Raw genomic sequence first — 72,089 nt, forward strand, 5'->3', positions numbered from 1 at the left:
GGGGCTAATGTGGGGTATCATCCAGTATGGGGGCTAATGTGGGGTATCATAGAGTGTGGGTGCTAATGTGGGGGATCATACAGTGTGGGGGCTAATGTGGGGTATCATACAGTGTGGGGGCTAATGTGGGGGATCATACAGTGTGGAGGCTAATGTGGGGGATCATACAGTGTGGAGGCTAATGTGGGGTATCATACAGTGTGGAGGCTAATGTGGGGGATCATACAGTGTGGAGGCTAATGTGGGGTATCATACAGTGTGGAGGCTAATGTGGGGTATTATACAGTGTGGAAGCTAATGTGGGGTATCACACATTGTGAGGGTTAATGTGGGGTAACATACTGTGTGGGGGCTAATGTGGGGTATCATACAGTGTGGGGGCTAATGTGGGGTAACATACAGTGTGGAGGCTAATGTGGGGTATCATACAGTGTGGAGGCTAATGTGGGGTATCATACAGTGTGGAGGCTAATGTGGGGTATCACACAGTGTGGAGGCTAATGTGGGGGATCACAGTGTGGGGGCTAATGTGGGGTATCATACAGTGTGGGGGCTAATGTGGGGGATCATACAGTGTGGAGGCTAATGTGGGGTATCATACAGTGTGGAGGCTAATGTGGGGTATCATACAGTGTGGGGGCTAATGTGGGGGATCATACAGTGTGGAGGCTAATGTGGGGTATCATACAGTGTGGGGGCTAATGTGGGGGATCATACAGTGTGAGCGTTAATGTGGGGTATCATACAGTGTGGAGGCTAATGTGGGGTATCATTCAGTGTGGGGGCTAATGTGGGGGATCATACAGTGTGGAGGCTAATGTGGAGTATCACACAGTGTGAGGGTTAATGTGGGGTATCATACAGTGTGGGGGCTAATGTGGGGTATCATACAGTGTGGGGGCTAATGTGGGGTATCATACAGTGTGGGGGCTAATGTGGGGTATCATACAGTGTGGGGCCTAATGTGGGGTATCATACAGTGTGAGGGCTAATGTGGGGTATCATAGAGTGTGGGGGCTAATGTGGGGTATCATACAGTGTGGGGGCTAATGTGGGTTATCATACAGTGTGAGGGCTAATGTGGGGTATCATAGAGTGTGGGGGCTAATGTGGGGTATCATAGAGTGTGGGGGCTAATGTGGGGGATCATACAGTGTGGAGGCTAATGTGGGGGATCATACAGTGTGGAGGCTAATGTGGGGGATCATACAGTGTGGAGGCTAATGTGGGGGATCATACAGTGTGGAGGCTAATGTGGGGGATCATACAGTGTGGAGGCTAATGTGGGGTATCACACAGTGTGAGGGTTAATGTGGGGTATCATACAGTGTGGGGGCTAATGTGGGGTATCATACAGTGTGGGGGCTAATGTGGGGTATCATACAGTGTGGGGGCTAATGTGGGGTATCATACAGTGTGAGGGCTAATGTGGGGTATCATACAGTGTGGAGGCTAATGTGGGGTATCACACAGCGTGGAGGCTAATGTGGGGTATCACACAGTGTGAGGGCTAATGTGGGGTATCATACAGTGTGAGGGCTAATGTGGGGTATCATACAGTGTGAGGGATAATGTGGGGTATCATACAGTGTGAAGGCTAATGTGAGGTATCATACAGTGTGGGGGCTAATGTGGGGGATCATACAGTGTGGGGGCTAATGTGGGGGATCATACAGTGTGAGGGATAATGTGGGGTATCATACAGTGTGAAGGCTAATGTGGGGTATCATACAGTGTGGGGGCTAATGTGGGGGATCATACAGTGTGAGGGCTAATGTAGGGTATCATACAGTGTGGGGGCTAATGTGGGGTATCATACAGTGTGGGGGCTAAAGTGGGGGATCATACAGTGTGAGGGCTAATGTGGGGTATCATACAGTGTGGAGGCTAATGTGGGGTATCATACAGTTTTGGGGCTAATGTGGGGGATCATACAGTGTGAGGGCTAATGTAGGGTATCATACAGTGTGGGGGCTAATGTGGGGTATCATACAGTGTGGGGGCTAATGTGGGGTATCATACAGTGTGAAGGCTAATGTGGGGTATCATAGAGTGTGGGGGCTAATGTGGGGTATCATACAGTGTGGAGGCTAATGTGGGGTATCATAGAGTGTGGGGGCTAATGTGGGGTATCATACAGTGTGGGGGCTAATGTGGGGTATCATACAGTGTGGAGGCTAATGTGGGGTATCATACAGTGTGGGGGCTAATGTGGGGGATCATACAGTGTGAAGGCTATTGTGGGGTATCATACAGTGTGGAGGCTAATGTGGGGTATCATCCAGTGTGAAGGCTAATGTGGGGTATCATAGAGTGTGGGGGCTAATGTGGGGTATCATACAGTGTGGAGGCTAATGTGGGGTATCATAGAGTGTGGGGGCTAATGTGGGGTATCATACAGTGTGGGGGCTAATGTGGGGTATCATACAGTGTGGAGGCTAATGTGGGGTATCATCCAGTATGGGGGCTAATGTGGGGTATCATCCAGTATGGGGGCTAATGTGGGGTATCATCCAGTATGGGGGCTAATGTGGGGTATCATAGAGTGTGGGTGCTAATGTGGGGGATCATACAGTGTGGGGGCTAATGTGGGGTATCATACAGTGTGGGGGCTAATGTGGGGGATCATACAGTGTGGAGGCTAATGTGGGGGATCATACAGTGTGGAGGCTAATGTGGGGTATCATACAGTGTGGAGGCTAATGTGGGGGATCATACAGTGTGGAGGCTAATGTGGGGTATCATACAGTGTGGAGGCTAATGTGGGGTATTATACAGTGTGGAAGCTAATGTGGGGTATCACACATTGTGAGGGTTAATGTGGGGTAACATACTGTGTGGGGGCTAATGTGGGGTATCATACAGTGTGGGGGCTAATGTGGGGTAACATACAGTGTGGAGGCTAATGTGGGGTATCATACAGTGTGGAGGCTAATGTGGGGTATCATACAGTGTGGAGGCTAATGTGGGGTATCACACAGTGTGGAGGCTAATGTGGGGGATCACAGTGTGGGGGCTAATGTGGGGTATCATACAGTGTGGGGGCTAATGTGGGGGATCATACAGTGTGGAGGCTAATGTGGGGTATCATACAGTGTGGAGGCTAATGTGGGGTATCATACAGTGTGGGGGCTAATGTGGGGGATCATACAGTGTGGAGGCTAATGTGGGGTATCATACAGTGTGGGGGCTAATGTGGGGGATCATACAGTGTGAGCGTTAATGTGGGGTATCATACAGTGTGGAGGCTAATGTGGGGTATCATTCAGTGTGGGGGCTAATGTGGGGGATCATACAGTGTGGAGGCTAATGTGGAGTATCACACAGTGTGAGGGTTAATGTGGGGTATCATACAGTGTGGGGGCTAATGTGGGGTATCATACAGTGTGGGGGCTAATGTGGGGTATCATACAGTGTGAGGGCTAATGTGGGGTATCATAGAGTGTGGGGGCTAATGTGGGGTATCATACAGTGTGGGGGCTAATGTGGGGTATCATACAGTGTGGGGCCTAATGTGGGGTATCATACAGTGTGAGGGCTAATGTGGGGTATCATAGAGTGTGGGGGCTAATGTGGGGTATCATACAGTGTGGGGGCTAATGTGGGTTATCATACAGTGTGAGGGCTAATGTGGGGTATCATAGAGTGTGGGGGCTAATGTGGGGTATCATAGAGTGTGGGGGCTAATGTGGGGGATCATACAGTGTGGAGGCTAATGTGGGGGATCATACAGTGTGGAGGCTAATGTGGGGGATCATACAGTGTGGAGGCTAATGTGGGGGATCATACAGTGTGGAGGCTAATGTGGGGGATCATACAGTGTGGAGGCTAATGTGGGGTATCACACAGTGTGAGGGTTAATGTGGGGTATCATACAGTGTGGGGGCTAATGTGGGGTATCATACAGTGTGGGGGCTAATGTGGGGTATCATACAGTGTGGGGGCTAATGTGGGGTATCATACAGTGTGAGGGCTAATGTGGGGTATCATACAGTGTGGAGGCTAATGTGGGGTATCACACAGCGTGGAGGCTAATGTGGGGTATCACACAGTGTGAGGGCTAATGTGGGGTATCATACAGTGTGAGGGCTAATGTGGGGTATCATACAGTGTGAGGGATAATGTGGGGTATCATACAGTGTGAAGGCTAATGTGAGGTATCATACAGTGTGGGGGCTAATGTGGGGTATCATACAGTGTGAGGGATAATGTGGGGTATCATACAGTGTGAAGGCTAATGTGGGGGATCATACAGTGTGGGGGCTAATGTGGGGGATCATACAGTGTGAGGGCTAATGTAGGGTATCATACAGTGTGGGGGCTAATGTGGGGGATCATACAGTGTGAGGGATAATGTGGGGTATCATACAGTGTGAAGGCTAATGTGGGGTATCATACAGTGTGGGGGCTAATGTGGGGGATCATACAGTGTGAGGGCTAATGTAGGGTATCATACAGTGTGGGGGCTAATGTGGGGGATCATACAGTGTGGGGGCTAAAGTGGGGGATCATACAGTGTGAGGGCTAATGTGGGGTATCATACAGTGTGGAGGCTAATGTGGGGTATCATACAGTGTGGGGGCTAATGTGGGGGATCATACAGTGTGAGGGCTAATGTAGGGTATCATACAGTGTGGGGGCTAATGTAGGGTATCATACAGTGTGGAGGCTAATGTGGGGGATCATACAGTGTGAGGGCTAATGTGGGGTATCATACAGTGTGGAGGCTAATGTGGGGTATCATACAGTGTGGGGGCTAATGTGGGGGATCATACAGTGTGAGGGCTAATGTGGGGTATCATACAGTGTGGGGGCTAATGTGGGGGATCATACTGTGTGGAGGCTAATGTGGGGGATCATACAGTGTGGAGGCTAATGTGGGGGATCATACAGTGTGGAGGCTAATGTGGGGGATCATACAGTGTGAGGGCTAATGTGGGGTATCATATAGTGTGGGGGCTAAAGTGAGGGATCATACAGTGTGAGGGCTAATGTGGGGGATCATACAGTGTGGAGGCTAATGTGGGGTATCATACAGTGTGGGGGCTAATGTGGGGGATCATACAGTGTGAGGGCTAATGTGGGGTATCATACAGTGTGGGGGCTAATGTGGGGGATCATACTGTGTGGAGGCTAATGTGGGGGATCATACAGTGTGGAGGCTAATGTGGGGTATCATACAGTGTGGAGGCTAATGTGGGGTATCATACAGTGTGGAGGCTAATGTGGGGTAACATACAGTGTGGAGGCTAATGTGGGGTATCATACAGTGTGGAGGCTAATGTGGGGTATCATAAAGTGTGGGGGCTAATGTGGGGTATCACACAGTGTGGAGGCTAATGTGGGAGATCACAGTGTGGGGGCTAATGTGGGGTATCATACAGTGTGGGGGCTAATGTGGGGGATCATACAGTGTGGAGGCTAATGTGGGGTATCATACAGTGTGGGGGCTAATGTGGGGGATCATACAGTGTGGAGGCTAATGTGGGGTATCATACAGTGTGGGGGCTAATGTGGGGGATCATACAGTGTGGAGGCTAATGTGGGGTATCATACAGTGTGGGGGCTAATGTGGGGGATCATACAGTGTAGAGGCTAATGTGGGGTATCATACAGTGTGGAGGCTAATGTGGGGTATCATATAGTGTGGAGGCTAATGTGGGGTATCACACAGTGTGGGGGCTAATGTGGGGTATCATACAGTGTGGAGGCTAATGTGGGGTATCAAACAGTGTGGAGGCTAATGTGGGGTATCATACAGTGTGGAGGATAATGTGGGGTATCATACAGTGTGGAGGCTAATGTGGGGTATCATACAGTGTGGGGGCTAATGTGGGGTATCACACAGTGTGGGGGCTAATGTGGGGTATCACACAGTGTGGAGGCTAATGTGGGGTATCATACAGTGTGGAGGCTAATGTGGAGTATCACACAGTGTGGAGGATAATGTGGGGTATCATACAGTGTGGAGGCTAATGTGGGGTATCATACAGTGTGGAGGATAATGTGGGGTATCATACAGTGTGGAGGCTAATGTGGGGTATCATACAGTGTGGGGGCTAATGTGGGGTATCATACAGTGTGGAGGCTAATGTGGGGTATCATACAGTGTGGAGGATAATGTGGGGTATCATACAGTGTGGAGGCTAATGTGGGGTATCATACAGTGTGGGGGCTAATGTGGGGTATCACACAGTGTGGGGGCTAATGTGGGGTATCACACAGTGTGGAGGCTAATGTGGGGTATCACACAGTGTGGAGGCTAATGTGGGGTATCATACAGTGTGGAGGTTAATGTGGGGTATCATACAGTGTGGAGGCTAATGTGGGGTATCATACAGTGTGGGGGCTAATGTGGGGGATCATACAGTGTAGAGGCTAATGTGGGGTATCATACAGTGTGGAGGCTAATGTGGGGTATCATATAGTGTGGAGGCTAATGTGGGGTATCACACAGTGTGGAGGCTAATGTGGGGTATCACACAGTGTGGGGGCTAATGTGGGGTATCATACAGTGTGGAGGCTAATGTGGGGTATCAAACAGTGTGGAGGCTAATGTGGGGTATCATACAGTGTGGAGGATAATGTGGGGTATCATACAGTGTGGAGGCTAATGTGGGGTATCATACAGTGTGGGGGCTAATGTGGGGTATCACACAGTGTGGGGGCTAATGTGGGGTATCACACAGTGTGGAGGCTAATGTGGGGTATCACACAGTGTGGAGGCTAATGTGGGGTATCATACAGTGTGGAGGCTAATGTGGGGTATCACACAGTGTGGGGGCTAATGTGGGGTATCATACAGTGTGGAGGCTAATGTGGGGTATCACACAGTGTGGGGGCTAATGTGGGATATCACACAGTGTGGAGGCTAATGTGGGATATCACACAGTGTGGAGGCTAATGTGGGGTATCATACAGTGTGGAGGCTAATGTGGGGTATCATACAGTGTGGAGGCTAATGTGGGGTATCATACGGTGTGGAGGCTAATGTGGGATATCATACGGTGTGGAGGCTAATGTGGGGTATCACACAGTGTGGGGGCTAATGTGGGGTATCATACAGTGTGGAGGCTAATGTGGGGTATCACACAGTGTGGGGGCTAATGTGGGATATCACACAGTGTGGAGGCTAATGTGGGGTATCATACAGTGTGGAGGCTAATGTGGGGTATCATACAGTGTGGGGGCTAATGTGGGGTATCATACAGTGTGGGGGCTAATGTGGGGTATCACACAGTGTGGGGGCTAATGTGGGGTATCACACAGTGTGGAGGCTAATGTGGGGTATCATACAGTGTGGAGGCTAATGTGGGGTATCACACAGTGTGGGGGCTAATGTGGGGTATCATACAGTGTGGAGGCTAATGTGGGGTATCACACAGTGTGGGGGCTAATGTGGGATATCACACAGTGTGGAGGCTAATGTGGGGTATCATACAGTGTGGAGGCTAATGTGGGGTATCATACGGTGTGGAGGCTAATGTGGGGTATCATACGGTGTGGAGGCTAATGTGGGGTATCATACGGTGTGGAGGCTAATGTGGGGTATCATACGGTGTTTAGGCTAATGTGGGGTATCATACAGTGTGGAGGCTAATGTGGGGTATCATACAGTGTGGAGTCTAATGTGAGGTATCACACAGTGTGAAGGATAATGTGGGGTATCATACAGTGTGGGGGCTAATGTGAGGTATCATACAATGTGGGGGCTAATGTGGGGTATCACACAGTGTGGAGGCTAATGTGGGGTATCATACAATGTGGGGGCTAATGTGGGGTGTCATACAATGTGGGGGCTAATGTGGGGTATCATACAGTGTGGAGGCTAATGTGGGGTATCATACAATGTGGGGGCTAATGTGGGGGCTAATGTGGGGTATCACACAGTGTGGAGGCTAATGTGGGGTATCACACAGTGTGGAGGCTAATGGGGGTATCATACAGTGTGGGGGTTAATGTGGGGTATCATACAGTGTGGAGGCTGATGTGGGGTATCACACAGTGTGGAGGCTAATGTGGGGTATCACACAGTGTGGAGGTTAATGTGGGGTATCATACAGTGTGGGGGCTAATGTGGGGTATCATACAGTGTGGGGGCTAATGTGGGGTATCATACAGTGTGGGGGCTAATGTGGGGTATCATACAGTGTGGGGGCTAATGTGGGGTATCATACAGTGTGGGGGCTAATGTGGGGTATCATACAGTGTGGGGGGTAATGTGGGGTATCATACAGTGTGGAGGCTAATGTGGGGTCTCATACAGTGTGGGGGCTAATGTGGGGTATCATACAGTGTGGAGGCTAATGTGGGGTATCATACAGTGTGGAGGCTAATGTGGGGTATCATACAGTGTGGGGGCTAATGTGGGGTATCATACAGTGTGGGGGCTAATGTGGGGTATCATACAGTGTGGAGGCTAATCTGGGGTATCATACAGTGTGCGGGCTAATGTGGGGTATCATACAGTGTGGGGGATAATGTGGGGTATCATACAGTGTGGGGGCTAATGTGGGGTATCATACAGTGTGGAGGCTAATGTGGGGTATCATACAGTGTGGAAGCTAATGTGGGGTATCATACAGTGTGGAGGCTAATGTGTGGTATCATACAGTGTGGGGGCTAATGTGGGGTATCATACAGTGTGGAGGCTAATGTGGGGTATCATACAGTGTGGAGGCTAATGTGGGGTATCATACAGTGTGGAGGCTAATGTGGGGTATCATACAGTGTGGAGGCTAATGTGTGGTATCATACAGTGTGGGGGCTAATGTGGGGTATCATACAGTGTGGGGGCTAATGTGAGGGATCATACAGTGTGGGGGCTAATGTGGGTTATCATACAGTGTGGAGGCTAATGTGGGGTATCATACAGTGTGGGGGCTAATGTGTGGTATCATACAGTGTGGAGGCTAATGTGGGGTATCATACAGTGTGGAGGCTAATGTGTGGTATCATACAGTGTGGGGGCTAATGTGGGGTATCATACAGTGTGGGGGCTAATGTGGGGTATCATACAGTGTGGGGGCTAATGTGGGGTATCATACAGTGTGGAGGCTAATGTGGGGTATCATACAGTGTGGAGGCTAATGTGTGGTATCATACAGTGTGGGGGCTAATGTGGGGTATCATACAGTGTGGGGGCTAATGTGGGGTATCATACAGTGTGGGGGCTAATGTGGGGTATCATACAGTGTGGGGGCTAATGTGGGGTATCATACAGTGTGGAGGCTAATGTGTGGTATCATACAGTGTGGGGGCTAATGTGGGGTATCATACAGTGTGGAGGCTAATGTGGGATATCATACAGTGTGGAGGCTAATGTGGGGTATCATACAGTGTGGATTCTAATGTGGGGTATCATACAGTGTGGGGGCTAATGTGGGTTATCATACAGTGTGGAGGCTAATGTGTGGTATCATACAGTGTGGAGGCTAATGTGGGGTATCACACAGTGTGGAGGCTAATGTGGTGTATCACACAGTATAGGGGCTAATGTGGGGTGTCACACAGTGTGGAGGCTAATGTGGGGGATCATACAGTGTGGAGGCTAATGTGTGGTATCATACAGTGTGGAGGCTAATGTGGGGTATCATACAGTGTGGGGGCTAATGTGGAGTATCATACAGTGTGGGGGCTAATGTGGGGTATCACACAGTGTGGAGGCTAATGTGGGGTATCATACAGTGTGGGGGCTAATGTGGGGTATCACACAGTGTGGAGGCTAATGTGGGGTATCACACAGTGTTGATTCTAATGTGGGGTAACATACAGTGTGGGGGCTAATGTGGGGTATCACACAGTGTGGAGGCTAATGTGGTGTATCACACAGTATAGGGGCTAATGTGGGGTGTCACACAGTGTGGAGGCTAATGTGGGGTATCACACAGTGTTGATTCTAATGTGGGGTAACATACAGTGTGGGGGCTAATGTGGGGTATCATACAGTGTGGGGGCTAATTTGGGGTATCACACAGTGTGGAGGCTAATGTGGGGTATCACACAGTATAGGGGCTAATGTGGGGTGTCACACAGTGTGGAGGCTAATGTGGGGTATCACACAGTGTGGAGGCTAATGTGGTGTATCACACAGTATAGGGGCTAATGTGGGGTGTCACACAGTGTGGAGGCTAATGTGGGGTATCACACAGTGTTGATTCTAATGTGGGGTATCATACAGTGTGGGGGCTAATGTGGGGTATCATACAGTGTGGGGGCTAATGTGGGGTATCATACAGTGTGGGGGCTAATGTGGGGTAACATACAGTGTGGAGGCTAATGTGGGGTAACATACAGTGTGGAGGCTAATGTGGGGTATCATACAGTGTGGAGGCTAATGTGGGGTATCATAAAGTGTGGGGGCTAATGTGGGGTATCACACAGTGTGGAGGCTAATGTGGGGGATCACAGTGTGGGGGCTAATGTGGGGTATCACACAGTGTGGAGGCTAATGTGGGGGATCACAGTGTGGGGGCTAATGTGGGGTATCATACAGTGTGGGGGCTAATGTGGGGGATCATACAGTGTGGGGGCTAATGTGGGGGATCATACAGTGTGGAGGCTAATGTGGGGTATCATACAGTGTGGAGGCTAATGTGGGGTATCATACAGTGTGGGGGCTAATGTGGGGGATCATACAGTGTGGAGGCTAATGTGGGGTATCATACAGTATGGGGGCTAATGTGGGGGATCATACAGTGTGGAGGCTAATGTGGGGTATCATACAGTGTGGGGGCTAATGTGGGGTATCACACAGTGTGAGGGCTAATGTGGGGTATCATACAGTGTGGGGGCTAATGTGGGGTATCATACAGTGTGGAGGCTAATGTGGGGTATCATACAGTGTGGGGGCTAATGTGGGGGATCATACAGTGTGGAGGCTAATGTGGGGTATCACACAGTGTGAGGGTTAATGTGGGGTATCATACAGTGTGGGGGCTAATGTGTGGTATCATGCAGTGTGAGGGCTAATGTGGGGTATCATAGAGTGTGGGGGCTAATGTGGGTTATCATACAGTGTGAGGGCTAATGTGGGGTATCATAGAGTGTGGGGGCTAATGTGGGGTATCATACAGTGTGGGGGCTAATTTGGGGGATCATACATTGTGGAGGCTAATGTGGGGGATCATACAGTGTGGAGACTAATGTGGGGTATCACACAGTGTGAGGGTTAATGTGGGGTATCATACAGTGTGGGGGCTAATGTGGGGTATCATACAGTGTGGGGGCTAATGTGGGGTATCATACAGTGTGGGGGCTAATGTGGGGTATCATACAGTGTGGAGGCTAATGTGGGGTATCACACAGTGTGGAGGCTAATGTGGGGTATCATACAGTGTGAGGGCTAATGTGGGATATCATACATTGTGGGGGCTAATGTGGGGTATCATACAGAGTGGAGGCTAATGTGGGGTATCATACAGTGTGGGGGCTAATGTGGGGGATCATACAGTGTGGGGGCTAATGTGGGGTATCATACAGTGTGGGGGCTAATGTGGGGGATCATACAGAGTGGAGGCTAATGTGGGGTATCATACAGTGTGGGGGCTAATGTGGGGGATCATACAGTGTGGGGGCTAATGTGGGGTATCATACAGTGTGGGGGCTAATGTGGGGGATCATACAGTGTGGGGGCTAATGTGGGGTATCATACAGTGTGGAGGCTGATGTGGGGTATCACACAGTGTGGAGGCTATTGTGGGGTATCACACAGTGTGGAGGTTAATGTGGGATATCACACAGTGTGGAGGCTAATGTCGGGTATCATACAGTGTGGAGGCTAATGTGGGATATCACACGGTGTGGAGGCTAATGTGGGATATCATACGGTGTGGAGGCTAATGTGGGGTATCATACGGTGTGGAGGCTAATGTGGGGTATCATACGGTGTGGGGGCTAATGTGAGGTATCACACAGTGTGAAGGATAATGTGGGGTATCATACAGTGTGGAGGCTAATGTGGGGTATCATACAGTGTGGAGGCTAATGTGGGGTATCATACAATGTGGGGGCTAATGTGGGGTATCATACAGTGTGGAGGCTAATGCGGGGTATCATACAGTGTGGGGGCTAATGTGGGGTATCATACAGTGTGGGGGCTAATGTGATGTATCATACAGTGTGGGGGCTAATGTGGGGTATCATACAGTGTGGAGGCTAATGTGGGGTATCATACAGTGTGGAGGCTAATGTGGGGTATCATACAGTGTGGAGGCTAATGTGGGGTATCATACAGTGTGGAGGCTAATGTGGGGTATCATACAGTGTGGGGGCTAATGTGATGTATCATACAGTGTGGGGGCTAATGTGGGGTATCATACAGTGTGGAGGCTAATGTGGGGTATCATACAGTGTGGAGGCTAATGTGGGGTATCATACAGTGTGGGGTCTAATGTGGGGTATCACACAGTGTGGGGGCTAATGTGGGGTATCATACAGTGTGGGGGCTAATGTGGGGTATCATACAGAGTGGAGGCTAATGTGGGGTATCATACAGTGTGGAGGCTAATGTGGGGTATCATACAGTGTGGAGGCTAATGTGGGGTATCATACAGTGTGGAGGTTAATGTGGGGTATCATACAGTGTGGGGGCTAATGTGATGTATCATACAGTGTGGGGGCTAATGTGGGGTATCATACAGTGTGGAGGCTAATGTGGGGTATCATACAGTGTGGAGGCTAATGTGGGGTATCATACAGTGTGGGGTCTAATGTGGGGTATCATACAGTGTGGGGTCTAATGTGGGGTATCATACAGTGTGGGGGCTAATGTGGGGTATCATACAGTGTGGAGGCTAATGTGAGGGATCATACAGTGTGGGGGCTAATGTGGGGTATCATACAGTGTGGAGGCTAATGTGAGGGATCATACAGTGTGGGGGCTAATGTGGGGTATCATATAGTGTGGGGGCTAATGTGGGGTATCATACAGTGTGGGGGCTAATGTGGGGTATCATACAGTGTGGAGGCTAATGTGGGGTATCATACAGTGTGGAGGCTAATGTGAGGGATCATACAGTGTGGAGGCTAATGTGGGGTATCATACAGTGTGGAGGCTAATGTGGGGTAACATACAGTGTGGGGGCTAATGTGAGGGATCATACAGTGTGGAGGCTAATGTGGGGTGTCATACAGTGTGGGGGCTAATGTGGGGTATCATACAGTGTGGAGGCTAATGTGAGGGATCATACAGTGTGGGGGCTAATGTGAGGGATCATACAGTGTGGAGGCTAATGTGGGGTATCATACAGTGTGGAGGCTAATGTGAGGGATCATACAGTGTGGAGGCTAATGTGAGGGATCATACAGTGTGGAGGCTAATGTGGGGTATCATACAGTGTGGAGGCTAATGTGGGGTATCATACAGTGTGGAGGCTAATGTGAGGGATCATACAGTGTGGGGGCTAATGTGAGGGATCATACAGTGTGGAGGCTAATGTGGGGTATCATACAGTGTGGAGGCTAATGTGAGGGATCATACAGTGTGGGGGCTAATGTGGGGTATCATACAGTGTGGAGGCTAATGTGGGGTATCATACAGTGTGGGGGCTAATGTGAGGGATCATACAGTGTGGAGGCTAATGTGGGGTATCATACAGTGTGGGGGCTAATGTGGGGTATCATACAGTGTGGGGGCTAATGTGGGGTATCATACAGTGTGGAGGCTAATGTGGGGGTTCATACAGTGTGGAGGCTAATGTGGGGTATCATACAGTGTGAGGGCTAATGTGGGGTATCATACAGTGTGGGGGCTAATGTGGGGTATCATACAGTGTGGGGGCAAATGTGGGGTATCATACAGTGTGGATGCTAATTTGGGGTATCATAGAGTGTGGGGGCTAATGTGGGGTATCATACAGTATGGGGGCTAATGTGGGGTATCATACAGTGTGGGGGCTAATGTGGGGTATCATACAGTGTGGAGGCTAATGTGGGGTATCACACAGTGTGGAGGCTAATGTGGGGTATCATACAGTGTGGAGGCTAATGTGGGGTATCATACAGTGTGGGGGCTAATGTGAGGGATCATACAGTGTGGAGGCTAATGTGGGGTATCATACAGTGTGGAGGCTAATGTGGGGTATCATACAGTGTGGACGCTAATGTGGGGTATCATACAGTGTGGACGCTAATGTGGGGTATCATACAGTGTGGACGCTAATGTGGGGTATCATACAGTGTGGACGCTAATGTGAGGGATCATACAGTGTGGAGGCTAATGTGAGGGATCATACAGTGTGGAGGCTAATGTGGGGTATCATACAGTGTGGGGGCTAATGTGGGGTATCATACAGTGTGGAGGCTAATGTGGGGTATCATACAGTGTGGAGGCTAATGTGAGGGATTATACAGTGTGGGGGCTAATGTGGGGTATCATATAGTGTGGGGGCTAATGTGGTGTATCATACAGTGTGGAGGCTAATGTGGGGTATCATACAGTGTGGAGGCTAATGTGAGGGATCATACAGTGTGGGGGCTAATGTGGGGTATCATACAGTGTGGAGGCTAATGTGGGGTATCATACAGTGTGGGGGCTAATGTGGGGTATCATACAGTGTGGAGGCTAATGTGGGGGATCATACAGTGTGGGGGCTAATGTGGGGTATCATACAGTGTGGGGGCTAATGTGGGGTATCATACAGTGTGGGGGCTAATGTGGGGTATCATACAGTGTGGGGGCTAATGTGGGGTATCATACAGTGTGGAGGCTAATGTGAGGGATCATACAGTGTGGAGGCTAATGTGGGGTATCACACAGTGTGGGGGCTAATGTGGGGTATCATACAGTGTGGGGGCTAATGTGGGGGATCATACAGTGTGGAGGCTAATGTGAGGGATCATACAGTGTGGAGGCTAATGTGAGGGATCATACAGTGTGGGGGCTAATGTGGGGTATCATACAGTGTGGAGGCTAATGTGGGGTATCATACAGTGTGGAGGCTAATGTGGGGTATCATACAGTGTGGAGGCTAATGTGGGGTATCATACAGTGTGGGGGCTAATGTGGGGTATCATACAGTGTGAAGGCTAATGTGGGGTATCATACAGTGTGAAGGCTAATGTGGGGTATCATACAGTGTGGGGGCTAATGTGGGGTATCATACAGTGTGGAGGCTAATGTGAGGGATCATACAGTGTGGGGGCTAATGTGGGGTATCATACAGTGTGGGGGCTAATATGGGGTATCATACAGTGTGGAGGCTAATGTGGGGTATCATACAGTGTGGAGGCTAATGTGGGGTATCATACAGTGTGGGGGCTAATGTGGGGTATCATACAGTGTGGAGGCTAATGTGGGGTATCATACAGTGTGGGGGCTAATGTGGGGTATCATACAGTGTGGAGGCTAATGTGGGGGATCATACAGTGTGGAGGCTAATGTGGGGTATCATACAGTGTGGGGGCTAATGTGGGGTATGATACAGTGTGGGGGCTAATGTGGGGTATCATACAGTGTGGGGGCTAATGTGGGGGATCATACAGTGTGGAGGCTAATGTGAGGGATCATACAGTGTGGAGGCTAATGTGAGGGATCATACAGTGTGGAGGCTAATGTGGGGTATCATACAGTGTGGAGGCTAATGTGGGGTATCATACAGTGTGGAGGCTAATGTGGGGTATCATACAGTGTGGGGGCTAATGTGGGGTATCATACAGTGTGAAGGCTAATGTGGGGTATCATACAGTGTGGGAGCTAATGTGGGGTATCATACAGTGTGGGGGCTAATATGGGGTATCATACAGTGTGGAGGCTAATGTGGGGTATCACACAGTGTGGAGGCTAATGTGGGGTATCATACAGTGTGGAGGCTAATGTGGGGTATCATACAGTGTGGGGGCAAATGTGGGGTATCATACAGTGTGGAGGCTAATGTGGGGTATCATACAGTGTGGGGGCTAATGTGGGGTATGATACAGTGTGGGGGCTAATGTGGGGTATCATACAGTGTGGAGGCTAATGTGGGGTATCATACAGTGTGGGGGCTAATGTGGGGTATCATACAGTGTGGAGGCTAATGTGAGGGATCATACAGTGTGGAGGCTAATGTGGGGTATCATACAGTGTGGGGGCTAATGTGGGGTATCATACAGTGTGGGGGCTAATGTGGGGTATGATACAGTGTGGGGGCTAATGTGGGGTATCATACAGTGTGGAGGCTAATGTGGGGTATCATACAGTGTGGGGGCTAATGTGGGGTATCATACAGTGTGGAGGCTAATGTGGGGTATCACACAGTGTGGGGGCTAATGTGGGGTATCATACAGTGTGGGGGCTAATGTGGGGGATCATACAGTGTGGAGGCTAATGTGAGGGATCATACAGTGTGGAGGCTAATGTGAGGGATCATACAGTGTGGGGGCTAATGTGGGGTATCATACAGTGTGGGGGCTAATGTGGGGTATCATACAGTGTGGAGGCTAATGTGGGGTATCATACAGTGTGGAGGCTAATGTGAGGGATCATACAGTGTGGAGGCTAATGTGGGGTATCATACAGTGTGGGGGCTAATGTGGGGTATCATACAGTGTGAAGGCTAATGTGGGGTATCATACAGTGTGGGGGCTAATGTGGGGTATCATACAGTGTGGAGGTTAATGTGAGGGATCATACAGTATGGGGGCTAATGTGGGGTATCATACAGTGTGGGGGCTAATATGGGGTATCATACAGTGTGGAGGCTAATGTGGGGTATCACACAGTGTGGAGGCTAATGTGGGGTATCATACAGTGTGGAGGCTAATGTGGGGTATCATACAGTGTGGGGGCAAATGTGGGGTATCATACAGTGTGGAGGCTAATGTGGGGTATCATACAGTGTGAGGGCTAATGTGGGGTATCATACAGTGTGGGGGCTAATGTGGGGTATCATACAGTGTGGGGGCAAATGTGGGGTATCATACAGTGTGGAGGCTAATGTGGGGTATCATACAGTGTGAGGGCTAATGTGGGGTATCATACAGTGTGGGGCCTAATGTGGGGTATCATACAGTGTGGGGGCTAATGTGGGGTATCATACAGTGTGGGGGCTAATGTGGGGTATCATACAGTATGGGGGCTAATGTGGGGTATCATACAGTGTGGGGGCAAATGTGGGGTATCATACAGTGTGGAGGCTAATGTGGGGTATCATACAGTGTGAGGGCTAATGTGGGGTATCATACAGTGTGAGGGCTAATGTGGGGTATCATACAGTGTGGGGGCTAATGTGGGATATCACACAGTGTGGAGGCTAATGTGGGGTATCATACAGTGTGGAGGCTAATGTGGGGTATCATACAGTGTGGAGGATAATGTGGGGTATCATACAGTGTGGAGGCTAATGTGGGGTATCATACAGTGTGGAGGCTAATGTGGGGTATCACACAGTGTGGAGGCTAATGTGGGGTATCACACAGTGTGGAGGCTAATGTGGGGGATCATACAGTGTGGAGGCTAATGTGGGGTATCATACAGTGTGGGGGCTAATGTGGGGGATCATACAGTGTGGGGGCTAATGTGGGGGATCATACAGTGTGGGGGCTAATGTGGGGGATCATACAGTGTGGGGGCTAATGTGGGGTATCATACAGAGTGGAGGCTAATGTGGGGTATCATACAGTGTGAGGGCTAATGTGGGTTATCATACAGTGTGGAGGCTAATGTGGGGTATCATACAGTGTGGAGGCTAATGTGGGGGATCACACAGTGTGGAGGCTAATGTGGGATATCATACAGTGTGGAGGCTAATGTGGGGTATCATACATTGTGGAGGCTAATGTGGGGGATCATACAGTGTGGAGGCTAATGTGGGGTATCATACAGTGTGGAGGCTAATGTGGGATATCATACAGTGTGGAGGCTAATGTGGGGTATCATACAGTGTGGAGGCTAATGTGGGGTATCATACAGTGTGGAGGCTAATGTGGGGGATCACACAGTGTGGAGGCTAATGTGGGATATCATACAGTGTGGAGGCTAATGTGGGGTATCATACATTGTGGAGGCTAATGTGGGGGATCATACAGTGTGGAGGCTAATGTGGGGTATCATACAGTGTGGAGGCTAATGTGGGGTATCATACAGTGTGGAGGCTAATGTGGGGTATCATACAGTGTGAGGGCTAATGTGGGGTATCATACAGTGTGGAGGCTAATGTGGGGTATCACACAGTATGGAGGCTAATGTGGGGGATCACACAGTGTGGAGGCTAATGTGGGGTATCATACAGTGTGGGTGCTAATGTGGGGTATCATACAGTGTGGAGGCTAATGTGGGGGATCACACAGTGTGGAGGCTAATGTGGGGTATCATACAGTGTGGGTGCTAATGTGGGGTATCATACAGTGTGGAGGCTAATGTGGGGTATCATACAGAGTGGAGGCTAATGTGGGGGATCATACAGTGTGGGGGCTATTGTGGGGGATCATACAGTGTGGAGGCTAATGTGGGGGATCATACAGTGTGGAGGCTAATGTGGGGGATCATACAGTGTGGAGGCTAATGTGGGGTATCATACAGTGTGGAGGCTAATGTGGGGTATCATACAGTGTGGAGGCTAATGTGGGGGATCATTCTGTGTGGAGGCTAATGTGATGTATCATACAGTGTGGAGGCTAATGTGGGGTATCATACAGTGTGGAGGCTAATGTGGGGTATCATACAGTGTGGAGGCTAATGTGGGGTATCATACAGTGTGGGGGCTAATGTGGGGGATCACACAGTGTGAAGGCTAATGTGGGATATCATACAGTGTGGAGGCTAATGTGGGGTATCATACATTGTGGAGGCTAATGTGGGGGATCATACAGTGTGGAGGCTAATGTGGGGTATCATACAGTGTGGAGGCTAATGTGGGGTATCATACAGTGTGGAGGCTAATGTGGGGTATCATACATTGTGGAGGCTAATGTGGGGGATCACACAGTGTGGAGGCTAATGTGGGGGATCACACAGTGTGGAGGCTAATGTGGGGTATCATACAGTGTGGAGGCTAATGTGGGGTATCATACAGAGTGGAGGCTAATGTGGGGGATCATACAGTGTGTGGGCTATTGTGGGGGATCATACAGTGTGGAGGCTAATGTGGGGGATCATACAGTGTGGAGGCTAATGTGGGGGATCATACAGTGTGGAGGCTAATGTGGGGTATCATACAGTGTGGAGGCTAATGTGGGGGATCATTCTGTGTGGAGGCTAATGTGATGTATCATACAGTGTGGAGGCTAATGTGGGGTATCATACAGTGTGGAGGCTAATGTGGGGTATCATACAGTGTGGAGGCTAATGTGGGGTATCATACAGTGTGGGGGCTAATGTGGGGGATCACACAGTGTGGAGGCTAATGTGGGATATCATACAGTGTGGAGGCTAATGTGGGGTATCATACATTGTGGAGGCTAATGTGGGGGATCATACAGTGTGGAGGCTAATGTGGGGTATCATACAGTGTGGAGGCTAATGTGGGGTATCATACAGTGTGGAGGCTAATGTGGGGTATCATACATTGTGGAGGCTAATGTGGGGGATCACACAGTGTGGAGGCTAATGTGGGGGATCACACAGTGTGGAGGCTAATGTGGGGTATCATACATTGTGGAGGCTAATGTGGGGGATCATACAGTGTGGAGGCTAATGTGGGGTATCATACAGTGTGGAGGCTAATGTGGGGTATCATACAGTGTGAGGGCTAATGTGGGGTATCATACAGTGTGGAGGCTAATGTGGGGGATCACACAGTGTGGAGGCTAATGTGGGGTATCATACAGTGTGGGTGCTAATGTGGGGTATCATACAGTGTGGAGGCTAATGTGGGGGATCACACAGTGTGGAGGCTAATGTGGGGTATCATACAGTGTGGGTGCTAATGTGGGGTATCATACAGAGTGGAGGCTAATGTGGGGGATCATACAGTGTGGGGGCTAATGTGGGGGATCATACAGTGTGGAGGCTAATGTGGGGGATCATACAGTGTGGAGGCTAATGTGGGGGATCATACAGTGTGGAGGCTAATGTGGGGTATCATACAGTGTGGAGGCTAATGTGGGGTATCATACAGTGTGGAGGCTAATGTGGGGTATCATACAGTGTGGAGGCTAATGTGGGGGATCATACAGTGTGGAGGCTAATGTGGGGGATCATTCTGTGTGGAGGCTAATGTGATGTATCATACAGTGTGGAGGCTAATGTGGGGTATCACACAGTGTGAAGGCTAATGTGGGATATCATACAGTGTGGAGGCTAATGTGGGGTATCATACATTGTGGAGGCTAATGTGGGGGATCATACAGTGTGGAGGCTAATGTGGGGTATCATACAGTGTGGAGGCTAATGTGGGGTATCATACAGTGTGGAGGCTAATGTGGGGTATCATACATTGTGGAGGCTAATGTGGGGGATCACACAGTGTGGAGGCTAATGTGGGGGATCACACAGTGTGGAGGCTAATGTGGGGTATCATACAGTGTGGAGGCTAATGTGGGGTATCATACAGAGTGGAGGCTAATGTGGGGGATCATACAGTGTGGGGGCTATTGTGGGGGATCATACAGTGTGGAGGCTAATGTGGGGGATCATTCTGTGTGGAGGCTAATGTGATGTATCATACAGTGTGGAGGCTAATGTGGGGTATCATACAGTGTGGAGGCTAATGTGGGGTATCATACAGTGTGGAGGCTAATGTGGGGTATCATACAGTGTGGGGGCTAATGTGGGGGATCACACAGTGTGGAGGCTAATGTGGGATATCATACAGTGTGGAGGCTAATGTGGGGTATCATACATTGTGGAGGCTAATGTGGGGGATCATACAGTGTGGAGGCTAATGTGGGGTATCATACAGTGTGGAGGCTAATGTGGGGTATCATACAGTGTGGAGGCTAATGTGGGGTATCATACAGTGTGGAGGCTAATGTGGGGTATCATACATTGTGGAGGCTAATGTGGGGGATCACACAGTGTGGAGGCTAATGTGGGGGATCACACAGTGTGGAGGCTAATGTGGGATATCATACAGTGTGGAGGCTAATGTGGGGTATCATACATTGTGGAGGCTAATGTGGGGGATCATACAGTGTGGAGGCTAATGTGGGGTATCATACAGTGTGGAGGCTAATGTGGGGTATCATACAGTGTGGAGGCTAATGTGGGGTATCACACAGTATGGAGGCTAATGTGGGGGATCACACAGTGTGGAGGCTAATGTGGGGTATCATACAGTGTGGAGGCTAATGTGGGGTATCACACAGTATGGAGGCTAATGTGGGGTATCATACAGTGTGGAGGCTAATGTGGGGTATCACACAGTGTGGAGGCTAATGTGGGGTATCATACAGTGTGGGTGCTAATGTGGGGTATCATACAGTGTGGAGGCTAATGTGGGGTATCATACAGAGTGGAGGCTAATGTGGGGGATCATACAGTGTGGGGGCTATTGTGGGGGATCATACAGTGTGGAAGCTAATGTGGGGGATCATACAGTGTGGAGGCTAATGTGGGGGATCATACAGTGTGGAGGCTAATGTGGGGTATCATACAGTGTGGAGGCTAATGTGGGGTATCATACAGTGTGGAGGCTAATGTGGAGTATCATACAGTGTGGAGGCTAATGTGGGGTATCATACAGTGTGGAGGCTAATGTGGGGTATCATACAGTGTGGAGGCTAATGTGGGGGATCATACAGTGTGGAGGCTAATGTGGGGTATCATACAGTGTGGAGGCTAATGTGGGGTATCATACAGTGTGGAGGCTAATGTGGGGGATCATACAGTGTGGAGGCTAATGTGGGGGATCATACAGTGTGGAGGCTAATGTGGGGGATCATTCTGTGTGGAGGCTAATGTGATATATCATACAGTGTGGAGGCTAATGTGGGGTATCATACAGTGTGGAGGCTAATGTGGAGTATCATACAGTGTGGAGGCTAATGTGGGGTATCATACAGTGTGGAGGCTAATGTGGGGTATCATACAGTGTGGAGGCTAATGTGGGGGATCATACAGTGTGGAGGCTAATGTGGGGGATCATTCTGTGTGGAGGCTAATGTGATGTATCATACAGTGTGGAGGCTAATGTGGGGTATCATACAGTGTGGAGGCTAATGTGGGGTATCATACAGTGTGGAGGCTAATGTGGGGTATCATACAGTGTGGAGGCTAATGTGGGGTATCATACAGTGTGGAGGCTAATGTGGGGTATCATAAAGTGTGGGGGCTAATGTGGGGTACCATACAGTGTGGGGGCTAATGTGAGGGATCATACAGTGTGGGGGCTAATGTGAGGGATCATACAGTGTGTGGGCTAATGTGAGGGATCATACAGTGTGGAGGCTAATGTGGGGTATCATACAGTGTGGAGGCTAATGTGAGGGATCATACAGTGTGGAGGCTAATGTGGGGTATCATACAGTGTGGAGGCTAATGTGAGGGATCATACAGTGTGGGGGCTAATGTGAGGGATCATACAGTGTGGAGGCTAATGTGAGGGATCATACAGTGTGGGGGCTAATGTGGGGTATCATACAGTGTGGAGGCTAATGTGGGGTATCACACAGTGTGGAGGCTAATGTGGGGTATCACACAGTGTGGGGGCTAATGTGGGATATCACACAGTGTGGAGGCTAATGTGGGGTATCACACAGTGTGGGGGCTAATGTGGGGTATCTTACAGTGTGGAGGCTAATGTGGGGTATCACACAGTGTGGAGGCTAATGTGGGGTATCATACAGTGTGGAGGCTAATGTGGGGTATCACACAGTGTGGAGGCTAATGTGGGGTGACGCGCCCCCTGGGCCAGTGTTGTTGGGGATACCCGGAGCCGGATCAGATGGGGGTTGTAGTCTCCGAGTGGCTGTGACCCGGTCCGTGCCCAGGGTGTCAAGCTCAGTGTGTGGCAGTCCTTATGATGTTACTAGATGTTCTTTTGTGTCGACTACGCCACCCGTTGAATTGCGGTCAATACGGCCGCCGCTGCAGCAGGGTCCGCTGAGGCTGGTGATGTATGTGCAGCTCAGGTAGTATAACCCCCAACGGGAGGGGTATAGCCTCAGGGGGTCAGTTGCAGAGGATGGGGGTTGTGGTGGTGCAGCGGGGATGGAAATGAGACTCAGAGTCGGGCTGTGCAGTTCAGGGTTTGTTTACTTACTGCAGTTGTTCTGGTCACTCCGGCCTTAAGTGACCACCCGAGCCGTGCTGCGTCCACCAGGTCCTGGACTCGGCCAACCCCCAGGTGATTCTGGAGCGTGGTCCTGAGCTCCCTTTCTGTCCTGTCCTCTTCTCTGGCCTTCCCCACCAGGGATCCACCTATGTCCGGCTCCCTCGGGCCTCTTGGTGGTAAACCCTTGTCTCTGGGTTCCCTGACCCTATTCCTGGTCTGCCTTCCGGGTGGATTTAGTGGGTGATCGTGGCAGATCAGTCCTGCCCACGACCTCCGGTTCCTGGCTAAGGTGTGCTGTAGCCTCTGCCAGCTTGGGATCCGGTACCCTGTTGCCAACTCTTCACCCTCTGGTCTAATTTGGGCTCTTGGAGTTCCTTCTTTCTCCCCCTCTGGGTCTTTCTTTCTCCTCTCTCTCTCTCTTGGCCTTGGAGCTGCTCTTCTCCTCTGCTCTGACAGACTGACCTCACTCTGCAAAAGACTGACGTCTCACAGACTGACCTCACTCTGCAAAAGACTGACCCTGATCTAAGATGGTGCCCACCTTATATACTCCCTCTATGTGTGAGCTCAGGTGACCAGCACCCAATGAGCTCCTAACTTTACCCAGGCTGCTCCCCCTATCTGCCCCTACACTACTGGGATGTTCCACCCCCCTCCCACTCCAGCCAGGAACAGACACTGTCGTACCTGCACATTTCTCTAGTGGGAGTACCGTCGGTCTGTTCCTCGGAAATGGGATGTGTGTAGTGCATGCAGCCTACCGAGCTCAGATCCACACTCCATCCTTACCCGGGAGTGGAATATCACACCTCTGGGTTGAGGTGCAATACCCCTGTAGCAGCCGAATCCTCAGGGTGCTACATTCCCCCCTGGTAAATCACAGCACGTCCTCGGGCTGTAAGATATAAAAACATCCAAAACATACAATTTTTTCATAAACATAAACATATAAAACATATAAAACATCATCAGCAGCAATAAACTTTTCATATAAACATTCTTGTTTCTGGTTCCTCCGGTCACGGTGCAACTTGTGACCGGGTAAAGTGCGACAGTTTCTCTTGGAATAAAACAGTTTCCTATAAAACCGGTAGGGGGCGCTTTAGGAAGCGCAACTATATACAAGGGGATATGGCCGCTCTCAGTCCTCGGTCAGTGGGAATAGGGACACACGGGGTTAACAGTTCACTCTTGGCTGGTCCCAACGGGGACTATATTTTAACTAGAACAGTTCTTATACCCTGACGGGTAACTATGTACAGTCTCTCTCTACCGTACTTCAACGACGGCGTCCTCCTGCTCCTTCTTTAGATTCTTCAGACCCGTCCGGGTCCTCTTGCTCCTCCTCACACCGCAGCTCCTCCTCCGTCAGGCGATGCACATGGAGGGCGTAGGGTCCTTTGGCACACTTGTGCCGGGTGAAGGTGACCTCGTCCCCTACGTACAGGTCACGACCTCTTTGTCCCTCCGGCAGATGGCTTTCTACGTCTCTGCGGGTCACAAAGACGTCGCCGGGGGTATGATGGTCTCTAATAAAGCCCCATCCGTGCTGCATGTTGAATTTTATCACAGTCCCGGTGGAAGGGGGACCATGAGCTGCACGGGGATTCCTCCTGGTCCGGCTCTTCTGCTCCGCGCTCCTTATCTGCGCTTGCTGTTCCCGGACCCGCCTCTCTCTCCGCTCCCTCTCGAAGACCTCGAGCTGCTGCCGGCAGCACTCTGCACGCTCCGCTGCGGCCGCCCGAGTCTCCTGAGTGAACCCCATGAGGTCTTCTCCGGTGGGGTCCCACTCAAACTGTGCCTCCTCCAGCGAGGGCGAGGTCCTCTTTACAGGCTTCGGAGCCGGAATCAGGGGCTCGCACATGGGCCTTGCTCTCTGGAGTTCCAGCTGAATGTACTCCTGGGGCCATATGAAGGGCTGCCCATCCGGGCACGTATGCTGGGCGAATAGATCTTCACCCAGGTGCGGCACTCGAGATGTTGAGGGCGCGTTGATGGTAGCTGCGCCCGGGTCGACCAGGCCTTGCGACCAGGCTTGGGGCACCCTAAAGGCAAAGGGCACCGTAAGAACGGCGGCGCCCTGGGTTATTCGGCCCTGCGACCAGGCCGGCGGCTCCGCGGAGGTAGGGGGCGCTGTTGGAATAGCGGCGCCCGGGGGTACTAGGCCTTGCGACCAGGCCGGTGGTATTTCCTGCTTGGCCACGCTCGAGGTCGAGGCGTGTGACGTCACAGGGGTCGCGGCCGCGGTTTCCGGTTGAGGCCTAGTCGGCGGTGGTGACGATGCAGCGACGGGCACGGCAGGGGGAATTTCGGGCTCTGCGACGGGGAGCTGGGGCAGGCACGCGGTTTCCCGGCTCGGGGTATAGACGTCCCCTTTACCTGCCTCCGTCCGTTCAGCTCCCTTCTCGGTGCCGTCTCCTGCCTTCATTCCTCCTGCGCCATCCTCAGAGGCGGTCTGTCTCCTCGTCTCGGGCGGCGTGCTCCGCTGACGGGTTCCGGTCTGCTGGGCCATCTCACGGCTCCACTCCGTCAGCGTGTCTTGCTGCACCTGGGCCATCCTCCGTGCGAGGCCCTCCAGCGCGGTCTGTGCACACTCCCGGTCTCGGGGGAGCTGTGCTAGGATCTCCACTAAGCCTAGTGGGGTTGTTGCTTGCAGCAGGCTCCTGACCACTGGGTCGGTGCTGCCTGTCTCTCCCTCCAGACGTCTTGTCTCCGGGTGCGCTCTCTCCAGACTCCTCCAGGCGACACCCATCTTTGTTCTCTTCTTCTGTCTCCGCCCACATCGAGGGTGGTCCCGGGGCAACTTCAGTTCCAGGGGCAGTTCTCTTACGCTGATGGACACTTCCAGCATCACAGTCTCTGTTGGTAGGCGCGGTTTCCGCTTTTGGCGCCATTCTTCGACCTGGCCCGCGATAGGAGGTGGCCTCTTGCCACCCTCTGGCACGCCCATAATGGCGTCCGCTTTTCCAAGGCGGGAAATCTTTGGAAATGGCGGGAATCGTCTCCCAGTGGCGGGAAACTCCATGGATGGCGGGAAAAAGCTGCAAATGGCGGACAACCGGCGGGAAACGACCTGTGATGGGGTCCGTTGGCGGGGACCCTCCGGAACCGGCAGGAGACTTCTTTTTGAGGTAACGGTGTACTTTTCTTCAGGCACGCAGTACCCGGTTGTTGCGGGCACGTTATCCTGCCGACTACGCCAAAGTTGACGCGCCCCCTGGGCCAGTGTTGTTGGGGATACCCGGAGCCGGATCAGATGGGGGTTGTAGTCTCCGAGTGGCTGTGACCCGGTCCGTGCCCAGGGTGTCAAGCTCAGTGTGTGGCAGTCCTTATGATGTTACTAGATGTTCTTTTGTGTCGACTACGCCACCCGTTGAATTGCGGTCAATACGGCCGCCGCTGCAGCAGGGTCCGCTGAGGCTGGTGATGTATGTGCAGCTCAGGTAGTATAACCCCCAACGGGAGGGGTATAGCCTCAGGGGGTCAGTTGCAGAGGATGGGGGTTGTGGTGCAGCGGGGATGGAAATGAGACTCAGAGTCGGGCTGTGCAGTTCAGGGTTTGTTTACTTACTGCAGTTGTTCTGGTCACTCCGGCCTTAAGTGACCACCCGAGCCGTGCTGCGTCCACCAGGTCCTGGACTCGGCCAACCCCCAGGTGATTCTGGTGCGTGGTCCTGAGCTCCCTTTCTGTCCTGTCCTCTTCTCTGGCCTTCCCCACCAGGGATCCACCTATGTCCGGCTCCCTCGGGCCTCTTGGTGGTAAACCCTTGTCTCTGGGTTCCCTGACCCTATTCCTGGTCTGCCTTCCGGGTGGATTTAGTGGGTGATCGTGGCAGATCAGTCCTGCCGACGACCTCCGGTTCCTGGCTAAGGTGTGCTGTAGCCTCTGCCAGCTTGGGATCCGGTACCCTGTTGCCAACTCTTCACCCTCTGGTCTAATTTGGGCTCTTGGAGTTCCTTCTTTCTCCCCCTCTGGGTCTTTCTTTCTCCTCTCTCTCTCTCTTGGCCTTGGAGCTGCTCTTCTCCTCTGCTCTGACAGACTGACCTCACTCTGCAAAAGACTGACGTCTCACAGACTGACCTCACTCTGCAAAAGACTGACGTCTCACAGACTGACCTCACTCTGCAAAAGACTGACCCTGATCTAAGATGGTGCCCACCTTATATACTCCCTCTATGTGTGAGCTCAGGTGACCAGCACCCAATGAGCTCCTAACTTTACCCAGGCTGCTCCCCCTATCTGCCCCTACACTACTGGGATGTTCCACCCCCCTCCCACTCCAGCCAGGAACAGACACTGTCGTACCTGCACATTTCTCTAGTGGGAGTACCGTCGGTCTGTTCCTCGGAAATGGGATGTGTGTAGTGCATGCAGCTAACTGAGCTCAGTTCCACACTCCATCCTTACCCGGGAGTGGAATATCACACCTCTGGGTTGAGGTGCAATACCCCTGTAGCAGCCGAATCCTCAGGGTGCTACAGGGGTATCACACAGTGTGGAGGATAATGTGGGGTATCATACAGTGTGGGGGCTAATGTGAGGTATCATACAGTGTGGGGCTAATGTGGGGTATCATACAGTGTGGGGCCTAATGTGGGGTATCATACAGTGTGGGGGCTAATGTGGGGTATCATACAGTGTAGGGGCTAATGTGGGGTATCATACAGTGTGGGGGCTAATGTGGGGTATCATACAGTGTGGGGGCTAATGTGGGGTATCATACAGTGTGGGGGCTAATGTGGGGTATCATACAGTGTGGAGGCTAATGTGGGGTATCATACAGTGTGGAGGCTAATGTGAGGGATCATCCAGTGTGGGGGCTAATGTGGGGTATCATACAGTGTGGAGGCTAATGTGAGGGATCATACAGTGTGGGGGCTAATGTGGGGTATCATACAGTGTGGAGGCTAATGTGAGGGATCATACAGTGTGGGGGCTAATGTGAGGGATCATACAGTGTGGAGGCTAATGTGAGGGATCATACAGTGTGGGGGCTAATGTGAGGGATCATACAGTGTGGAGGCTAATGTGAGGGATCATACAGTGTGGGGGCTAATGTGGGGTATCATACAGTGTGGAGGCTAATGTGAGGGATCATACAGTGTGGGGGCTAATGTGAGGGATCATACAGTGTGGGGGCTAATGTGAGGGATCATACAGTGTGGAGGCTAATGTGAGGGATCATACAGTGTGGGGGCTAATGTGGGGGATCATACAGTGTGGGGGCTAATGTGAGGGATCATACAGTGTGGAGGCTAATGTGAGGGATCATACAGTGTGGGGGCTAATGTGGGGTATCATACAGTGTGGGGGCTAATGTGGGGTATCATACAGTGTGGAGGCTAATGTGGGGTATCATACAGTGTGGAGGCTAATGTGGGGTATCATACAGTGTGGGGGCTAATGTGGGGTATCACACAGTGTGGAGGCTAATGTGGGGTATCACACAGTGTGGAGTCTAATGTGGGGTATCACACAGTGTGGAGGCTAATGTGGGGTATCACACAGTGTGGGGGCTAATGTGGGGTATCATACAGTGTGTTGTGGCTAATGTGGGGTATCATACAGTGTGGGGGCTAATGTGGGGTATCATACAGTGTGGGGGCTAATGTGGGGTATCATACAGTGTGGGGGCTAATGTGGGGTATCATACAGTGTGGAGGCTAATGTGGGGTATCATACAGTGTGGAGGCTAATGTGGGGTATCATACAGTGTGGAGGCTAATGTGGGGTATCATACAGAGTGGAGGCTAATGTGGGGTATCATACAGTGTGGAGGCTAATGTGGGGTGTCATACAGTGTGGGGGCTAATGTGGGGCGTCATACAGTGTGGAGGCTAATGTGGGGTATCATACAGAGTGCAGGCTAATGTGGGGTATCATACAGTGTGTAGGCTAATGTGGGGTATCATACAGTGTGGGGGCTAATGTGGGGTATCATACAGTGTGGGGGCTAATGTGGGGTATCATACAGTGTGGGGGCTAATGTGGGGTATCATACAGTGTGGGGGCTAATGTGGGGTATCATACAGTGTGGGGGCTAATGTGGGGTATCATACAGTGTGGAGGCTAATGTGGGGTATCATACAGTGTGGAGGTTAATGTGAGGGATCATCCAGTGTGGGGGCTAATGTGGGGTATCATACAGTGTGGAGGCTAATGTGAGGGATCATACAGTGTGGGGGCTAATGTGGGGTATCATACAGTGTGGAGGCTAATGTGAGGGATCATACAGTGTGGGGGCTAATGTGAGGGATCATACAGTGTGGAGGCTAATGTGAGGGATCATACAGTGTGGGGGCTAATGTGAGGGATCATACAGTGTGGAGGCTAATGTGAGGGATCATACAGTGTGGGGGCTAATGTGGGGTATCATACAGTGTGGAGGCTAATGTGAGGGATCATACAGTGTGGGGGCTAATGTGAGGGATCATACAGTGTGGGGGCTAATGTGGGGTATCATACAGTGTGGGGGCTAATGTGGGGTATCATACAGTGTGGAGGCTAATGTGGGGTATCATACAGTGTGGGGGTTAATGTGGGGTATCATACAGTGTGGAGGCTAATGTGGGGTATCATACAGTGTGGGGGCTAATGTGGGGCATCATACAGTGTGGGGGCTAATGTGGGGCATCATACAGTGTGGGGGCTAATGTGGGGCATCATACAGTGTGGGGGCTAATGTGCTGTATCATGCAGTGTGGAGGCTAATGTGGGGTATCATACAGTGTGGAGGCTAATGTGGGGTATCATACAGTGTGGGGGCTAATGTGGGGTATCATACAGTGTGGGGGCTAATATGGGGTATCATACAGTGTGGGGGCTAATATGGGGTATCATACAGTGTGGAGGCTAATGTGAGGGATCATACAGTGTGGGGGCTAATGTGGGGTATCATACAGTGTGGGGGCTAATGTGGGGTATCATACAGTGTGGAGGCTAATGTGGGGTATCATACAGTGTGGAGGCTAATGTGGGGTATCATACAGTGTGGAGGCTAATGTGGGGTATCATACAGTGTGAGGGCTAATGTGGGGTATCATACAGTGTGGAGGCTAATGTGGGGTATCATACAGTGTGAGGGCTAATGTGGGGTATCATACAGTGTGGAGGCTAATGTGGTGTATCATACAGTGTGGGGGCTAATGTGGGGTATCATAAAGTGTGGGGTCTAATGTGGGGTATCATACATTGTGGAGGCTAATGTGGGGTATCATAAAGTGTGGGGTCTAATGTGGGGTATCATACAGTGTGGAGGCTAATGTGGGGTATCATACAGTGTGGAGGCTAATGTAGGGTATCATACAGTGTGGTGGCTAATGTGGGGCATCATACAGTGTGGGGGTCACTGTGGGCATCATACAGTGTGGGGGTCACTGTGGGCATCATACAGTGTTGGGGTCACTGTGGGCATCATACAGTGCGGGGGTCACTGTGGGCATCATACAGTGTGGGGGTCACTGTGGGCATCATACAGTGTGGGGGTCACTGTGGGCATCATACAGTGTGGAGGTCACTGTGGGCATCATACAGTGTTGGGGTCACTGTGGGCAAAATATTGTGTGGGCGTGAAGGTGGGCATCATGCTGTGTTTGGGGGTCACTGTGGGCATCATACAGTGTGGGGGTCATTGTGGGCATCATACAGTGTGGGGGTCACTGTGGTCATCATACAGTGTGGCGGTCACTGTGGGCTTCATACTGTGTGTTGGGGTCACTGTGGGCATCATACTGTGTGTGGGGGTCACTGTGTCCATCATACAGTGTGGGGGGCACTGTGGGCATCATACAATATGGTGGTCACTGTGGCCAGCATGCTGTGTGTGGGGGTCACTGTGTGCATCATACAGTGTGGGGGGCACTGTGGGCATCATACAATATGGTGGTCACTGTGGCCAGCATGCTGTGTGTGGGGGTCACTGTGGGCATCATACAGTGTGGGGGTCACTGTGGGCATCATACAGTGTGGGGGTCACTGTGGGCATCATGCTGTTTGTGGGGTCACTGTGGGCATCATACTGTGTGTGGGGTCACGGTGGGCATCATGCTGTGTGTGGGGGTCACTGTGGGCATCATGCTGTTTGTGGGGATCACTGTGGGCATCATGCTGTGTGTGGGGGTCACTGTGGGCATCATACAGTGTGGGGGTCACTGTGGGCATCATACAGTGCGGTGGTCACTGATGGCATCATGCTGTGTGTGGGGGTCACTGTGGGCATCATACAGTGTGCTGGTCACTATGGGCATCATACTGTGTGTGGGGTCACGGTGGGCATCATGCTGTGTGTGGGATCACTGTGGGCATCATACTGTGTGTGGGGTCACGGTGGGCATCATGCAGTGTGTGGGCTCACTTTGGGCATCATGCTGTGTGTGGGGGTCACTGTGGGCATCATACAGTGTGGGGGTCACTGTGGGAATCATATAGTGTGGGCGTCACTGTGGGCTTCGCTTCATCCTGGGTGTAGGGGTCACTGTTGGCATCATACTGTGCGTGGGGGTCACTGTGGGCATCATACAGTGCGGCGGACACTGTGGGCTTCATACTGTGTGTGGGGGTCACTGTGGGCATCATACTGTGTGGGGGTCATTGTGGGCATAATGCTGCGTGGGAGTCACTGTGGACATCATGCTGTGTGTAGGGGTCACTGTGTGCATCATACTGCGTGGGGGTCACTGTGGGCATTATACAGTGTGGGGGTCACTGGGCATCATACAGTGTGGGGGTTACTGTGGGCATAATATTGTGTGGGCGTCACTGGGCATCATGCTGTTTTTGGGGGGTCACTGTGGGCTTCATGCTGTGTGTGGGGTTACTGTGGGCATCATACAGCGTGGGGGTCACTGTGGGCATCATGCTGTGTTGGGGGGTCACTGTGGGCATCATAGAGTGTTGGGGTCACGGTGGGCATCATACAGTGTTGGGGTCACGGTGGGCATCATACATTGTGGGGGTCACTGTGGGCATCATACAGTGTGGGGGTCACTGTGGGCATCATACAGTGTGGGGGTCACTGTGGGCATCATACAGTGTGGGGGTCATTGTGGGCATCATACAATGTGGTGGTCACTGTGGGCATCATGCTGTGTGTGGGGGTCACTGTGGGCATCTTACAGTGTGGGGGTCACTGTGGGCATCATGCTGTGTGTGGAGGTCACTTTGGGCATCATGCTGTGTGTGGGGGTCAAGTGGGCATCATGCTGTGTGTGGGGGTCACGGTGGGCATCATACAGTGTGGGGGTCACTGTGGGCATCATACAGTGTGGGATTCACTGTGGGCTTCATACAGTGTGGGGGTCACTGTGGGCATCATACAGTGTGGTGGTCACTATGGGCATCATGCTGTGTGTGGGGTCACGGTGGGCATCATGCTGTGTGTGGGGTCACTGTGGGCATCTTGCTGTTGTGGGGTCACTGTGGGTATCATACAGTATGTGGGGGTCACTGTGGGCATCATACAGTGTGGGGTCACTGTGGGCATCATACAGTGTGGGGGTCACTGTGGGCTTCATCCTGTGTGTGGGGGTCACTGTGGGCATCATACTTTGTGTGGGGGTCACGGTGGGAATCATGATGTGTGTGGGGGTCACTGTGGGCGTCATACTGTGTGTGGGACACTATGGGGGACATGGAAGGGGTATTGTACTGTGCGGGAGCAAAGATTAAGCAGTAAAGATTGAATCTGCATTCAAGAGCTAGAAAAAAATTCTAAATAATTCCATCTCTGTCTATCTTTACAAGTCCAGCTGCGATTATATCACATACTGTCAAGTGACCACTGCAACCAGTGGTCGCGGTGGTCTTGGGGTGTACTTTCTTGCAGTACCATTGAGACTAGTGATTGGCTACAGGGGTCATGTTGAGTTCAGATAGTGATTTCAATGTCATAATAAAGGGAGTGAATAGTTCTGTAATCAACAACTTTACCTGCAATGGATGGAAATCATTGTGATTATTGTTGACACAGTCATGGCCGAAAGTGTTGGCGCCCTTGAAGTTGTTCCAGAAAATGAAGCATTTCTCCCAGAACATTTACACATGCTTTGTTATACGCATCTTTATTTCCTTTGTGTGTATTGGAACAACACAAAATCAGAGAGAAAATAAGGCAAAGTAGGCATAATTTCACACAAAATCCGCAAAATGGACCGGTCAAAATAATTGGCATCGTCTTTAACTTCCTATAACCATCAGCTTCTTCCTCCTCAGCTGGGATCTTGGACTCTTCTTACAATTGTCTCCAGGTCTCTCATATGCGAAGACGTCTTCTTCCAACAGCAAACGTAAGATCTCTCCACAGATGATCAATGGGATTTAGTCCTTGACTCATTGCTGCCACTTCACAACTCTCCAGTGTTTTGTTTCCATCCATCTCTGGGGGCTTCTTGAAGTTTGTTTGGGGTCATTGTCCTGCAGGAAGACCCATGTCAAGAGTGGACAGTTTTTGGTCTTATTCTATTTCCGCTGTTCTTTTTTTTTTAATCAGCGATATAGTTCCTGAGTTATGGCCCTTTTATTTAGTGCTAATTTTTATGGTCTTTATAAAGTGGATGTGGTTAACCGGAGCAGCCTACAGATGTGAGTGCTGCCCCCTTGGTAAGAACAAGGACAATTAGCAATAAATAAAACCTCATATCTATGGAACCATATGGCAGATTTAAAATGGAATAATCAGGAGAGTAACAGGAATAAATTAAGAGAGAAAACTGGCCACTTCTGACCTAGTGGCTCAAAAACTTTTCATAGGCACCGTAGCGTGCACCTCACTACATGATACACTACGCTTACCCGCTCAGATGGAAATGACCCAACAGTAGGCAGGAGAAGTGAGATAAATGCATTGTCCAAAAGTAGGAACATTGGATAAGACCAGAACCTCCACAAGGTAAAACATAGATAGAAAAGTAGGTGCTGAGTGCACTAAAAGAGTCATGATAGTACAATGAAATTCCAAGATTATTCTGTCAACTTCGGTTCTTGTGCAAGGTAGGGGCACCACTCAATAGCAAGCGAGTCAGTCATACAGACCTGAAGGTTCAAGGAATCCTTGAGCCTCCAGACCAGTAGTGGAAAGATAATGTCCTTCTGGTTGGTATCGGGATCTTCTCAACCATGAACAGAGTGGAAGAAGCCATTAATGATGGCGCAGCTACCGGGAATGCAAGATGTTGGAGCAAATTCATCAGCTCAAGTACTACACAACAAGTTATGGCCTAGTATCTTGTAGCTATATCACTGATGAAGTGTATACCTAACTAAGACATTGATATAGAAAATATCCACCAAAGATCTGGTCTTCACAGGTGATTGAATAAAAAAGGAATTTATTTATAATTAAAGTTACAATTAAAAAAGAGAGATAATGGTAAGAAATAAAAGACCAATATATGTGGAGAACCAGGGGAGAGATCTGACCTGCTGCAAAAGCATTCAGCATTTATATCATAATTCTGTCTCCCAGTCATTGGTTTTCTGCTCAGAACATAGAATATTGAACACCAGTAATGAAGTGGATGGTGGCGTCCGGTTTTCCACGAGGACATCTTATATGTAGATCAGCATCTTACAGTGTAACACGGGTACTTTAGATGCAGCGACACAGAATCACAGAGCAGCCAATACAGGGTTAATAAACAGGGGAAGTTTATAATAACAGGGTCAATCTCCACGCAGGGAGTAACAGGGGAAATATGGGGGAAAACAAGGGAAGTAGCAGGTAAAAGTCTTTAACTGACAGTTCACAGTTTAACTAGATATAGTCAAACCGGTTGTAATCGACAGTTTTTACACTTAGCTGACTCTTTTCCTCCACAAGGCAGTTGCCAGCTGATGCAGGTGTTGATTTCTTCAGGCTTCCCGGCCCAAGCAATGCTCCTTCTTCTGGCGGCAGAGGGCAGTCTCCGGTTTTACTTGCTGAGCCCCTTGTCCATAACACGGCACCTCACGTGCTCGGCTCCACAGACCCTGCGTCTCTACTCCCTCTAGTCGGCTTGACTCCTCCGGTCCGCTGCACTCGGCTCTTGCTCCCAGTACTGGAGCCAGGAGCCTGGACCCTCTCACACTGCTCTCCTGAGCGGGACTCTGCTCTCGCTTTCTCGTGCTAAAGGACTCGTCTCACCCTCTCTCTAGCCACACCACCAGTTTTCTGGTCACCTGACCTCCCAGCTCTCACCCTGGACACGCCCCCAGCTTCCCATTCACCTGACTCCTGTGCTGGAAGTCTGTCTTCCCCCTGCAAACAGAGGTACGGCCCCGGCAGTTCCGGATCCCTTGTTCTGACAGTACTTACACCCTGGTCTTCCCTCTTACAACAGAACAGCTTGACAACATCGGCAGGTGCAGCATTGGTTTCCTTTAGCTGAAGCAAATCATGATTTTATAAAGCTGGTATATGGCTGATATATAAAAAGTGATAGAACATATTGGCAAACAGAATTGATTACACAGGTCTTCAAGGGTAAAATTGTTTGAAAAGCAAGAGGTGATTTACTTATACTTTCGATCTCTGAACTCTGAACTAAAAATATCGAAAAAATTCCATCAGGTACAGTTTTTTCACAAACACTGACTCCATAGGCTTTTCCTTGCACCAGACTTTGAACCTTTGAGTGATGATTTTGGTGTAATTAAATTGGTTAGATATTAATGGACGCTGTACTGCCATTGGCTGCTGTGGGCAGAGAAAATTCTCTTAACCCAGCTTCCAAAGAGTGTGGTGGTATCCATAGCATCCAATCAGAGCACAGCTTTCATTTTAACTCAGCAGTATAAGAACGGAAAGCTGCGCTGTGATTGGTTTCTGTTGGGAGCAAAGGCAGATTTTCTTTTAGACAGAGTTGATAAGAGTGTGGCGATTCTGCTTTCCACAATTCCTTTCAGTATTTAGTGGTTGTAGTGGATTAAGCTTCTGTTTCCAACAGCGTAATCGAAATGGCTACAATAGGGTGTCGTAATTCACCCGAGTTCTTTCACTACATTTGCGGTTGTTTTGTAGTGAAGAAACAACGAAGGAACATTACGGTGGTGTAAAACTAGGCGATCAGGACAAGCCGTGGGGTCTACATGTTGTGTGTTCTGTTTGTGTAGAAGAACTATGATCGTGGTCTAAAGGGAAGGAAGAGGTTCTGTTTTGGCGTGCCGATGATCTGGAGGGAACCGCGAAATCATAGTGATGACTGCTACTGTTGTATGTGCAACGTGGATGGATTCAACCTTAAAAATAAGAAGGAAATTATATACCCAGACCTCCCATCAGCAATTCGCCCCATGCCTCACGGTCCAGGAATACCTGTCCCTTCACATCTGGGGAAACTTGAAGATTCACCTGATTCAGAAGATTCAGAACATTAGGAGCAGGATTCTCATGAAGACTTTCACACTAGTCCCAACAAGCCGCAGCTTTTTTCAAAGCTTGAATTAAATGAGTTAGTCAGGGACTTGGACCTGCCTAAACATTCTGCAGAACTTTTAGGCTCTAGATTAAAAGAAAAGATCCTGTTAACTCCTGGGACCTATTTTCATGGTACAGAAGCTGAGAAAAGGAATTCCTTCCATACTTTTCTCAAGACGGTGCTCTAGTGTATTGCAGTGATGTTCCTGGGATGATGGAAAAATTTAACATTGAGTACAATGGGAGTCAGTGGAGACTCTTTATTGATTCATCCAAAAAAAGTCTGAAAGCTGTGGTACTGTGTAATAGTGGGGAAGGGCGTAGCCTTCCCTTGGCACTGAGGTAGTTGAAAGAAGTGTTCCTGTAGTCTGACCTCTCTGAACTGTTGGTAGGCCAAGCTAAGGGGTTAGCTTCAGTGGTCCAGTCAGCAGAGTAAAGGAGGAACTTAGTGCCCTGATCAAGCCTTGAGTGATATAGAGCTTGTTCCTGGCATAATTCCTTGTGGACTGCATTACCTGTAAACAGCCACAAGATGCCACTGTCCTGGGTGCAGATGTCAGGCTGAGTCTGCTAGCAGTGTTACAGACAGTGATGGGTTAATACTGAGTGATGACAGCTCACAGAGGGTGGGCACCTTAGGAAAATTTCTGTTTAGTTTCCAGGATCAGGAAATGATTCGGTAGTAAGAGATAGGACAGCGAACTGTGCGGGCAGCCTGACTATATAGTGGCTGCTAGGGTAGATGGGAGCTCCATACCCTCAGACAGTGGGATCACCTGTGTGAAAGTCTCCCTACGCAAGAGCAAGAGTCCTGTTAGCCGGCCGGAGAAACTCATCAGAGGTAGTGAGGACCCGGGGCACTTCTAGTCTGCAGGAAGCAGAGGAAGATAAATAGGACTCCAGGCTAAGACATGGGGAAAGATCGGATCCAGGTCACTGTTGGTATTGCAGAAGAGTCTCTTGGGCTAGAGATTAGAGTCACAGAGATGCTTCACTTAAAGAGGGAACCAGGGCTGAAGATGTTGCCAGAGCCTGTGAGAGAGATAATAACCTTTCGGGCCTTATCCATTATATATGCCTGTAAATACTGTACATATTCCTCTTCCCCAAGTAAAGTTCAAGTTCTGGTTAAGAACCTCGTGTCCTCTGAATTTATTGCTGCCCTGGTCCCAGAAGAGAAATGCCTGGAGACAGCCGCGATCAGATTGTTTGAAGTAAGTGGAGAGCACCACATACACAGCCACACATCAGAGGGAGGACACGAATTGTCTGTAGGGTGCCAGAGCGTGAGGGGGCTACAGCTCGCCCACGACTACCTCGCTGGGGCACCTTACAACTGTACAATGGCAGCAAGTATGCTTCATGGTCTGTAGGCATTCTGTGCACATGTAGGAAAGCTGTGAGAATTTAGACTTTATTCTAAAGACACTTAACTATGAGGATCAAAGATGGTCATTATGTGGTGATCTGAAAGTTCTCTCTTTGCTCCTTGGGCACTAATGAGGATACACAAAGGCTTTCCTCCATGCTTTTTGTTTGAATGGGACAGGACTCATCACTGGAGCCAAAAGGGTTGGCCAATGAGAACATGATTGCAACCTAAACTCAAGAACATGGTTGCGGAAAGTTTAGTTTATCCCACTAAAGTTCTCCTGCCACCACTCCACATTAAGCTTGGACTGATGAATCAGTTTGTGAAAGCTCTACCAAAAGAAGGAGATACTTTTAAGTACCTGTGTAATAAGTTTCAGGGACGGTCCAAAGCAAAACTCAAGGAAGACATTTTTATGAGCCCGGATATTTGGAGACTTATGAAGGATGATGTGTTTGAAACCAAAATAAAAGCTATTGAGAAAAGGGCTTGGTATTCTTTTAAAGAAGTCATGAAAACATTTCTAGGTAACAACAAAGATCCAAAATTTAAGTCCATCGTAGAGAACAAGCTGAAACGTTTTAAAGCCTTGGATTGTCTGATTATTATTATTTATTTATATAGCGCCATTGATTACATGGTGCAGTACATAAGAAGGGGTTACATATGAAATACAGATATCACTTACAGTAAACAAACTAACAATGATAGATGGGTACAGAGGGAGGAGGACCCTGCCCCTGCGGGCTTACATTCTACAGGAACGGGGAAGGAGACAGTAGGTTGGGGGGGTTGCAGCAGCTCCGGTGGTGTTGAGGAGGCAGTGGGGTCATGGTAGGCTGTAAGCTTGTTTGAAGAGATGGGTTTTCATGTTCTGTCTGAAGAATCCAAATGTGGCGGATAATCGGGCGTGTTGAGGCACAGAATTCCAGTGGATGGGGGATATTCGGGAGAAATCTTGGAGGCGATTGGGTTAGGAACGAATAAGTGTGGAGGAGAGAAGGAGGTCTTGGGAGGACCGGAGATTACATAAGGGAATATATTGGGAGATTAGTTCAGAGATGTATGGAGGAGAAAGGTTATGGATGGCTTTGTAGGTCAGTGTTAGTAGTTTGAACTGGATAAGCTGGGCAATTGGGAGCCAGTGAAGGGATTTGCAAAGGGGGGTAGCAGAGGAGTAGCGTGGCGAGAGATGAACTAGTCGCGCAGCAGAGTTGAGGATGGACTGGAGGGGTGCGAGAGTGTTAGCAGGTAGGTCACACAGGAGGATGTTGCAGTAGTCGAAGCGGGAGATGATGAGGGCATGCACAAGCAGTTTAGTAGATTGAGGGTTGAGGAAAGGATGGATTCTGGAAATATTTCTGAGCTGGAGGTGACAGGAGGTGGTGAGAGCTTGCATGTGGGGTTTGAAGGACCGGGCAGAGACAAGGGTTACTCCGAGGCAGGTACAGGGGAAAGTGTGATGTTATTTATTGTGGTAGAAAGATCAGGTGGGGAAGATATGTGAGATGGGGGAAAGATGATGAGTACAGTTTTGTCCACATTGAGCTTGAGGAAGTGGGAGGAGAAGAAGGGGGATATGGCTGTTAGACATGCTGGGATTCTGGACAGCAGAGAGGTGACATCTGGGCCAGAGAGGTAGATCTAGGTGTCATCAGCGTACAGATGGTACTGGAAGCCATGAGATTTTATGAGCTGTCCCATTCCAAGAGTATAGATTGAAAAGAGAGGGGTCCAGGACAAAGCCTTGAGGGACTCCAACAGAGAGGGGGTGGGGTGAGGAGGTAGTGTGGGAGTGGGAGACGCTAAATGTGCAGTTAGAAAGGTATAAGGAGATCCAAGATAGGGCAAGGTCTTTGATGCCAAAGGAAGAGAGGATCTGTAGTAGGAGGCAGTGGTCAACTGTGTCAAAGGCAGAGGACAGGTCAAGAAGGAGTACAGAGAATTGTCTGTTAGCTTTGGCTGTAAGTAAGTCATTAGTAATTTTGGTAAGGGACGTTTCGGTGGAATGGTGGGGGCGGAAGCCAAATTGTCAGTTGACAAAGAGAGAGTTAGATAAGAAGTGAGAGGAAAGTTCAGCATGAACATGTTGCTCAAGGAGTTTGGAGGCAAATGGGAGCAGCGATATGGGGCTGTAGCTGGACAAGGAGGTTGGGTCAAGGGATTTTTTTTGAGGATGGGCGTGATTGTGGCATGTTTGAAGACAGCGGGGAAGGTACCAGAAGTTAGTGTTAGGTTAAAAAGATGGGTTAAGGATGGGATGAGTGTGGGGGTGAGGTTGAGGAGGAGGTGGGATGGGGTGGGGTCGAGTGCACAAGTTTTGAGGTGTGATTTGGAGAGGAGACGAGTGATGTTGGAAAGGGAGGTTATGGGGGAAGGGCAATGGTCTGGGAAACGAAGGGGTTGTGGTGGTTGGGTAGTAAAGACTTGCCGTTCTTGGTCAATCTTGTTTTTGAAGTGTGTGGCAAGCTCTTCAGCAGAGATGACGGAGGTCGGAGGGGGCAGTGGAGGGCGGAGGAGAGAGTTAAGTGTTGAATAACTGTCTGATGAATTTGAAGTTACATTTTTTACTTTCCCATTTGGGCTACTTTCCTGAAAACCTTGGTGCTGTTAGTGAAGAGCAAGGGGAAAGATTTCATTAGTATATCAAGGAGATGGAACGACGATACCAAGGTAGATGGAATGTGAACATGATGGGGGACTACTTCTGGATGCTTCACTGAGAAGATCAGCAGGCCTTCTAAAAGGGATCAAGAGAACCTTTGAAGAGAAAAGGAAAAGGCGCAATAATGAATTTCCAATAAAGTTGCAGAATGAATGTTTAATACATTTTTTTATATAATATTATGTACATTTTTGGCTACAATAAAGATTTTTCTTGTTCATCTCGCTTGTCCTTAATTTCACGCATGTTTTGTGAAAATCCATACTTGATGGTTACAAATCGAAGTGTTTTTTTTAAATCAGCGCATAAGAAAACATGAGAATCAGTCATTGGATTTGAAACAATTTTCGTAAACCCCAAATTTTGCATACCTGTGTTATTCTCTTTATCAACACAAAGGATCTTGCAACTAATCTCTAACATATTTAGTCATCATTAACAATAAAAGAAGCAATATAAAACTGAAGATATTGCGTAAACATCTGACATTCGTGGTCGGGGAACCAGCATCCACGTTAGTGGTTTCTTTGCACAAAACTATCCATTTTTGTGTAAAATTAGAAACCTGATCTGATTTTTACCATTAATGTCCATGGTTGTCTAATGAACACAAGACAAATTCTATGGCCAAGAGTGTAGTAGTTTTGTAAAGAATCAGATGTTCTTTGGGTAAAATTTAGCAGCTAATGATGTATCGTAGACCGTCTGAGACGGAGTTGTCCTTCTGTGAATTTTTAGCCCAATAGTTGGAAAAAAATCACAACAAATGAACTTTCGTCAACAAATGATCTTACTTTCAAAGAACACTGCCAGAAAGAAATGTTCATTCATCGCCCAATATCTTTGAGCATAAATGGTTTAGATAATTTTGATAGCAAATATGTACTAAGATGTGTATGTGAACATTCAACAGGTGATCGTTTCATTCAGTGATTGTTAAACCGTCTACCTACTTCTATCCAATGTTTAAGGCCACCTTTGCTTGTATAGATTCATATATTTTGAGGTCCATCCTTATTGGTCTATGACAGCCTTATAGCTGTGTGGATGTTATCTTTCCTGCCGATCTCCAATACATACTCTACAGAACATGGCCACCACCCGCTGTCTGATCTCTCTCGTCTTCACTCCGTAGATTATTGGGTTCATCATTGGTGGGACAATGACATAGAGATTGGCCAAGAGGATGTGGAACCGGGGAGAGATGTATTTATGGCCAACTCTATGGATTATGAAAGAGAAGAAGGCTGGTATATAGAAGAGGATGATGACACAGACATGAGACGTGCACGTATTGAAGGACTTGAGACGAGCCTCTGAGGACTGGAGTCGTAGTACAGCCCTGATAATAACAACATATGAAACAACTATAAGGATCATGTCTACAACAGTGTCACAAGTCGCTATGATGAGTCCATACACCACATTGACCAGTATATCGGCAGTAGCCAGCCTGGCCATGGACATGTGCTCACAATACGTGTGCTCTATCACATTGCTGCCCTCATACGGTAATCTATAAAGTAGAAAAACAAATGGAGTAATGGTAAAAATACTTCTCAGAAGGGCAAAAATTATTATCTTCCTTATGAAAGATCCAGTGATGGTAGAGGTGTATGTTAGAGGGTGGCAAATGGCATAGTAACGATCATAAGCCATGCTCACCAAGATGGCGGACTCTGTTGCAAAGTTGAAATGAATAAAGAAAGTTTGGACAAGACAACCATTAAAGGAGATTGTATGAGAGTTAAACCAGAAGATGCAGAGAGTCTTGGGCACGGTGGTGGAGCTCAGGAGAATGTCACAAGTGGCCAGCATCATCAGAAACAGGTACATGGGCTGATGTAGAGTTTCGTTTCTTCCAATGACCAAAATCAAGATAGAGTTTCCAATAAGATCCATGACGTACATGATACAGAATGGGATGGAGAGCAGGAGATGTGATTCCTCCAAACCGGGGATTCCCATCAGGAGGAAGTATTCCACTTGGAAAGTGCTTATGTTCAACATTTCCACCTGAAATTTTATACTTCTGATACCTTTTAGATAAAGACAGAAGAACATGGAGTTAACGGACACATTAATATTTAGGCAAAATGAGGCAGGATGAAGACAACATGGAAAAACTAGAGAAGAATCTTTTCCATGATGGGAACACACAAAATCCAAAGTTTAATTCATATTAACACGATCTATAAATCTGCCAATCATGGAGACTCACCTAATATTGAGGAAGAAGAGTCAATAAAGTCACGTGAGAACATTGAGGACAAAAATGAAATGTTCAAGGTGGACAGCCTGAGAAGATTACGTCACCCACGCGATGTTCTCTATGAAGTCCGATTATCACAAGCTGAAGCTCAGACTGTAACTGAACTGAGTAGAGAATTCATGGAAATTAAAAGACCAGGATGAGATACCCACAATAGTATGTAGTTTAGTACTAGAATAATCCAACAGCCCAATAAGTAGAAAGTAGAATGGACAGGAGGGAGGAGATTTACACTTTATGGAGAAACATATTGGGCTAAAAGTCTTAATTTATGACATTTCGAATGCTGAGGAGCAGAGGGCAAAAAAGTCACCACAGCTCTGCTGACCCCATAACTGCAGAGTCCAGACAATCTCTGGTATAACATCAGCATAAACACTGCGCATGTCTGAGCTGCTGCATGCAGTCGTACATCACCAAGCACAATGCCGAGCATTGGATGGAGTGTTGTAAAGCCGCCACCACTGGACTCTGGGGGAGACGCGGTCTGTGCAGTGACGGCTCACATGTCTCCATCTGGTGTCTGATGGAGGAGTCTGGTGGAGGAGTCTGGAGGGGTTTGGTGATTCAAGGAGGACGTTACCCCCTGACTGCATTGTGTCTTCTGTATGGTGGAGGAGGATAATGCTATGGGCTCGTTATCGGGGCAGCCTCGGCCACTTCGTTTGAGTGAAGGGAAATCTTAATCTTCAACACAAGACGACAATATTAGCCTCCAGCTTTGTAGGAACAATTTGGGGAAGACCCTTTTCTGCTCTCTATGACTGTTCCCAGTGCACAGGGTCCATAAAGCCATGGGGAGGGAGTTTAGTATCAGAACATGACTGGCCGTACAGAGCCCGAACATCAACCTCAACAACCAACAACTCAACAGCACGGACAAGTGAAAAATTATCCCAGGCCGCTTCATGTCACATCATTGTCTGATCTCAGACTCCTCCAAAATCCTGTAAAAAATTTGTATAAGAGCGGGAGCTGTTATAGCTGTAAAGGGACCAACTCCAAATGCATGTCTATGGATGTAGATGAGGACAGAGAAGCCCCCGGAGGTGGATGTGGGGGGCACATACTTTCCTCCATATTAATGTCTATGGATGTAGATGAGGACAGAGAAGCCCCCGGAGGTGGATGTGGGGGGCACATACTTTCTTCCATATTAATGTCTATGGATGTAGATGAGGACAGAGAAGCCCCCGGAGGTGGATGTGGGGGGCACATACTTTTCTCCATATTAATGTCTATGGATGTAGATGAGGACAGAGAAGCCCCCGGAGGTGGATGTGGGGGGCACATACTTTCATCCATATTAATGTCTATGGATGTAGATGAGGACAGAGAAGCCCCCGGAGGTGGATGTGGGGGGCACATACTTTCATCCATATTAATGTCTATGGATGTAGATGAGGACAGAGAAGCCCCCGGAGGTGGATCTGGGGGGCACATACTTTCTCCATATTAATATCTATGGATGTAGATGAGGACAGAGAAGCCCCCGGAGGTGGATGTGGGGGGCACATACTTTTCTCCATATTAATGTCTATGGATGTAGATGAGGACAGAGAAGCCCCTGGAGGTGGATGTGGGGGGCACATACTTTCCTCCATATTAATGTCTATGGATGTAGATGAGGACAGAGAAGCCCCCGGAGGTGGATGTGGGGGGCACATACTTTCCTCCATATTAATGTCTATGGATGTAGATGAGGACAGAGAAGCCCCTTGAGGTGGATGTGGGGGGCACATACTTTCTCCATATTAATGTCTATGGATGTAGATGAGGACAGAGAAGCCCCCGGAGGTGGATGTGGGGGGCACATACTTTTCTCCATATTAATGTCTATGGATGTAGATGAGGACAGAGAAGCCCCCGGAGGTGGATGTGGGGGGCACATACTTTTCTCCATATTAATGTCTATGGATGTAGATGAGGACAGAGAAGCCCCCGGAGGTGGATGTGGGGGGCACATACTTTCTCCATATTAATGTCTATGGATGTAGATGAGGACAGAGAAGCCCCCGGAGGTGGATGTGGGGGGCACATACTTTTCTCCATATTAATGTCTATCGATGTAGATGGAGGACAGAGAAGCCCCCGGAGGTGGATGTGGGGGGCACATACTTTCTCCATATTAATGTCTATGGATGTAGATGAGGACAGAGAAGCCCCTGGAGGTGGATGTGGGGGGCACATACTTTCTCCATATTAATGTCTATGGATGTAGATGAGGACAGAGAAGCCCCCGGAGGTGGATGTGGGGGGTACATACTTTCCTCCATATTAATGTCTATCGATGTAGATGAGGACAGAGAAGCCCCCGGAGGTGGATGTGGGGGGCACATACTTTCTCCTTATTAATGTCTATGGATATAGATAAGGATAGAGAAGCCCCCGGAGGTGAATGTGGGGGGCACATATGTGGCACCCCAGGGGTCTGGTTTTCCACAGTAATGTAATGTTATGTCTGAGAGCAGGTGGGAGGTCCTTTGGTCAGGGATCCTGTGCATGCCACACCTCCTGCCCAGTCTTGGGAGGGGAAGAACTTCCCCTGTATAAACCCTGGGCTGAGGCAGGGTTAGTCAGTCAAGGAGAGTAGAGACAAGAAACAGTCACAGGAAGAAACAGCAGAAGCTCAGTGGGAGCAATACTACTACAAGTCAGGGGCTGGCAGCTGCAGAGCTCGCCCTGACTGAGAAGCTTTCTTACCGGACCCGGCGTCCGAGGCTGTGGGGACTAACTCTTACCCAGCAGCAGAAGCCGATCGGCAGGGGATTTCAGGTCCTCAGGCCCAGAAACCCGAAGGCACGGTCACACGCGTGGGACCAGCACCGCCATCGTGGAGCGGAAGCCAATAGAAGGCCCCGAGTCACCGGCCATACGGGTGAGCACCACACGGTACACTCAGGGACGTGGGCTACTTATATCCGCTTCTAGCAAGGTAGCCAGAAGAGTACAGTCAGTTTGGGAGGCCTACAACTCCGCCTGGCCAGGGGAGATCCCATCTGCTCAAGGACTGACCAGGCCCCGTTCACTAGCAAGTACTCCGGGAGGGTCTATCGTTGTTACCAGTAAAGACCCTGAATTACACCGCACCGTCTCTGAGTGGTTCCTGCTACCCCCATCATCCACATCTGCTGCCCTGAGGCCATACCCCTCCCGTTGGGGGTTATACCATCTACGCTGCACCATCCATCCACCGGCCTCAGCGGACCGTCTTGCAGCGGCAGCTCCATAGCTGCATTCAACGGGTGGCGTAGTCGTCCTACATCTACCGCTGTTACATCGCCGCTCAGTTTGACTCCCTGGGCACGGACCGGGTCACCGCCACGAGACTACAACCCTCAAGAGATCCGGCTCCGGGTAAGCTCCCGCGTGCGCAACGCAGCGCGACACAGGCCCAGGGGCGCGTCAACTTTGGCGTAGTCGGCAGGATTTCGTGCCCGCAACCACCGGGTACTGCGTGCCTGAAAAAGAGACTTTTCAAACTTACCTGTGGTGAAGATTCCCGCCATCCGGCACCATCTTCAGCCTTCTTCCCGCCATCGGTGAAGTTTCCCGCCATCCGGCGCCATCTTCTGCCTTCTTCCCGCCATCCGTGGAGTTTTCCCGCCATTGGACGCCATCTTGAGGACGCCGCGCGGGAAGAAGAGGGGCGTGGACTCCGAAAGCGCGCGAGAACTGAAGCCCCGCCTCACGTCCGGACGTTGCGTAAGGTCCTGGAAGGAGACCAGCAGACGCCGACGTCACAGGAGCGCGACGGAAGGTCCTCAACCCTGACGATCCACTGCGGAGCCGCGGCCTACGGAACAGGATCATCGCAAGGTAGGCCACGGTCCACTAGGGGGGAGGAAGATGTCGGATACGGAGGAGAGCTTCACTGCCTCAACCCCCGCCAGCGCTACCGCTGCTGCAGTTATGCCCTTCACCATGCCCTATATCCCGGGAGCAGCTTGGCTACCCCAGTACTCAGGGGAGTCACATACCCTGCATGACTTTAGAGAAAAGCTGGATAGCCTCTTCCAGGTGTACCCCCTCACAGAAGAGCAAAAAGTGAGCATCCTGGTGGCCCAACTAACCGGGGCAGCCAAAAGGGAAGTAAAATCCTGGCCACCTGGGAGGAAGACTGTCGCAGGGATACTAACCCGGCTGAAGGACACCTTTGATACCAGCACCTCAGCCGAGATTAAGCTTAGATTCTACGGGTGCAAGCAGCGAGCGCATGAGAGTATAAGGGACTATGCACTAAACCTACAAGAGGCCCTGAGGGCCATTAAGCAGACCGACCCTGATGGAGTGGGAAACGAGGACAGGCTGTTGACCGAACAGTTTATAGAGGGACTGTATTGTAATACCCACCGAACCCAGTTGCGGGCAATGGCCTTACAGGATCCCCATCTGGGCTTTGCACAGTTCAAGGAAAGAGCCATCCGGGTGCTCCGAGAACCGGCACCGGGTGGCGTTGTGACCCACAAGCGCCCTGCTATCACTTACCACCAGGAGGCGGCGCCCTTGTCGGCAGGGCCTGTGGGAGCTGATGCGCAGGCTTTGGACAATGACCCGGCTCCAGACCTACACCATCAGGTCCAAGAGCTAGCTAAGAGCGTTGCTGCGCTAACCCGAACTGTGCAGTCTTTACAGGCTTCCACCCCAGGGAAGATCCAGCTGGCATCCGGACCGGAGGACATCCCGTGGCGTCGACCAAGGAGGACCCCACCGGCCAGAGGAAGACCCAGTGACCGATACAGCGAGGACGGACGACCCATCTGCCGCCGCTGCAATCAACCTGGACATATGGCAAGGTACTGTTCTTTAAACGGGCACAACCTGGGGTAGAGGGCCAACCCCCAGGAAAAAGATCACCAGGCCCATCGAACTGGCGCGACAGATATGTGGGAGGACGTCCAGTCTTGCCTGTGGTACTGGATGGCATTCCCATGAGTGCCCTACTGGACACCGGGTCACAGGTCACCACCATCCCGTACGTGCTCTTTAAGCAGTACTGGAATGACTCGGATATTACCCGCTACCCTGACGACGACTTGAGTATCATCGCCAGCAATGGCCAGCCCGTGCCACAGATCGGATTTAAAGAGGTGACCATCAAAATCGGTAGAGTCGAACTGGCAGCACAGGGACTGATCATTGTAGATATTGACAAACATGAGAGTCACCCAAAAATAACTCTAGGAACTAATGTAATTGAAAATTGTCTTGCAGAGGTGATTTTCCTTTTACAGCAGGTTGCCAAGAACGCCAGCTCCGGCGAGCAGCGGGTGCTCCAGAAAGAGATCCGGTCACTGATGCGACGGCAACAGGTGGAACTCTCCGGCGGTGAGATTGGTAGCGTAAGAATGTGTGACCCTTTTCCTATTGCCATGCCCCCAAAAAGTGAAATGATGATTTGGTGCCGGGCAGCTATTGGTCTGAGAGGTAGAGATTACCAGGCAATGGTAGAACCAGTTTACTCAGACAGTAGGCCCACCATTTTGACAGCACGGGGGGTGGTCAATGTACGCCACCAAAACTCTATACAGTCTGTGGAACCCTTGCCTCCATCTCACCCGGAGGAAGGTAACGGCTCTAAGAAAGTAATGGAGGATTGGTGTCAGCAACTACACTTGGGAACTGACTCCACTCCCTCCCACCAGAAACAGGGAGTCTACCGGGTGGTTCAAGAGTATGAGAGAGTGTTTAGTAAACACCCGTTAGACTTCGGGCGAGTCAAGGGGGTAGAACACCGCATCCCCACGGGAGATCATCCTCCCATAAAAGAGAGGTATCGACCCGTACCCCCTGCACATTACCAACACGCCAAGGGGATGCTTAGAGACATGAAGGAGGCTGGGGTAATCCGGGATAGCTGTAGCCCCTGGGCAGCCCCACTAGTTTTAGTCAAAAAGAAAGACAACACTATGAGGATGTGTGTAGATTACCGGAAAATCAACCGTATCACACACAAGGATGCGTACCCTTTACCAAGGATAGAGGAGTCTTTGGCTGCTTTAAGATCTGCTAACTTCTTCTCCACCTTGGATCTCACTAGCGGGTACTGGCAGGTTCCTGTAGCAGAGGCGGACCGGGAGAAGACCGCATTCACCACCCCGATGGGACTTAGCGAGTTCACCTGCATGCCGTTCGGACTCTGCAACGCTCCGGGAACCTTCCAACGACTAATGGAGTGTTGTCTGGGCCACAGAAACTTCGAGACGGTCCTGTTGTACCTGGACGATGTCATCGTATATTCCAAGACGTATGAGGACCACCTGAAACACCTGGCGGAAGTGTTCGAAGCTCTGGCAAGTTACGGCCTAAAGGTGAAACCCTCCAAGTGTCACCTCCTGAAACCAAAGGTGCAGTACCTGGGACACGTGGTGAGCGCTGACGGAGTGGCTCCCGACCCTGATAAGATCACCGCAATTAAGGAATGGCCAAGCCCCTCCAGCGTAAAAGAAGTGCGGCAGTTCCTCGGGTTGGTAGGCTACTACCGAAGGTTTATTCCCGGTTTCACCAAAAAGGCAGCACCTATGCAGGACCTCCTGATAGGCCAGTCCCGGAAGGCCAAGAACCAGAAGCCGCCCTTCAAATGGGAGGAGCTGGAAGAAGAGTCCTTCCGCCAGCTGAAGATGGCCCTCACGGGGGACGAAATCCTGGCGTACCCGGATTATAGCCAGCCCTTTATTCTCTACACCGACGCCAGTAACATCGGGCTAGGAGCCGTACTGTCCCAGATCCAGCAGGGGAAGGAACGAGTAATCGCCTACGCCAGCCGAAAACTGCGACCCACCGAAAGGAACCCCGAGAATTACAGCTCATTTAAGTTAGAGTTCCTGGCCGTAGTATGGGCAGTCACCGAGCGCTTTAAGCATTACCTCGCTTCTTCCCGGTTCACCGTGTACACGGATAACAACCCGTTGACACACCTGGACACGGCAAGACTCGGTGCCCTGGAGCAGAGGTGGATGGCCCGTCTGTCCAACTACGAGTTCACAATCAAATACCGGGCAGGACGCTCCAATACCAACGCGGACGCCCTGTCCAGGATGCCCAACCTGCCGGACGGAGGAGAAGATCCGGAGGGACTGGAAGAAGTTGAACTCCCTGCGTTCCACCGTCATGGGACTATCCAGTATTCCCACCGGGTAAGGAGTAAGCAGGCTGCTACGTTGAACCCCTTACCCCACTACAACTGGGCGGAAACGCAAGACAGCGACCCTGCCGTCCGACTGGTGAAGGAGATGCTGACTCGGCCGGAGGCTCGCCTTGAACCAGACGCTCCGGAGGAAGCCAAACAACTATGGGCAGAGAAGAGTCGACTGTTCCTTTACAAAGGGAAGTTGTGCCGCAGAATGGTTAACTCCCGGACGCATGAATTACTCTGGCAAGTAGTGGTGCCACGAAGAGACGCAGCCATGGTGATGGAGGCATACCACGACGGAGCTGGACACTTCGGGTGGAAGAAGCTGGAGTTCCTGCTGCGCGAGCGGTTCCACTGGGTAGGCATGAGGGGAACCATCGAGAAGTGGTGCAGAGACTGTGGCCCGTGCAACCTGAGAAGGAAGGACCGTGCCAGCCAGAAGACTCCCCTGCAGTCCATCGTCACCCGGCAACCGTTGGAACTGGTAGCCTTGGATCATGTAAAACTGACCCCAAGCAGAAGTGGCTACGTCTACGCGTTAACCATCGTGGATCATTACTCCCGGTTTCTGGTTGTCGTCCCCGTCAAGGACTTAACGGCTCAAACAGCAGCTAGAGCCTTCCAGCAGCACTTTTGCCATCCACACGGGTACCCGGACCAAGTGCTGACGGACCAGGGACCTGCCTTTGAAGCGGAGGTCTTCCAGGAATTCTGCAATCTGTATGGCTGCCGGAAGATAAGGACGACACCCTACCATCCGCAAACTAATGGACTTTGTGAGAAAATGAACCAGGTGGTAATGGATCTTCTAAAAACGTTGCCCCTGGAAGAACGCAGTCTGTGGCCTGAGAAGTTGCCCGATCTGGTGGACCTATACAACCACATTCCGGTAGGTTCCACCAACTGTATCCCGGCTTACCTAATGAGGGCAAGACCTGGTAAGTTACCTGTTGACCTGGAAATGGGAGTCCTGACACCCGAGGACACTTCACCAGAAACAGACTGGGACACAGAGAGGCAGCAGCAGTACCGGAGAGTACAGGAGAGCGTGGAGCGAAGTCTCTGTCAGGCTAGGGAAAGACAAGAGAAAACTTACAACCAGTATGCTCCCGCTGTTCCCCTGGTACCCGGAGAGCAGGTCTTGAAGAGGAAGAGACGGCTCCACAAGTTGGATGACCAGTGGGAGAAGGACCCGTACACCGTACTGCCCTCAAGCCACGAGAACCCGAAGGTTTGTACCATCAGTAAAGACGGAGGGGAAACCACAGCCATTGTATCCCGGGACCACCTGAAGAAGTGTCCCGAACAACTGAGGAACCCTGAAGAGGAACAAGAAGACCATCGACCCGTAGAGGAAAGGGAAGATATGGTTAGTACTGTGCTCGGGGACTTCCCTCGGTCTTGGACTCAAGTCAATGGTGCAGTTGTGGTACCCGTACTCACCTTCCTCCAACCAGCATCCCAAGCACCTACGGAGCAACAGGTAGAGCTGGAAGAACAGCCGGTCCAGGAGGCAGAAGACTCCACACAAGCAGGACAGGAGGATCAACCCTCTGCTTATAGTGAGCCTGCCGTACCCCTAGTGAGACAAAGAGCCGGTAGACAGCTGCCCAGTTTACCCTTGACAGCTCCTACACCCTGTAGTTCAGGGCCAGACAGTCAGCTCCGTAGGTCCACTAGGGCCACTAGAGGCCAGTTACCCGCACGCTGGAGGATTTGAAGTGTATAAATTGTTTTATTTATGTTTATCTGTGTATTGTTGCTTGTGTATAATTTTGTGTTTCCAGTTATTTTTAGGAATCCTTGGTGGATTTACCGGGAATCCTTGTACATAGTTGGAGCGTAACCCAGGATGGACTAGAGACTGTTAAGGACTCGGGGTAGGACAGACCCCTACCTGGTTACGTCTCCCTGTTTTGGTGAAATGGACACCTTGCTTTCTTCAAAGACTACACCCGGTTACGGACATGCCGTGACCACCTTTATGTGTTTCTTCTTATTGTACTATTATTGTTGTTATATCTTGTTATGTTTTTTCTAAAATATGTTTAGTCCCGGAGTACTAAATTTCACTAGGGGGGAATGTGGCACCCCAGGGGTCTGGTTTTCCACAGTAATGTAATGTTATGTCTGAGAGCAGGTGGGAGGTCCTTTGGTCAGGGATCCTGTGCATGCCACACCTCCTGCCCAGTCTTGGGAGGGGAAGAACTTCCCCTGTATAAACCCTGGGCTGAGGCAGGGTTAGTCAGTCAAGGAGAGTAGAGACAAGAAACAGTCACAGGAAGAAACAGCAGAAGCTCAGTGGGAGCAATACTACTACAAGTCAGGGGCTGGCAGCTGCAGAGCTCGCCCTGACTGAGAAGCTTTCTTACCGGACCCGGCGTCCGAGGCTGTGGGGACTAACTCTTACCCAGCAGCAGAAGCCGATCGGCAGGGGATTTCAGGTCCTCAGGCCCAGAAACCCGAAGGCACGGTCACACGCGTGGGACCAGCACCGCCATCGTGGAGCGGAAGCCAATAGAAGGCCCCGAGTCACCGGCCATACGGGTGAGCACCACACGGTACACTCAGGGACGTGGGCTACTTATATCCGCTTCTAGCAAGGTAGCCAGAAGAGTACAGTCAGTTTGGGAGGCCTACAACTCCGCCTGGCCAGGGGAGATCCCATCTGCTCAAGGACTGACCAGGCCCCGTTCACTAGCAAGTACTCCGGGAGGGTCTATCGTTGTTACCAGTAAAGACCCTGAATTACACCGCACCGTCTCTGAGTGGTTCCTGCTACCCCCATCATCCACATCTGCTGCCCTGAGGCCATACCCCTCCCGTTGGGGGTTATACCATCTACGCTGCACCATCCATCCACCGGCCTCAGCGGACCGTCTTGCAGCGGCAGCTCCATAGCTGCATTCAACGGGTGGCGTAGTCGTCCTACATCTACCGCTGTTACATCGCCGCTCAGTTTGACTCCCTGGGCACGGACCGGGTCACCGCCACGAGACTACAACCCTCAAGAGATCCGGCTCCGGGTAAGCTCCCGCGTGCGCAACGCAGCGCGACACAGGCCCAGGGGCGCGTCACATACTTTTCTCCATATTAATGTCTATGGATGTAGATGAGGACAGAGAAGCCCCTGGAGGTGGATGTGGGGGGCACATACTTTTCTCCATATTAATGTCTATGGATGTAGATGAGGACAGAGAAGCCCTCGGAGGTGGATGTGGGGGGCACATACTTTTCTCCATATTAATGTCTATGGATGTAGATGAGGACAGAAAAGCCCCTGGAGGTGGATGTGGGGGGGCACATACTTTCTCCATGTTAATGTCTATGGATGTAGATGAGGACAGAGAAGCCCCTGGATGTGGGGGGGGGGGGCACATACTTTTCTCCATATTAATGTCTATGGATGTAGATGAGGACAGAGAAGCCCCCGGAGGTGGATGGGGGGGGGGGGGGGGTACATACTTTTCTCTATATTAATGTCTATCGATGTAGATGAGGATAGAGAAGCCCCCGGAGGTGAATGTGGGGGCACATACTTTCCTCCATATTAATGTCTATGGATGTAGATGAGGACAGAAAAGCCCCTGGAGGTGGATGTGGGGGGGCACATACTTTCTCCATGTTAATGTCTATGGATGTAGATGAGGACAGAGAAGCCCCTGGATGTGGGGGGGGGCACATACTTTTCTCCATATTAATGTCTATGGATGTAGATGAGGACAGAGAAGCCCCTGGAGGTGGATGTGGGGGGGCACATACTTTCCTCCATGTTAATGTCTATGGATGTAGATGAGGACAGAGAAGCCCCCGGAGGTGGATGTGGGGGGGCACATACTTTCTCCATGTTAATGTCTATGGATGTAGATGAGGACAGAGAAGCCCCTGGAGGTGGATGTGGGGGACACATATTTTTCTCTATATTAATGTCTATGGATGTAGATGAGGACAGAGAAGCCCCTGGAGGTGGATGTGGGGGGCACATACTTTCTCCATGTTAATGTCTATGGATGTAGATGAGGACAGAGAAGCCCCCGGAGGTGGATGTGGGGGGCACATACTTTTCTCTATATTAATGTCTATGGATGTAGATGAGGACAGAGAAGCCCCTGGAGGTGGATGTGGGGGGCACATACTTTCTCCATATTAATGTCTATGGATGTAGATGAGGACAGAGAAGCCCCTGGAGGTGGATGTGGGGGGCACATACTTTCTCCATATTAATGTCTATGGATGTAGATGAGGACAGAGAAGCCCCTGGAGGTGGATGTGGGGGGCACATACTTTCTCCATATTAATGTCTATGGATGTAGATGAGGACAGAGAAGCCCCTGGAGGTGGATGTGGGGGGCACATATTTTTCTCCATATTAATGTCTATGGATGTAGATGAGGACAGAGAAGCCCCCGGAGGTGGATGTGGGGGGCACATACTTTCTCCATATTAATGTCTATGGATGTAGATGAGGACAGAGAAGCCCCTGGAGGTGGATGTGGGGGGCACATACTTTCTCCATATTAATGTCTATGGGTGTAGATGAGGACAGAGAAGCCCCTGGAGGTGGATGTGGGGGGCACATACTTTTCTCTATATTAATGTCTATCGATGTAGATGAGGATAGAGAAGCCCCCGGAGGTGAATGTGGGGGCACATACTTTCCTCCATATTAATGTCTATGGATGTAGATGAGGACAGAGAAGCCCCCGGAGGTGGATGTGGGGGGGGGGCACATACTTTTCTCCATATTAATGTCTATGGATGTAGATGAGGACAGAGAAGCCCCCGGAGGTGGATGTGGGGGGCACATACTTTCCTCCATATTAATGTCTATGGATGTAGATGAGGACAGAGAAGCCCCCGGAGGTGGATGTGGGGGGGGGGCACATACTTTTCTCTATATTAATGTCTATCGATGTAGATGAGGATAGAGAAGCCCCCGGAGGTGGATGTGGGGGGCACATACTTTCCTCCATATTAATGTCTATGGATGTAGATGAGGACAGAGAAGCCCCCGGAGGTGGATGTGGGGGGCACATACTTTCTCCATATTAATGTCTATGGATGTAGATGAGGACAGAAAAGCCCCTGGAGGTGGATGTGGGGGGGGGGGGGCACATACTTTTCTCCATATTAATGTCTATGGATGTAGATGAGGACAGAGAAGCCCCCGGAGGTGGATGTGGGGGGCACATACTTTTCTCCATATTAATGTCTATGGATGTAGATGAGGACAGAGAAGCCCCTGGAGGTGGATGTGGGGGGCACATACTTTCCTCCATATTAATGTCTATGGATGTAGATGAGGACAAAAAAGCCCCTGGAGGTGGATGTGGGGGGGGGGCACATACTTTTCTCCATATTAATGTCTATGGATGTAGATGAGGACAGAGAAGCCCCCGGAGGTGGATGTGGGGGGGCACATACTTTCTCCATGTTAATGTCTATGGATGTAGATGGAGGACAGAGAAGCCCCCGGAGGTGGATGTGGGGGGCACATACTTTCCTCCATATTAATGTCTATGGATGTAGATGAGGACAGAGAAGCCCCTGGAGGTGGATGTGGGGGGCACATACTTTCCTCCATATTAATGTCTATGGATGTAGATGAGGACAGAGAAGCCCCCGGAGGTGGATGTGGGGGGCACATACTTTCTCCATGTTAATGTCTATGGATGTAGATGAGGACAGAGAAGCCCCTGGAGGTGGATGTGGGGGGCACATACTTTCCTCCATATTAATGTGTATGGATGTAGATGAGGACAGAGAAGCCCCTGGAGGTGGATGTGGGGGGCACATACTTTCCTCCATATTAATGTCTATGGATGTAGATGAGGACAGAGAAGCCCCTGGAGGTGGATGTGGGGGGGCACATACTTTCCTCCATATTAATGTCTATGGATGTAGATGAGGACAGAGAAGCCCCTGGAGGTGGATGTGGGGGGCACATACTTTCTCCATATTAATGTCTATGGATGTAGATGAGGACAGAGAAGCCCCTGGAGGTGGATGTGGGGGGCACATACTTTCTCCATATTAATGTCTATGGATGTAGATGAGGACAGAGAAGCCCCCGGAGGTGGATGTGGGGGGGCACATACTTTCTCCATGTTAATGTCTATGGATGTAGATGGAGGACAGAGAAGCCCCTGGAGGTGGATGTGGGGGGCACATACTTTCCTCCATATTAATGTCTATGGATGTAGATGAGGACAAAAAAGCCCCTGGAGGTGGATGTGGGGGGGGGGGGCACATACTTTTCTCCATATTAATGTCTATGGATGTAGATGAGGACAGAGAAGCCCCCGGAGGTGGATGTGGGGGGGCACATACTTTCTCCATGTTAATGTCTATGGATGTAGATGGAGGACAGAGAAGCCCCCGGAGGTGGATGTGGGGGGCACATACTTTCCTCCATATTAATGTCTATGGATGTAGATGAGGACAGAGAAGCCCCTGGAGGTGGATGTGGGGGGCACATATGACGCGCCCCTGGGCCTGTGTCGCGCTGCGTTGCGCACGCGGGAGCTTACCCGGAGCCGGATCTCTTGAGGGTTGTAGTCTCGTGGCGGCGACCCGGTCCGTGCCCAGGGAGTCAAACTGAGCGGCGATGTACTAGCAGTAGATGGTTGGTGACTACGCCACCCGTTGAATGCAGCTATGGAGCTGCCGCTGCAGGGCAGACCGCTGAGGCCGGTGGAAGGATGGTGCAGCGTGGATGGTATAACCCCCAACGGGAGGGGTATGGCCTCAGGGCAGCCGACGTGGATGATGGGGGTAGCAGGAACCACTCAGAGACGGTGCGGTGTAGTTCAGGGTCTTTACTGGTGACAAAGATAGACCCTCCCGGAGTACTTGCTAGTGATAGGGGCCTGGTCAGTCCTTGAGCAGATGGGATCTCCCCTGGCCAGGCGGAGTTGTAGGCCTTCCCAACTAACTGTACTCTTCTGGCTACCTTGCTAGAGGCGGGAATAAGTAGCCCACGTCCCTGAGTGTACCGTGTGGTGCTCACCCGTATGGCCGGTGACTCGGGGCCTTCTAATGGCTTCCGCTCCACGATGGCGGTGCTGGTCCCACGCGTGTGACCGTGCCTTCGGGCTTCTGGGCCAGAGGACCTGAAATCCCCTGCCGGACGGTTTCTGCTGCTGGGTAGGAGTTAGTCCCCACAGCCTCGGACTCCGGGTCCGGTAAGAAATCTTCTCAGTCAGGGCGAGCTCTGTAGCTGCCAGCCCCTGACTTGTTGTAACACTGCTCCCCACAGAGCTCCTGATGTTTCTTGCTATGCTGCTTCTCTTCTCTACTCTTGTTCTGTCTTCTTTCTCACTCACTCTGCCTCAGCCCCGGGTTTATATAGGGGAAGTCCTTCCCCTCCCAAGACTGGGCAGGAGGTGTGGCATGCACAGGATCCCTGACCAAAGGACCTCCCACCTGCTCTCAGACGTAATATCTCTATCACTGTGGCAACCAGACCCCTGGGGTGTCACATTCCCCCCTAGTGAAATTTAGTACTCCGGGACTAAACATATTTTTTAGAAAAACATAACAAGGTATAGCAATAACAATACAATAAGAAAAACACATAAGATGGTTACGGCGTGTCCGCAACCGGGTGCAGTTTTGAAAAGCAAGGTGTCCATTTCACCAAAACAGGGAGACGTAACCAGGTAGGGGCCTGTCCTGCCCCGAGTCCTTAACAGTCTTTAGTCCATCCTGGGTTACGCTCCAACTATGTACAAGGATTCCCGGTAAATCCACCAAGGACTCCTAAAAAGAACTAGAAACACAAAATTATACACAAGCAACTATAAACAAGTAAACATTATAAGATAGCTTAAACATTTAGATCCTCCAACGTGCGGGTAGCTGGCCTCTAGTGGCCCTAGTGGACCTACGGAGCTGACTGTCTGGCCCTGAACTACAGGGTGTAAGAGCTGTCAAGGGTAAACTGGGCAGCTGTCTATGGGCCCTCTGGCTCACTAGGGGTATGGCAGGCTCACTATAAGCAGAGGGTTGATTTTCTGGGTCTGCTTGTGTAGAGTCTTCTGCCTCCTGGACCGGCTGTTCTTCCAGCTCTACCGGTTGCTCCGTAGGTTCTTGGGAGGATGGTTGGAGGAAGGTGAGTACGGGTACCACAACTGCACCATTGACTTGAGTCCAAGACCGAGGGAAGTCCCCGAGCACGGTACTAACCATATCTTCCCTTTCCTCTACGGGTCGATGGTCTTCTTGTTCCTCTTCAGGGTTCCTCAGTTGTTCGGGACACTTCTTCAGGTGGTCCCGGGATACAATGGCTGTGGTTTCCCCTCCGTCTTTACTGATGGTACAGACCTTCGGGTTTTCGTGGCTTGAGGGCAGTACGGTGTACGGGTCCTTCTCCCACTGGTCGTCCAACTTGTGGAGCCGTCTCTTCCTCTTCAAGACCTGCTCTCCGGGTACCAGGGGAACAGCGGGAGCATACTGGTTGTAAGTTTTCTCTTGTCTTTCCCTAGCCTGACAGAGACTTCGCTCCACGCTCTCCTGTACTCTCCGGTACTGCTGCTGCCTCTCTGTGTCCCAGTCTGTTTCTGGTGAAGTGTCCTCGGGTGTCAGGACTCCCATTTCCAGGTCAACAGGTAACTTACCAGGTCTTGCCCTCATTAGGTAAGCCGGGGTACAGTTGGTGGAACCTACCGGGATGTGGTTGTATAGGTCCACCAGATCGGGCAACTTTTCAGGCCACAGACTGCGTTCTTCCAGGGGCAACGTTTTTAGAAGATCCATTACCACCTGGTTCATTTTTTCACAAAGTCCATTAGTCTGTGGATGGTAGGGTGTCGTCCTTATCTTCCGGCAGCCATACAGATTGCAGAATTCCTGGAAGACCTCCGCTTCAAAGGCAGGTCCCTGGTCCGTCAGCACTTGGTCCGGGTACCCGTGTGGACGGCAAAAGTGCTGCTGGAAGGCTCTAGCTGCTGTTTGAGCCGTTAAGTCCTTGACGGGGACGACAACCAGAAACCGGGAGTAATGATCCACGATGGTTAACGCGTAGACGTAGCCACTTCTGCTTGGGGTCAGTTTTACATGATCCAAGGCTACCAGTTCCAACGGTTGCCGGGTGACGATGGACTGCAGGGGAGTCTTCTGGCTGGCGCGGTCCTTCCTTCTCAGGTTGCACGGGCCACAGTCTCTGCACCACTTCTCAATGGTTCCCCTCATGCCTACCCAGTGGAATCGCTCGCGCAGCAGGAACTCCAGCTTCTTCCACCCGAAGTGTCCAGCTCCGTCGTGGTATGCCTACATCACCATGGCTGCGTCTCTTCGTGGCACCACTACTTGCCAGAGTAATTCATGCGTCCGGGAGTTAACCATTCTGCGGCACAACTTCCCTTTGTAAAGGAACAGTCGACTCTTCTCTGCCCATAGTTGTTTGGCTTCCTCCGGAGCGTCTGGTTCAAGGCGAGCCTCCGGCCGAGTCAGCATCTCCTTCACCAGTCGGACGGCAGGGTCGCTGTCTTGCGTTTCCGCCCAGTTGTAGTGAGGTAAGGGGTTCAATGTAGCAGCCTGCTTACTCCTTACCCGGTGGGAATACTGGATAGTCCCATGACGGTGGAACGCAGGGAGTTCAATTTCTTCCAGTCCCTCCGGATCTTCTCCTTCGTCTGGCAGGTTGGGCATCCTGGACAGGGCATCCGCGTTAGTATTGGAGCGCCCTGCCCGGTATTTGATTATGAACTCGTAGTTGGACAGACGGGCCATCCACCTCTGCTCCAGGGCACCGAGTCTTGCCGTGTCCAGGTGTGTCAACGGGTTGTTATCCGTGTACACGGTGAACCGGGAAGAAGCAAGGTAATGCTTAAAGCGCTCAGTGACTGCCCATACCACGGCCAGGAACTCTAGCTTAAATGAGCTATAATTATCGGGGTTCCTTTCGGTGGGTCGCAGTTTTCGGCTGGCGTAGGCGATTACTCGTTCTTTCCCCTGCTGGATCTGGGACAGTACGGCTCCTAGCCCGATGTTACTGGCGTCGGTGTAGAGGATGAAGGGCTGGCTATAATCCGGGTACGCCAAGATTTCATCCCCCGTGAGGGCCATCTTCAGCTGGCGGAAGGACTCTTCTTCTAGCTCTTCCCATTTGAAGGGCGGCTTCTGGTTCTTGGCCTTCCGGGACTGGCCTATCAGGAGGTCCTGCATAGGCGCTGCCTTTTTGGTAAAACCGGGAATAAACCTTCGGTAGTAGCCTACCAACCCGAGGAACTGCCGCACTTCTTTTACGCTGGAGGGGCTTGGCCATCCCTTAATTGCGGTGATCTTATCGGGGTCGGGAGCCACTCCGTCAGCGCTCACCACGTGTCCCAGGTACTGTACCTTTGGTTTCAGGAGGTGACACTTGGAGGGTTTCACCTTTAGGCCGTAACTCGCCAGAGCTTCGAACACCTCCGCCAGGTGTTTCAGGTGGTCCTCATAAGTTTTGGAGTATACGATGACATCGTCCAGGTACAACAGGACCGTCTCGAAGTTTCTGTGGCCCAGACAGCACTCCATTAATCGTTGGAAGGTTCCTGGGGCGTTGCAGAGTCCGAACGGCATGCAGGTGAACTCGCTAAGTCCCATCGGGGTGGTGAATGCGGTCTTCTCCCGGTCCGCCTCTGCTACAGGAACCTGCCAGTACCCGCTAGTGAGATCCAAGGTAGAGAAGAAGTTAGCAGACCTTAAAGCAGCCAATGACTCCTCTATCCTTGGTAAGGGGTACGCATCCTTGTGTGTGATACGGTTGATTTTCCGGTAATCTACACACATCCTCATGGTGTTGTCTTTCTTTTTGACTAAAACTAGCGGGGCTGTCCAGGGGCTACAGCTATCCCGGATTACCCCAGCCTCCTTCATGTCTCTAAGCATCCCCTTGGCGTGTTGGTAATGTGCAGGGGGTACGGGTCGATACCTCTCTTTTATGGGAGGATGATCTCCCGTGGGGATGCGGTGTTCTACCCCCTTGACTCGCCCGAAGTCTAACGGGTGTTTACTAAACACTCTCTCATACTCTTGAACCACCCGGTAGACTCCCTGTTTCTGGTGGGAGGGAGTGGAGTCAGTTCCCAAGTGTAGTTGCTGACACCAATCCTCCATTACTTTCTTAGAGCCGTTACCTTCCTCCGGGTGAGATGGAGGCAAGGGTTCCACAGACTGTATAGAGTTTTGGTTGATGGTATATAATTTTGCTAGCGTGGCATACCGGGGCAGGTACACTTCCCTCTCCCCGATATTGATTATGCGGACGGGCACCCTCCCATGGCGTACATTGACCACCCCCCGTGCTGTCAAAATGGTGGGCCTACTGTCTGAGTAAACTGGTTCTACCATTGCCTGGTAATCTTTACCTCTCAGACCAATAGCTGCCCGGCACCAAATCATCATTTCGCTTTTTGGGGGCATGGCAATAGGGAAAGGGTCACACATTCTTACGCTACCAATCTCACCGCCGGAGAGTTCCACCTGTTGCCGTCGCATCAGTGCCCGGATCTCTTTCTGGAGCACTCGCTGCTCGCCGGAGCTGGCGTTCTTGGCAACCTGCTGTAGAAGGAAAATCACCTCTGCAAGACAATTCTCAATTACATTAGTTCCTAGAGTTATTTTTGGGTGGCTCTCATGTTTGTCAATGTCTACAATGATCAGTCCCTGTGCTGCCAGTTCGACTCTACCGATTTTGATGGTCACCTCTTTAAATCCGATCTGTGGCACGGGCTGGCCATTGCTGGCGATGATACTCAAGTCGTCGTCAGGGTAGCGGGTAATATCCGAGTCATTCCAGTACTGCTTAAAGAGCACGTACGGGATAGTGGTGACCTGTGACCCGGTGTCCAGTAGGGCACTCATGGGAATGCCATCCAGTACCACAGGCAAGACTGGACGTCCTCCCACATATCTGTCGCGCCAGTTCGATGGGCCTGGTGATCTTTTTCCTGGGGGTTGGCCCTCTACCCCAGGTTGTGCCCGTTTAAAGAACAGTACCTTTCCATATGTCCGGGTTGATTGCAGCGGCGGCAGATGGGTCGTCCGTCCTCGCTGTATCGGTCACTGGGTCTTCCTTTGGCCGGTGGGGTCCTCCTTGGTCGACGCCACGGGATGTCCTCCGGTCCGGATGCCAGCTGGATCTTCCCTGGGGTGGAAACCTGTAAAGACTGCACAGTTCGGGTTAGCGCAGCAACGCTCTTAGCTAGCTCTTGGACCTGATGGCGTAGGTCTGGAGCCGGGTCATTGTCCAAAGCCTGCGCATCAGCTCCCACAGGCCCTGCGGACAAGGGCGCCGCCTCCTGGTGGTAAGTGATAGCTGGGCGCCTGTGGGTCACAATGCCACCCGGTGCCGGTTCTCGGAGCACCCGGATGGCTCTGTCCTTGAACTGTGCAAAGTCCAGATGGGGATCCTGTAAGGCCATTGCCCGCAACTGGGTTCGGTGGGCATTGCAATATAAACCCTCTATAAATTGTTCAGTCAACAGCCTGTCCTCGTTTCCCACCCCATCAGGGTCGGTCTGCTTTATGGCCCTCAGGGCCTCTTGTAGGTTTAGTGCATAGTCCCTTATACTCTCATGCGCTCGCTGCTTGCACCCGTAGAATCTAAGCTTAATCTCGGCTGAGGTGCGGGTATCAAAGGTGTCCTTCAGCCGGGTTAGTATCCCTGCGACAGTCTTCCTCCCAGGTGGCCAGGATTTTACTTCCCTTTTGGCTGCCCCAGTTAGTTGGGCCACCAGGATGCTCACTTTTTGCTCTTCTGTGAGGGGGTACACCTGGAAGAGGCTATCCAGCTTTTCTCTAAAGTCATGCAGGGTATGTGACTCCCCTGAGTACTGGGGTAGCCAAGCTGCTCCCGGGATATAGGGCATGGTGAAGGGCATAACTGCAGCAGCGGTGGCGCTGGCGGGGGTTGAGGCAGTGAAGCTCTCCTCCGTATCCGACATCTTCCTCCCCCCTAGTGGACCGTGGCCTACCTTGCGATGATCCTGTTCCGTAGGCCGCGGCTCCGCAGTGGATCGTCAGGGTTGAGGACCTTCCGTCGCGCTCCGGTGACGTCGGCGTCTGCTGGGCTCCTTCCAGGACCTTACGCAACGTCCGGACGTGAGGCGGGGCTTCAGCTCTCGCGCGCTTTCGGAGTCCACGCCCCTATTCTTCCCGCGCGGCGTCCTCAAGATGGCGTCCAATGGCGGGAAAACTCCACGGATGGCGGGAAGAAGGTCGAAGATGGCGCCGGATGGCGGGAAAACTTCGCGGATGGCGGGAAGAAGGTAGAAGATGGCGCCGGATGGCGGGAAACCTCCACGGATAGCGGGAATATTCACCACTGGTAAGTTTGAACAGTCTTTGCTTTTCAGGCACGCAGTACCCGGTGGTTGCGGGCACGAGATCCTGCCGACTACGCCAAAGTTGACGCGCCCCTGGGCCTGTGTCGCGCTGCGTTGCGCACGCGGGAGCTTACCCGGAGCCGGATCTCTTGAGGGTTGTAGTCTCGTGGCGGCGACCCGGTCCGTGCCCAGGGAGTCAAACTGAGCGGCGATGTACTAGCAGTAGATGGTTGGTGACTACGCCACCCGTTGAATGCAGCTATGGAGCTGCCGCTGCAGGGCAGACCGCTGAGGCCGGTGGAAGGATGGTGCAGCGTGGATGGTATAACCCCCAACGGGAGGGGTATGGCCTCAGGGCAGCCGACGTGGATGATGGGGGTAGCAGGAACCACTCAGAGACGGTGCGGTGTAGTTCAGGGTCTTTACTGGTGACAAAGATAGACCCTCCCGGAGTACTTGCTAGTGATAGGGGCCTGGTCAGTCCTTGAGCAGATGGGATCTCCCCTGGCCAGGCGGAGTTGTAGGCCTTCCCAACTAACTGTACTCTTCTGGCTACCTTGCTAGAGGCGGGAATAAGTAGCCCACGTCCCTGAGTGTACCGTGTGGTGCTCACCCGTATGGCCGGTGACTCGGGGCCTTCTAATGGCTTCCGCTCCACGATGGCGGTGCTGGTCCCACGCGTGTGACCGTGCCTTCGGGCTTCTGGGCCAGAGGACCTGAAATCCCCTGCCGGACGGTTTCTGCTGCTGGGTAGGAGTTAGTCCCCACAGCCTCGGACTCCGGGTCCGGTAAGAAATCTTCTCAGTCAGGGCGAGCTCTGTAGCTGCCAGCCCCTGACTTGTTGTAACACTGCTCCCACAGAGCTCCTGATGTTTCTTGCTATGCTGCTTCTCTTCTCTACTCTTGTTCTGTCTTCTTTCTCACTCACTCTGCCTCAGCCCCGGGTTTATATAGGGGAAGTCCTTCCCCTCCCAAGACTGGGCAGGAGGTGTGGCATGCACAGGATCCCTGACCAAAGGACCTCCCACCTGCTCTCAGACGTAATATCTCTATCACTGTGGCAACCAGACCCCTGGGGTGTCACACATACTTTCCTCCATATTAATGTCTATGGATGTAGATGAGGACAGAGAAGCCCCCGGAGGTGGATGTGGGGGGCACATACTTTCCTCCATATTAATGTCTATGGATGTAGATGAGGACAGAGAAGCCCCTGGAGGTGGATGTGGGGGGCACATACTTTCCTCCATATTAATGTCTATGGATGTAGATGAGGACAGAGAAGCCCCCGGAGGTGGATGTGTGGGGCACATACTTTCCTCCATATTAATGTCTATGGATGTAGATGAGGACAGAGAAGCCCCCGGAGGTGGATGTGGGGGGCACATACTTTCTCCATGTTAATGTCTATGGATGTAGATGGAGGACAGAGAAGCCCCTGGAGGTGGATGTGGGGGGCACATACTTTCCTACATATTAATGTGTATGGATGTAGATGAGGACAGAGAAGCCCCTGGAGGTGGATGTGGGGGGCACATACTTTCCTCCATATTAATGTCTATGGATGTAGATGAGGACAGAGAAGCCCCTGGAGGTGGATGTGGGGGGCACATACTTTCTCCATATTAATGTCTATGGATGTAGATGAGGACAGAGAAGCCCCTGGAGGTGGATGTGGGGGGGGGGGGCGCATACTTTTCTCCATATTAATGTCTATGGATGTAGATGAGGACAGAGAAGCCCCCGGAGGTGGATGTGGGGGGGCACATACTTTCTCCATGTTAATGTCTATGGATGTAGATGGAGGACAGAGAAGCCCCTGGAGGTGGATGTGGGGGGCACATACTTTCCTCCATATTAATGTCTATGGATGTAGATGAGGACAGAGAAGCCCCTGGAGGTGGATGTGGGGGGCACATACTTTCTCCATATTAATGTCTATGTATGTAGATGAGGACAGAGAAGCCCCTGGAGGTGGATGTGGGGGGCACATACTTTCTCCATGTTAATGTCTATGGATGTAGATGGAGGACAGAGAAGCCCCTGGAGGTGGATGTGGGGGGCACATACTTTCTCCATATTAATGTCTATGGATGTAGATGAGGACAGAGAAGCCCCTGGAGGTGGATGTGGGGGGCACATACTTTCTCCATATTAATGTCTATGTATGTAGATGAGGACAGAGAAGCCCCTGGAGGTGGATGTGGGGGGCACATACTTTTCTCCATATTAATGTCTATGGAAGTAGATGAGGACAGAGAAGCCACTGGAGGTGGATGTGGGGGGCACATACTTTCTCCATATTAATGTCTATGGATGTAGATGGAGGACAGAGAAGCCCCCGGAGGTGAATGTGGGGGCATATACTTTTCTCCATATTAATGTCTATGGATGTAGATGAGGACAGAGAAGCCCCTGGAGGTGGATGTGGGGGGCACATACTTTTCTCCATATTAATGTCTATGGATGTAGATGAGGACAGAAAAGCCCCTGGAGGTGGATGTGGGGGGGGGGCACATACTTTTCTCCATATTAATGTCTATGGATGTAGATGAGGACAGAGAAGCCCCTGGAGGTGGATGTGGGGGGCACATACTTTTCTCCATATTAATGTCTATGGATGTAGATGAGGACAGAGAAGCCCCCGGAGGTGGATGTGGGGGGCACATACTTTTCTCCATATTAATGTCTATGGATGTAGATAAGGACAGAGAAGCCCCTGGAGGTGGATGTGGGGGGGCACATACTTTCTCCATATTAATGTCTATGGATGTAGATGAGGATAGAGAAGCCCCTGGAGGTGGATGTGGGGGGGGGGGGACACATACTTTTCTCCATATTAATGTCTATGGATGTAGATGAGGACAGAGAAGCCCCTGGAGGTGGATGTGGGGGGGCACATACTTTTCTCCATATTAATGTCTATGGATGTAGATGAGGATAGAGAAGCCCCTGGAGGTGGATGTGGGGGGCACATACTTTCCTCCATATTAATGTCTATAGATGTAGATGAGGACAGAGAAGCCCCTGGAGGTGGATGTGGGGGGGCACATACTTTTTCCATATTAATGTCTATGGATGTAGATGAGGACAGAGAAGCCCCTGGAGGTGGATGTGGGGGGCACATACTTTCCTCCATATTAATGTCTATGGATGTAGATGAGGATAGAGAAGCCCCTGGAGGTGGATGTGGGGGGCACATACTTTCCTCCATATTAATGTCTATGGATGTAGATGAGGACAGAGAAGCCCCCGGAGGTGGATGTGGGGGGGCACATACTTTCTCCATATTAATGTCTATGGATGTAGATGAGGACAGAGAAGCCCCTGGAGGTGGATGTGGGGGGCACATACTTTCTCCATATTAATATCTATGGATGTAGATGGAGGACAGAGAAGCCCCTGGAGGTGGATGTGGGGGGGCACATACTTTCTCCATATTAATGTCTATGGATGTAGATGAGGACAGAGAAGCCCCTGGAGGTGGATGTGGGGGGCACATACTTTCTCCATATTAATGTCTATGGATGTAGATGAGGACAGTGAAGTCCCCGGAGGTGGATGTGGGGGGCACATACTTTTCTCCATATTAATTTCTATGGATGTAGATGAGGACAGAGAAGCCCCTGGAGGTGGATGTGGGGGGGCACATACTTTTCTGCATATTAATGTCTATGGATGTAGATGAGGATAGAGAAGCCCCTGGAGGTGGATGTGGGGGGCACATACTTTCCTCCATATTAATGTCTATGGATGTAGATGAGGACAGAGAAGCCCCCGGAGATGGATGTGGGGGGCACATACTTTTCTCTATATTAATGTCTATGGATGTAGATGAGGACAGAGAAGCCCCTGGAGGTGGATGTGGGGGGCACATACTTTCCTCCATATTAATGTCTATGGATGTAGATGAGGACAGAGAAGCCCCCGGAGGTGGATGTGGGGGGCACATGCTTTTCTCCATATTAATGTCTATGGATGTAGATGAGGACAGAGAAGCCCCTGGAGGTGGATGTGGGGGGCACATACTTTCCTCCATATTAATGTCTATGGATGTAGATGAGGACAGAGAAGCCCCTGGAGGTGGATGTGGGGGGCACATACTTTTATTCCATATTAATGTCTATGGATGTAGATGAGGATAGAGAAGCCCCTGGAGGTGGATGTGGGGGGGCACATACTTTCTCCATATTAATGTCTATGGATGTAGATGAGGACAGAGAAGCACCTGGAGGTGGATGTGGGGGGGCACATACTTTCTCCATATTAATGTCTATGGATGTAGATGAGGATAGAGAAGCCCCTGGAGGTGGATGTGGGGGGGCACATACTTTTCTCCATATTAATGTCTATGGATGTAGATGAGGATAGAGAAGCCCCTGGAGGTGGATGTGGGGGGGCACATACTTTTCTCCATATTAATGTCTATGGATGTAGATGAGGATAGAGAAGCCCCTGGAGGTGGATGTGGGGGGCACATACTTTTCTCCATATTAATGTCTATGGATGTAGATGAGGACAGAGAAGCCCCTGGAGGTGGATGTGGGGGGCACATACTTTCTCCATATTAATGTCTATGGATGTAGATGAGGACAGAGAAGCCCCCGGAGGTGGATGTGGGGGGCATAAACTTTCCTCCATATTAATGTCTATGGATGTAGATGAGGACAGTGAAGTCCCCGGAGGTGGATGTGGGGGGCACATACTTTTCTCCATATTAATGTCTATGGATGTAGATGAGGACAGAGAAGCCCCTGGAGTTGGATGTGGGGGGGCACATACTTTCCTCCATATTAATGTCTATGGATGTAGATGAGGACAGAGAAGCCCCTGGAGGTGGATGTGGGGGGCACATACTTTTCTCCATATTAATGTCTATGGATGTAGATGAGGATAGAGAAGCCCCCGGAGGTGGATGTGGGGGGCACATACTTTTCTCCATATTAATGTCTATGGATGTAGATGAGGACAGAGAAGCCCCTGGAGGTGGATGTGGGGGGCACATACTTTTCTCCATATTAATGTCTATGGATGTAGATGAGGACAGAGAAGCCCCCGGAGGAGGATGTGGGGGGCACATACTTTCTCCATATTAATGTCTATGGATGTAGATGAGGATAGAGAAGCCCCTGGAGGTGGATGTGGGGGGCACATACTTTCTCCATATTAATGTCTATGGATGTAGATGAGGACAGAGAAGCCCCCGGAGGTGGATGTGGGGGGCACATACTTTCTCCATATTAATGTCTATGGATGTAGATGAGGATAGAGAAGCCCCCGGAGGTGGATGTGGGGGGCACATACTTTCTCCATATTAATGTCTATGGATGTAGATGAGGATAGAGAAGCCCCTGGAGGTGGATGTGGGGGGGCACATACTTTCTCCATATTAATGTCTATGGATGTAGATGAGGATAGAGAAGCCCCCGGAGGTGGATGTGGGGGGCACATACTTTCTCCATATTAATGTCTATGGATGTAGATGAGGACAGAGAAGCCCCCGGAGGTGGATGTGGGGGGCACATACTTTCTCCATATTAATGTCTATGGATGTAGATGAGGACAGAGAAGCCCCTGGAGGTGGATGTGGGGGGGCACATACTTTTCTCCATATTAATGTCTATGGATGTAGATGAGGATAGAGAAGCCCCTGGAGGTGGATGTGGGGGGGCACATACTTTTCTCCATATTAATGTCTATGGATGTAGATGAGGACAGAGAAGCCCCTGGAGGTGGATGTGGGGGGCACATACTTTCTCCATATTAATGTCTATGGATGTAGATGAGGACAGAGAAGCCCCTGGAGGTGGATGTGGGGGGCACATACTTTCTCCATATTAATGTCTATGGATGTAGATGAGGACAGAGAAGCCCCTGGAAGTGGATGTGGGGGGCACATACTTTCTCCATATTAATGTCTATGGATGTAGATGAGGACAGAGAAGCCCCCGGAGGTGGATGTGGGGGGCACATACTTTCCTCCATATTAATGTCTATTGATGTAGATGAGGACAGTGAAGTCCCCGGAGGTGGATGTGGGGGGCACATACTTTTCTCCATATTAATGTCTATGGATGTAGATGAGGACAGGGAAGCCCCTGGAGGTGGATGTGGGGGGGCACATACTTTCCTCCATATTAATGTCTATGGATGTAGATGAGGACAGAGAAGCCCCTGGAGGTGGATGTGGGGGGCACATACTTTCCTCCATATTAATGTCTATGGATGTAGATGAGGACAGAGAAGCCCCTGGAGGTGGATGTGGGGGGCACATACTTTCCTCCATATTAATGTCTATGGATGTAGATGAGGACAGAGAAGCCCCCGGAGGTGGATGTGGGGGGCACATACTTTCTCCATATTAATGTCTATGGATGTAGGTGAGGACAGAGAAGCCCCTGGAGATGGATGTGGGGGGCACATACTTTTCTCCATATTAATGTCTATGGATGTAGATGAGGACAGAGAAGCCCCTGGAGGTGGATGTGGGGGGCACATACTTTTCTCCATATTAATGTCTATGGATGTAGATGAGGACAGAGAAGCCCCCGGAGGTGGATGTGGGGGGCACATACTTTCTCCATATTAATGTCTATGGATGTAGATGAGGACAGAGAAGCCCCTGGAGGTGGATGTGGGGGGCACATACTTTTCTCCATATTAATGTCTATGGATGTAGATGAGGACAGAGAAGCCCCTGGAGGTGGATGTGGGGGGCACATACTTTCCTCCATATTAATGTCTATGGATGTAGATGAGGATAGAGAAGCCCCTGGAGGTGGATGTGGGGGGCACATACTTTTCTCCATATTAATGTCTATGGATGTAGATGAGGACAGAGAAGCCCCTGGAGGTGGATGTGGGGGGGGCACATACTTTCCTCCATATTAATGTCTATGGATGTAGATGAGGACAGAGAAGCCCCCGGAGGTGGATGTGGGGGGCACATACTTTCCTCCATATTAATGTCTATGGATGTAGATGAGGACAGAGAAGCCCCCGGAGGTGGATGTGGGGGGGGCACATACTTTCCTCCATATTAATGTCTATGGATGTAGATGAGGATAGAGAAGCCCCTGGAGGTGGATGTGGGGGGCACATACTTTTCTCCATATTAATGTCTATGGATGTAGATGAGGACAGAGAAGCCCCTGGAGGTGGATGTGGGGGGGGCACATACTTTCCTCCATATTAATGTCTATGGATGTAGATGAGGATAGAGCAGCCCCCGGAGGTGGATGTGGGGGGCACATACTTTCTCCATATTAATGTCTATGGATGTAGATGAGGACAGAGAAGCCCCTGGAGGTGGATGTGGGGGGGGCACATACTTTCCTCCATATTAATGTCTATGGATGTAGATGAGGACAGAGAAACCCCTAGAGGTGGATGTGGGGGGCACATACTTTTCTCTTTATTAATGTCTATGGATGTAGATGAGGATAGAGAAGCCCCCGGAGGTGGATGTGGGGGGCACATACTTTCCTCCATATTAATGTCTATGGATGTAGATGAGGACAGAGAAGCCCCCGGAGGTGGATGTGGGGGGGGCACATACTTTCCTCCATATTAATGTCTATGGATGTAGATGAGGACAGAGAAGTCCCTGGAGGTGGATGTGGGGGGCACATACTTTTCTCCATATTAATGTCTATGGATGTAGATGAGGATAGAGAAGCCCCTGGAGGTGGATGTGGGGGGGGGGGGACACATACTTTTCTCCATATTAATGTCTATGGATGTAGATGAGGACAGAGAAGCCCCTGGAGGTGGATGTGGGGGGGCACATACTTTCTCCATATTAATGTCTATGAATGTAGATGAGGACAGAGAAGCCCCCGGAGGTGGATGTGGGGGGCACATACTTTCTCCATATTAATGTCTATGGATGTAGATGAGGACAGAGAAGCCCCTGGAGGTGGATGTGGGGGCACATACTTTTCTCCATATTAATGTCTATGGATGTAGATGAGGACAGAGAAGCCCCTGGCGGTGGATGTGGGGGGGCACATACTTTTCTCCATATTAATGTCTATGGATGTAGATGAGGACAGAGAAGCCCCTGGAGGTGGATGTGGGGGGGCACATACTTTCTCCATATTAATGTCTATGGATGTAGATGAGGACAGAGAAGCCCCTGGAGGTGGATGTGGGGGGCACATACTTTTCTCCATATTAATGTCTATGGATGTAGATGAGGACAGAGAAGCCCCTGGAGGTGGATGTGGGGGGCACATACTTTCTCCATATTAATGTCTATGGATGTAGATGAGGACAGAGAAGCCCCCGGAGGTGGATGTGGGGGGCACATACTTTTCTCCATATTAATGTCTATGGATGTAGATGAGGACAGAGAAGCCCCTGGAGGTGGATGTGGGGGGCACATACTTTCTCCATATTAATGTCTATGGATGTAGATGAGGACAGAGAAGCCCCCGGAGGTGGATGTGGGGTGCACATACTTTTCTCCATATTAATGTCTATGGATGTAGATGAGGACAGAGAAGCCCCCGGAGGTGGATGTGGGGGGCACATACTTTTCTCCATATTAATGTCTATGGATGTAGATGTAGCACCCTGAGGACTCGGCTGCTACAGGGGTATTACACCTCAAGCCAGAGGTGTGGTATTCCACTCCTGGGTAAGGATGGAGTGTGGAACTGAGCTCAGATAGCTGCATACACTACATACATCCCATTTCCGGGGGACAGACCGACGGTACTCCCACCAGTATATGTGCAGGTACGACAGTGTCTGTCCCTGGCTGGAGTGGGAGGGGGGTGGAACATCCCAGTAGTGTAGGGGCAGATAGGGG

The 72,089-nt window shown here is 50.8% G+C and overlaps 1 protein-coding gene across 1 annotated transcript; it reads right to left on the minus strand.

The window, feature by feature from the left end:
- Positions 1 to 41,610: 41,610 nt before the first annotated feature.
- On the minus strand, positions 41,611 to 42,570 carry LOC141248825 (olfactory receptor 52Z1P-like). Its single transcript, XM_073669461.1, has one exon. It carries the CDS (start codon positions 42,568 to 42,570, stop codon positions 41,611 to 41,613), a length of 960 nt encoding a protein of 319 aa, XP_073525562.1.
- Positions 42,571 to 72,089: the final 29,519 nt, after the last annotated feature.

Source organism: Phyllobates terribilis, unplaced genomic scaffold (assembly GCF_046119375.1).
Source record: "Phyllobates terribilis strain yellow unplaced genomic scaffold, ASM4611937v1 Scaffold_2__4_contigs__length_985480577, whole genome shotgun sequence".
In the NCBI taxonomy this organism is placed as follows: Eukaryota; Metazoa; Chordata; class Amphibia; order Anura; family Dendrobatidae; genus Phyllobates; species Phyllobates terribilis.

Bases quoted from the DNA above. Each gene is read 5' to 3' on its own strand.
- LOC141248825 (XM_073669461.1), bottom strand. From the start codon at position 42,570: ATGTTGAACATAAGCACTTTCCAAGTGGAATACTTCCTCCTGATGGGA.